We start from the raw sequence: 72,089 nt of genomic DNA, 5'->3' as shown, positions 1-72,089 counted from the left end.
GGCAGTTACTGCAACACCGGTTTCAGTTTTTACTACCAATAGAGGGTTTATTGCATTCCTGGGAGGCCATTTGGATGTCGCCACAAACTTACCTTCCACTAATGACACCTCTCCTGGGCCTCTAACCTCTTTCCATTCCATTTCTTTCATACTGTATTTGGATTCTTCTACCACCTTCGCAATCTCTACAGCATCCTTTAAGGAGGGATCCTTCTCAGCCCATAGCCTCTCCTGCATTTTACGACTTCTACATTGGACAGTTAATTGATCTCTGATCAGCTCATTTGTCATGGGCCCAAACTTGCATTTGACTGAAAGTTCCCTCAGTTGTGTTACAAATTCACCCACTGTTTCTCCAGTCCATTGTCGTTGGGTAGAGAATGTATGCCTTTCGCATAATAACATTGAAACTTTTGGCGAACCTTAACTCTACATACACAACTTCTATGGCTTGTACTGCCTGATTAACTGCTTTGGGCAAGTATTTAAATACATGTTGTTCTTCCTTACCCAGTGCACTTAGGCTGAAATTTAAGAGAACCTAACACCTCCTTACGACACATTAGCTTCATTTTTTATGATGCCTATGTGGCTCAAAGGGCCACATTTTCTGTGACATGTTTACAAAGTGGTGCAATGCATGCATTGTGCAGCTTTGTAACCCTTTGCGCCACTTATGCCTGTGCCAGGCATAATATAAGAAAGGGGGTGTTCCCCCATCAGGGGGACTGCAAAAATGGTGCAGTGGAATCTAACAGATCCCACTGCACAATTCTTAGCGAATATTTTTAACACCTGTACAGAGCAGGCATTAAAAGGGGGCATACCATTGTTTTCAATGGGCTCCTACATACTCTGCAGGATTAGCGCCAACATTGTAGTGCTAATTGTGCACAGTAGATCAATAGTGTCAAAAATGTTGACACTATTGCCCGTACCCTGCGCCATGCTGTGCCGTATATTAAATACAGTGCACACATGGTGGCTCTAGGGGCGTGAGGGGTGCAAGAAAAGTGGCGCTGCATTGGATACAGCACCACTTTTCTTAAATTTCGGCCTTAGTAACATGGCTTGTTTTCTACTGGAGCTGTATTCTAACCCATCAAGGGCCTCCAACTAAATGTCAAAAATATCTATCCACTCTTCCTGTTCTATTGCAGGAGGTCCTGGTTGTGCTAAAATATGTGGGTTATGGCTGCTAACTCCTTGAAAGATAAAATGAGCTCTAAATCAGGTATAAGTACGCAAAACAACACGAGATGTTAAATTTTGCTTATATCCAGAAAGTCGATAGTCTCTTTCCCTGAAAGAAGAGTAAAATAAAACAAACTAAAAAAAAATCATTATTCAATGTTGCTTCAACTTCTTTGACTTCTATTTCCCTAGACTATTTTGGTGAATATGGAAGAGTGTTGATGCAGCAATCGATTTTTATGCAATGACACGTTGAAGAGTCTCTTGCCTTAAAGACTGATTCCAGAGAGATGCGCATAAACAAACAATAGAGAGCATGCAAGTCATGCGGAATTTGCCTGCCTTTACAACAATTATCGGAGAGACGCTAATAAACAAACAGTAGAGGGCTTGCAAAACATGCCTAAGATTCTGTACTCTCTGTAAAGTCATGCATATCCATGGAAAAGCATGTGGTAGTGTGATGTCTCTCACACTCAAATCCTGAGATTTGAGCTAGATCACGAGCACCGCCGAGCAATTGAGGGAATTAACACGTTCTAAACACATAGGTTTCCACAAAGATAGGCTTGAGGCAGAATGAAGGCGGTGCTCAAGCACACTGGCAAGAGCTTAAGGAAATGAACCTGGATCTTTGACCGAGGGAAATTAAAGCGCTTTTTCAACACAAATGTAGCACGAATACTGCCAAGCTAAACATGCAATGTTGCGATAATCATCACACTATGCCATCGATGTCTGCCTCTTCACATAGTTGTTTCCATTTGTTGCACAGTGTAACACAAATACAGTTCTAATATAATAGAACAGTTTTCTGCTGTCCAACCTCGTGTGAAGTATCGCTCTGCTTAGTAAACACAAGAGCACTTTGCTAATAAACACAGTACTTAAACTTCGTTCCACTTTCACCAAAGATTTTTGTGCACATGCCAATCTCACTCTTACTTCTTTATGTATGTGAGTTAAGTGACTTATTTACCTTTATACAACCTTGAATGAAATAGAAAAACGTGTTGAGAAAAAGTATCACCTGTAACTGTTTATCTAAGTATTGCCTTGTAAAGAGTCTAGTACCTCATGCGTGTTGCACTCTCAAAGAAATGATCATGAAACTTTTGGTTCATCACATCACAGCATCTGTATTAGTTCTAACCTTAGAAATATTAAAGATTTGTAAAGAACCACTTGTGAGCTAAGTGGTTACCAACTGTGAAGCAAGGCAAGCTAAGGGAAACATATTTGATTTATAATCATATTCACTATCTAACGCAAATAAAAATCTTTTAACCTAACACAAATAAGAATATTTAGGTGGCAAATGTTTTAATGATCTGAGCTCTAAATGACGGAAAATGCAACCCAAAACAGTTTGCCTTGGCTCAAATTGTGGTGGCTTTACCCATACAAGGTCTCCCTGAAGTCTATGTTCTCTTGCCCCACTCTTCTACATGGCCATGGACGCTCTCGCTAGTTGTTCAACTCCAATATAGTGTACCATTTCTAGGCTGATAATGCACAACTTTACTTGAAAATCACCTACATTACGGATATTGATTAAACTTAATTTTAGATATATTAACACTTGTTTTGTGGTATTGACAACATACACTTTTCAACTTTTCAAAAGAATGTTAAAATATTGGAATATCCAAAATGTATATATTATATATGTTGGATATCGTAGAGAATGACCACACAGATAAGCAGGCCATTGAGCATGAGAGTAAATTGGTCACCCACACATAGAACGCTGGAAATATAACTATGAAAGCACAGAAAATCTACAAACATTGAATAACAAATATAGCATCAAAACCTTAACTCACTATAGAGAATCATAGAAGTAATCAAATACAATCGTATATCATTAAAGTACAGAAAATGTGCAAATATATTCAAAGATGATGCCTTTATTTATTGGCAGGAAACTGTTTCATAATATCATTCCACATGATGGCAGCCCCTAGGTTGCATATTTCTTCAGCTGTCAAATTTTTAAAAACTCTTGACGTATGCATCCATATCTTGAAGTATGCTATACGAAAAGTCATACATACAGCATTACCTGAATGATGAATTTGTTTATTACTTCTACCTCTTAGTATTGTGTGCCTTCTCACCTATCCTTGTTGCAGTCTCTTGAGAAATCGCATTCAGCGGCCTACCATGCATCCATCATTTCTGTCATTCTATCCTACTGTTGTGTGCATCGAATCTGAGTGACCAAGGTGCTACGTTTTGTGATTGTTCCAGTAGAGGGCTTAGCCAAAAGCACTGACCACATGAAATAAACACAAAACCGCAGTGCTAAAAGTATCTTAACAAACTGGTTATAGAGTATATATCAGCAGGGGTCTCTCTCTACTGAGAAAGTTGGTGGGTAAGTGCGAGCCTGCAGGAACTAGGTCACTGGTAAAATGTTATTAGAAAGGCAAAAGTACGAGAGGTACATGCCTCCTTTAATCCCCAGCCATTATCGTGCTGAAGAAGGCCTAGATGGACTGGGATAATTGACAAGCGTCTCCTACCAAAGGAACATGGAGGATTATGATTATCTGGGTGGGCATGGGTTGGCTGCTAATATGCCTGGTTCTGGTTTCAGGGAGTGGCCGGCAAGGTGAGCAAATGGACATGTCGGAAGTATTTATAGGCTAGAATATCTTTTTTCAAAATAAGTTTGGTAGAGGTGGGAATGGTCATATAATTTAAGGAGGCAGCTGCCTACCCCCTAGGGAGCGAACTCCTGATGTTGAGTTTGGCCTGGGAAGAGTTCTTCACAATGAGAGAGAACAGCAGGGTCCTCCAAGGAATAGGACAGATGCAGGGCCAGGCTGACTGTAGAGGGTTTTGGGTATCTTCCTAGGATGCTGGAAGGGTGGGGGCATATTTTACGGCTGTGGGGCAGGTTTTGTTACTGGGGGCTGGTTTTGCAGTGTTGCTGCAATATTGGCCTCCAGTAACAAAAGCAGCAGTGCCTCACACCTGCACACAGGCACCCCCTCCCCGGGAGGCTGATCCAGGACTGTTTTGAGTTCCCAGTCTGGCCCCAGATAGGTGGGCAACCAGACTCTCCTGAAACCCTGGTGAGTTGTCTCTCACAGTGATCTCCTTCCCACAAGTTAGTTCCATTGGAATACATAGACCAGGATCTTGAGCCACCAGCATAGTTTTGTTGACCATGGAATGGTCAATTGTAAAATAAATTGACATGCTGGTCATCACTAGAGCCACTAACCCCCAGGTGAATTACGCAATGGGGCAGTCTCCAACTATTTGTCCATAGAGGCAGTTATCCTGTCTGTTAAGTGTGAGTATGACAGTCAGAAGGTGCTCTGTCATCTGGAGATTAATGCCCTTTTAGTACCCATTTAAAGTGCAACGGAGTGAGTGTTACATCACCTGCACCCACAGATCTATACAGCCTCTCCATGCAGCTAGCGAGTGGGTGAGCTCCTGGAGTAGGGATGAAGGAGAGACAAGGAAAAGGGAAGCCTTGAAAGCTCACTGGCAGAAGAACATAGACAGACAGTTGGCATCCTGCTCTAACTGCCCCACACTTCTGATGTTGTAGAAACTAGTGTCGCGTGAGAGGGTGACTGTGTGATCCTCTATCATTGTTTGGATAGGTGGCAGTGGGTCTAATACCCTAACAAGGATCGATTTGGCCAGTTAATTAAACAGGGGTATTGAACGTGGCACCTACAGGATGGAACCCTCTGTTAGATATCAAAGGTGAGAGGTAATGGGGCCCTCAACTACGTTCTGTCATGTAGCTCTCATTCCACTGAGGAGGACGGTGTGGTATAAAACTTCACCTTTTACCCGTCAGATGCAGTCAAATAACGGCAATAATTGTCTTGAATTTGTTTACAGTCAGCTTTAAGGACCCACATTATAGATGAGCACTGCTGTATGCCTCCTCCATCTGCCTACTCATCACTCCGTTCACAGAAAGAAGGGTACGAGGCAAGGAAATGAGAGCCGTTGCAGGATGGAGGCCTCGACCACAGTGGATGAATCAATCCATCAAAAAAAAAAAATCTGCCATGAAACTTAATCACTAAAGGTCATGTCGGGGAGTGAGGAACAGATTAAATTAGCATAGTATTAGATATGGAAAATGATTTCTGTCAAAATCATCTTTACCACAATTATAATATGTTAATTACGTATTTCATTAAGGAAGTTGATTATGGTTCACAGATGAAATCATGCAGACGAAGACACCTGGAAGGAGGCACTAGAGCCTGAAGCTTCACTCCCTCTCTCTCTGCTTTCTCCATTTTCAGCGCACGTGCACGTAATCACTCAAACGGACACGCAGGCGCGACCACAAACTCACATGCACGCAAACACTCAAACACAGACGTGCACCCTGGCACCGGCAGTGTACATGCACCAAACACAACGTAATCTTCAAAATATTCTTGACAGAACTATCACCCATTTGGAGTGGTTAATAGACAACCTAAACCAATTGAGTGATGTTTTCTATGATGAGGTCACACAAAGTCAAACTCTATTTTTGATTTGATATCCTGGCGTACATGCAAAAACCCACGATACGCATGTGTGTACCCAAATGCGTGTTATCACACACTTCATTTAGACTTTAAGGCCCTGATTTATACTTTTTGGTGCAAAACTGCAGTAACGCAGATTTGCACCAAAAAGTTTAGCACCAGCTTGCACCATTTCTGTGCCCCAGCCATGCACCATATTTATGGAATGGTGCAAGCCAGTGCAAAGGGTGGGCTCGCGTAAAAAAAATTACATTAGTTGGGTGGGGCTGGCGCTATGGAGGAATGGGGTTTTGCACCAAAAAAATGACGTTAGGCAGGTTAGAGTAAAAAAAAATGACTCTAACCTGCCTAGAGTCATTTTCTGATGCAAAACCATCCATACCACATGACTCCTGTCTTAGAAAAGACAGGAGTCATGCCCACCACCCCAATGGCCAGCACAAGGGACCAGGGTCCCCTGGGCATGGCCATTGCACCCAGTGCCATGTAGGGGGGCCCATTTCAGTGCCCCCATGGCACTATAAAAATAAAATGCAATACTTACTTGTACTTACCTGGGATGGGGTCCGCCATCTTCTGCAATCCCTATGGTGTGTGTGGGGGCGGTGTCCCTGGAGCATGGGGAGGGCACCTGTGGGCTTATTCCATGGTATTCCACCATGGAAATAGGCCAACAAGCCCCCTAACGTCTGGCCTGACCCAGGCGTTACAAAATGGTGCAAAGCAAGACAGGTCTAGCTCCAAAGTATAAATATGGAGTTAGTTTTGCACTGAATTAGAGAAAAAAAAAATGCTAATTCGGTGCAAACAGAGTATAAATATGCCCCTTAGTGTGTAAAAGCACTGAATCCTTTCTGATCAAAGCAGGTATTATAAGTCAGTGGAAGGTCTCCTTTTTACAGCACAGTAGCTCACTGAAGCGGAAAAGCCCAATATGGAGGACATTTGCAAAGTGCTTTGTCTCGCACTCTTTTTAATTATTGCTTTGGTCAGCACATTTTCTTCCCGTGCAGACTGGTTCTTAACACGAGAACATCATCTCCATCCTTAAAGGATTTAAAACACTACTTCATATGCACCATGAACCTAAGTTTGACGAAATTGTCATAGATCAGAAACTACCACAACATCTGTTGGTAAAACTGAGTAGAGGGTGAACTGTTCCCTAATGCAGGATCACATTAAGAATTTTGGGGTAATCTAGATTAGGCCAATAACAGGAGTTACCAGACTATCAGGATTACAAAGTGCGGGTAGCTCTTTGGGTCTGGAGTTTTCCACCTCCACACCTGACCTGCTGAAAGTAAGAGAAATATATAGTGAAATACTAGGTGAGATTACGGAATTACCACCGGAATGGACTACAGTGTTCTCGATTCCCCTTTTAATTCCATTCTGTCAGAAGACCCACAGGATCCAACCAGTAATTTTGTGATATTCCAAATTCAGCCAGTAGCGGCCAATGCCCATGGGACTGGTATTTCCAGAGAGCAGAGAGGCAAGTGAATTCCATGTTGTTCTCTCAAGATACAACTGGGCCCTTGGTGATTGCTGCTAAAATTGCCCACCATGTGCACTGCCTCCCTTGGCAGTGACTAAGGAATTCCATCTTTTTCTAGTAGATCCTGTGATTCTAGATATTTTTTAGCTGGTTCTCGCATACCAGGCCAGAGTGCTTTCCTACCATCTGACAAACGGGCTTTCCATATTGTTTCTTGGAAATACATATTGATACCCAGGCTCTGCCCTCGTAACACTGTTCAAATGAGTCAGATGAGTGTCAGAGGACAATCTGCCATCTTATAAAAACTATAACAACACCCTTTCGGATTCACACTGGGCATCCATAATGGAAGAAGGAAGTCACATCAAACAAACTGGGGCACCCAAAGCTTATTTTGCCTTTTACGATGCCTAATCCAGGAATAAATTAAACAAAATAATTTAAAAAAACATGCTAAACCCCCAGGGCTTTAAGTGGGATTCAAAACTGAGGTGGGCTTGGGGGATTGCCTGAAAGGGGCATCACCTCTGTAACTAATGATATCGCTTAAATACGTAAACTACATTTTTGTGATTTTGCATAGCATGCTACCCTATCTGTATTTTGGTTACGCTCAGAGCTTTCTGTTTTTGTGTCCAGATATATAACACACCAACTGACACACACCTAAAACCAGCCAGGAGTATGGCCTTTGTCACTGTTTTTTAGCTGTTTAAGATAAATAGGTAACAACAATGATTTTGGTGTAAATAATTCATGTTAAAAATGTTTCAATTCTGGTATTGTGAGACTGTGGAGTAAACATTACTGAAGCCTGTGGAAGGGGTAGTGGGTTTCAGAGTGTCTCAATAACACCCCTCAAGCCCACTTTATGTTATACAGGTAGGCCCTTTTCTCTCAACATGTCCTCCATTTGCACATCTTACACCTCATCTTGTCACAGCGCCCTTTCCTCAGGATCTGCACGCTGCTGAGCAAAAGGTTCACCTCCCGGCACCACCAACTCAGAAAGCTATTAAAGCACTGAGTCTTGATTACGCCAGGCGGGGGGAACGTGAATTAGGATAGGAGCTGCAGGGAAGGAGATCTGAAAAGGAAATGATTAAAGCATATATATATAGATATATATATATATATACATAACTGTTATTAAATCACAATTATAATACTCCTGGACAAAGCGACTCCATGATAGCAATACGAGACCCTTATGAACTGGGCGTGGCCCCTCTTGAGCTGTGGGACAAAGACAAACTGCAATCACGATACCTGAGGATGGCGTGAGCTTAAGACAATGATCGCACTTTCAAAACAGCGTCCTCAGTATCTAAACCGAATACAAATATACTTTCAGTAAATGAATGTCAAAACCTCGGCATAGGATTCTACAAAGTCTAAAACATGTATCTCACATACTTTGCTTCCAAAAAAAAAAATGAACTTATCAACATGCTTTTCTCTTTTGTAACTGAAGCGCTTTTGTCTGGCTTTTCTCTTTTGTAACTGAAGCACTTTGTTCATGCTTTTTATCTTTTGCAACTGAAGCGCTTTTCTCCTTTGTAACTGAATCGCTTTATTCATACTTTTCTCTTCTGTAACTGAAGCCCCTCTTTTTTCATGCCTTTTCTCTTTTATACCTAAAGCGCTTTTCTTTTTCGTAACTGAAACACCTTTATCTTTTGTAATTAAAGCGATTTCCTTAAACCTCTCTCTTTTGTAAGTGAAGGGCTTTTCTCATGTTTTTTCTCTTTTGTAATTTACGCGCTTTTCTCTTTTGTAATTAGGGCGATTGTCTCTCTTATAACTGAAACAATCTTTTTAGCTGAAACACCTTTCAAGGCTGGCAAAACAAAGCCCTCCGATTGACCTTACCGCCACGAGTACGACCTACTAGTTATTATGGATCCGACTCGAAACACGAACTCTCTGCACTGCTGCAACTCAGCTCATTTCCTGAAGAGAAGACTCTACGAGGTCAGGCAGAACCGAAGTCTCCAAAATAGTGAGCAATGTGCTTGGGTGTGGCTGGGCTTTGTAGACCTACCACGCCCCAAGATGGCCACTGCCCCTAAAATCTTGGGAGTTGTAGTCCATTCACAGAATGCCACTGATAGGTACATCATGTCCACCAATGCCCTGACCCTGCAGCTAAATGAGCTTTACCACAGGAAAAGCGATGCCTGGAGCAAGAGGGGATAAATAGCGGCACGCTTGAAATGCTGCCAATGTGCGAATTGGAGGTGAGGGTGGGAACTGGACCGCGCACAGTCTTATTCCTGACATTACACACCCCTCCCGCGCGTGGTCCAGGGCCCGGCTTATCAGGGTGGAGGAGATGAAAGCATTGCACCAAACATGGTGCAAGGACATTCCGTGCGGGTTCCATTGATTCATTCTCAGGACCGTAGCCCTTCCAATACACCAAGTACCAAAGGGAAGATCCACGATATCTAGAGTCTAGAATGGATCGCACCTCTTACTCCCAATGACCTTGGACTAGAAAAGGAGCAGGCTGGGCAACACATGAGGGCAAAGCAGGTTTAGTTTAAGAAGTGAAGTGTGAAATACCGAATGAATTTTCAAAGATGATGGCAACTTTAGTTTGTATGTTACAGGGTTCACTTGTCGAAGTATTTCATAAGGCCCTATAAACTTTGGATGAAACATATTTTTATTCTTAAACACAAAGGCCCGAATTTATACTTTTTTTGTGCCGCATTTGCGTCGTTTTTTGACGCAAAAACGGCGCAAACTTGCAAAATACCATTGTATTTTGTGGGTTTGCGCCATTTTGTGTAAAAAAACAGCGCAAATGCGGCGCTAAAAAAGTATAAATACGGGCCAAAGTTTTTTGTGGATAACCAAACCTTATTTTTGTCGATGTAATGAGGGCCGGGCTGGTGTTTTTTGTCATATTGTAATTTATACCTTGTGTTTGCTTTGTGTAGATTTGCTTTTAGTTGTGAATGTATTTGTTGCATGTGTGTTAACATATCCGCCACTGCTGGCGTGGTTTGAGTAGAAGCAGGTAACTTGACTGGTAAACTGTGTGGGTGACGCCCATATAGACCATAGAAGGGAGTTGAGTTTATTGAAGAATGGTGGGAGTTGTTATAAGCCAGTTCTGCAAGCCACAGGAGATCTAGCCAAGTATTCAGGGACTTTGTTGCGTAACATCGTAAGTATTGTTTTAGTGTTTGGTTCAGTCTCTCTGTTTGACCATCAGTTTGTGGATGGTGGCTAGTAGATAATGTTGAATCAATTCGTAAGGCTTTACACCATTGCTGCAAAAACGTGCAGAGAATTGTGTCCCTCGATCAGAGAGAATAACCCTTGGAAGCCCATGAAGACGGACAATGTTTTTTAGAATGATAGTTGCTAAGGTATCGGATGTTGGGAGACCTTTACATGCAATAAAATGGGCATATTTGGTGAGGCTATCTACCACCACTAAAATGACCGAATATTGTTTTACCTGAGGAAGACCAGTAATAAAATCCATAGTGATATGTTCCCATGGATGCTTGGGAACGGGTAGTGGCAGTAATAGTCCCTTAGGTTTACTGTGTTCACTTTTGCATCTTGTACATACTTCGCATGATTGTAAGATTTGTTTTAAGTCATGAACAAATGTAGGCCACCAAAAATATATTTTCATTAATTCTATCGTTTTCTGAGGACCTGGATATCCTGCCAAAGGATGACTATGCAACCAATGAAAGGCTGTCTCTCTTAATTCCTCCATGGGCAAAAACACTTGAGATTCATGTAAAGGTAGACCTTGCTGAATGGATCTTTTGGTATCTTGCTGTAACCAGTCTTGCACTTGGTGATATGAAAATGAGTACAGATGAGATCAAAAAACGTTTATGCAGCTACTAAACACAACACATTTGAAGGCGTTATAATAGACATGGGTTTTTGTTCAGTATGTGTGACTGAAGAATCTTGCCTAGACAACGTATCTGCCTTGCGGTTATCTAGTACTGATCTGAAAGTCACTATAAAATCAAATTCTGTGAAGAATGACATTCATCTCAGTTGTCTGGGAGTTCATAGTCTGGCAGAGCTCATAAATTGTAAGTTTCTATGGTCTGAGTAGACTGTTATTGTGTGATTTGCTCCCAACAAAAAGTGTCTCCATTCCTTGAAAGCATTACGAATTGTTAATAATTCTTTTTCTGCAATGGTATAATTCTGTTCAGCTTCATTCAGCTTTCTTGACACATATGCAATGGGGTGCAATTGTCCAGTATCTAGGTGGCGTTGGAATAGGATTGCTCCAATAGCGACATCGGAGGCATCTGCTTCCACAATAAAGGGTTCCTGTACATTGAGATGTGCTAAAATGGTACCTGAAGTAAAGGCCTTTTTTAAACCTTGAAATGCCTCATCTGTTTCTTTGGACCAGTTGAAAACGCCCTTTTTTCTTAACAATTTGGTAATTTTGAGAGAAGTGATGGATGAAACGTTGATAAAAATTAGCAAAGCCTAAAAAACATTTAATATCACGTACTGATCTTGGTGTGGGCCATTCTGCTACAGCTTGAATCTTTCTTTCAGTCACTTGCATCCCATTAGGTGTTAAGATCACTCCCAAAAATTCGACCCTTTTGTTATGGAATTCACATTTGCTTAATTTGCAATACAAATTATGAGTTCTTAGAGTTTGTAACACCTTTTTTACATGTTCTTCATGGACTTCTTCGGAATCAGAATATATTAGAATATCATTAATATAAACGATGACAAAGATGTCTAGATATTCCCTCAGGACATTTTTTAGGAAGTATTGAAAAGCTGCTGGTGCATTGCATAGACCAAACGGCATCACTAGATGTTCAAAGAGACCGTAACAGGTTTTAAAAGCCGTTTTCCACTCGTCTCCCTCTCGAATCCGAACCAGGTGATGAGCGCTACATAAATCAAGTTTGGTGTAAATAACTGCTGATTTTACTTGATCTAATAAGACTGGCATGAGTGCCAATGGGTATTTATTTTTAACGGTGATCTTATTTATCGCTCTAAAGTTAATACAAGGTCTTAATTCACCATTAGCTTTGGGTACAAAAAACAGCAGAGAAGCCGCTGGTGATTGTGATGGCCTAATTAGATTGTTGGCTAAGCATTGATCGAGATATTCTCGTAGGACTTGGTTCTCTTTCTCTGATAATGCATAAATTCTACAATTTGGTATATTGGCGCCTGGTACAAGATCTATTTGACAATCGTACGACCTGTGAGGTGCTAATGAACTTGCTCTCTTTTCACAGAAGACGTCAGTATATTCTGAATACTGTTGCGGCAGATCAATTCCCTTCTCTGTTGCAGTAGCAAGAGAGTGTTGGGGATTTTTCTTTTTGTCTTTTCTTGGTTGAAGACTCCTATCTAGACAAGAGGATGAAGAAAAACGCAAAACCTGATTGCGCCAGTCTATACTTGGATTGTGTAACATTAACCACGGCATTCCTAATATAAAACCATTTTGGGGTGCTTGGATTATATTGAAGCAAATGATCTCGCAGTGGCTACAATTCCTGTCATCTTTGCAAATCATTTGCATCTGTGAGTTTTGCATAGTAATTGGGCCTCCTGCCAATTCACTACAGTCAACTGCATAAACCATTTCAGGAACTTTTGTTCTTGATACTGGGTATTTGTAAGTTTGGTGCAGTTTGTTGATCGACAAAATTTCCTGTTGCCCCTGAATCAATTAGAACTTGTACAGTATGACGTTTTCCCTGTACTGTTAGCTGTGCTAGGATTCGAAAATGTTTGACATAACGATTTATACAAGAACACACTGAAGGGATTGACAATTTGCCCAAGAGGTCCCCTTCGTTTTTTCTTGGGCCTTTTAGTTTTCCTCTGTATTTTCTAGAACAATTGCTACCTTTTTCTTTGTCTCTATTGTTGGATAAATTTTTCTTTTGGGTTTCACTTGACATTCCTTTACAAAATGACCCATTGTTCCACAGTACATACACTGTCCATTTCGTCGTCGTAAGTCTTTTTCCTCTTTTTTCAATGGTTGACGAATAGTTCTGATATCCATCGGTTCTATGGTAGAGTCTGAGGACACCTGTGGGGTTCTGAACCTTTCCATTTGCCAATTGGATCTTTCCGGTCTTTTACTTTCCCCTTTTCTTTCTGTGAGTCTATGGTCTAGCCGAAGGGTTAGATTAGTTAAATCGGTACACGTTTTTGGTTGGGGTGCTATCTCGGCCAAGTGTTTAGTCCTTGATAAAACACTGCAGACCTTTTTTCCTCTGGCCAAGCGGTTTCCGCCACTAACCGATTGAAATGTGATAAGTACGTTATCAAGTCCTTGTTTCCTTGGTGTAACTCCAGTAGCTCTTTGTCTGCAGGCATGGTAATTGAGCGCCTGTCATATACCTTTTCAAATTCTTCCACAAACTGACGCCAATTATACAAAAGGGGATTATCTAACCGCACTAATGGAACTGCCCAAGTAGCTGCATCACCTGATAGGTATGAAATAAGGAATGCGATTCTAGATTGTGGATCTGGAAAGGCACTGGGACGGCAAGTAAAATGTAGTTCCACCTGCGTGAGGAAAACTTGAACCTAATTAGTGTCCCCAGAAAACCTTTCTGGTGCAGCCAGCAGAATTTGTATTGGCACATTCACGGCTATATTAGTAGGTGTAGCAGGCATAGGACAAGGTAGGGGCATGGGTCTTACTCTGTAACTGGGTTACCTTATTAACTAAGTCTGCTGTAAAATCTTTTGAATCTGTTAAATCTCTTCGCATTTGAGTGATTACCTGCATAAGGTTTTCTAAGGTGGCCATGCTGCGCAGCCCACATACAGACCAAGAGGAAAGTATAAACTTGTGGTCTCACTATTCTGTCACAGTGCCTTTTCCTCGGGATCTGCACGCTGCTGAGCAAAAAATGGCCCACCTCCCGGCGCCACCAACTCAGAAAGCTATTAAAGCACTGAGTCTTGATAACGCCAGGTGGTGGGGGAAGGGGAATTAGGATAGGAACTGCAGGGAAGTAGATCTGAAAAGGAAAAGATTAAAGCATATATATGTATATATACAGAACTGTTATTAAATCATAATTATCATACTCCTGGACAAACCATCTCCATGGTAGCAAGACAAGACCCTTATGAACTGGGCGTGGCCCCTCTTGAGCTGTGGGACAAAGACAAACTGCAATCACGATACCTGGGGATGGCGTGAGCTTTAGACAATGATCGCACTTTCAAAACAGCGTCCTCAGTATCAGAACTGAATACAAATATACTTTCATTAAATGAATGTCAAAACCTCAGCATAGGATTCCACAAAGACTAAAACATGTATCTCACATACTTTGCTTCCAAAAAAAGAAATAAACTTATCAACATGCTTTTCTCTTTTATAACTGAAGCGCTTTTGTCATGCTTTTTTCTTTTGTAACTGAAGCACTTTGTTCATGCTTTTTCTCTTTTGCAACTGAAGCGCTTTTCTCCTTTGTAACTGAATCGCTTTATTCATACTTTTCTCTTTTGTAACTGAAGGGCCTCTTTTTTCATGCCTTTTCTCTTTTATACCTAAAGCGCTTTTCTTTTTCGTAACTGAAACGGCTTTATCTTTTGTAATGAAAGCGCTTTCCTTAAACCTCTCTCTTTTGTAAGTGAAGCGCTTTTCTCATGTATTTTCTCTTTCGTAATTGAAGCGCTTTTCTCTTTTGTAATTAGGGCGCTTGTCTCTCTTATAACTGAAACGCCCTTTTTAGCTGAAACACCTTTCAAGGCTGGCAAAAAAAAGCCCTCCGATTGACCCTACCGCCATCAGTACGACCTACTCGTTATTATGGATCCGACTAGAAACACAAACTCTCTGCAGAGCTGCAACTCAGCTCGTTTCCTGAAGAGAAGACTCTACGAGGTCAGGCAGAACCAAAGTCTCCAAAATAGTGAGCAATGTACTTGGGTGTGGCTGGGCTTTATAGGCCTGCCACACCCCAAGATGGCCGCTGCCCCTAAAATCTTGGGAGTTGTAGTCCATTCACAGAATGTCACTGATAAGTACATCGTGTCTACCAATGCCCTGACCCTGCAGCTAAATGAGCTTTACCACAGGGTCTTGCCTGGAGCAAGAGGGGATAAATAGCGCACACTTGAAATGCTGCCAATGTGTGAAATGGAGGGTCAGGGCGGGACCTGGACCGCGCACAGTTTCATTCCTGACACATTTCTTTCCTCTTCAGCACTGTTTCTCATTCTGTCCTGAATACACTTACTTCAATTGCCTTCACTTCACCACCATCCCAAGCACACAACACACCTACTCATGTGTAAGCGATGTATGTTCTTTTATGCTCACCTTGTCAATATTTTGACAACTGTGTACCTCCTTTACACACGTGCACAAAATCAGAATTGCAACAACAAAATGCAACCATTGCTATGTGCGCTCTGCAGAGAGACTAAGGGCCTCATTATGAGTCTGGTGGTTGGACAAGCTGACCACCAAAGTCGCGGGGAGGACACCACCGCCATGCCGGTGGTGTCCTCCCCCCCAAGTGTATTACAATGTTCCTGCCGGGCTGACCGGTGGGAACATTGTATTATGCTGTTCCCACTGGGCTGACCGTCATGAACAGTGCTACATCGCCGAGGCCAATATCATAGACCACTAGAGCTATCAGAATGTGCACTGTCTTCAAAGCAGACAGTATGCATTCCGATGGTGCTGGGCATGGGAGCCTCTGCACTGCCCATGACGTGGGAATGGGCAGTGCAGGGGCCCCCCTCAGCCCCCTAGCACTGGCTTTCTGACAGCCTTTCTATGCAGGGTGACTGTCATGGAAAGGCTATCAGAAAGTTGAGTTGTAATCAGCACAGCGGCACTGAGTTCAGCACCGCCGAACTCAGTACGGCCGTGGCTGAGTACAACTCAGACTGCCGTCAGCCTACTGGAACGATGTTTTTGATGGTGATGGCAGTCCTCTGGCACGTCTGCCCACCAGGATTGTAATGTGGTGGTTGGACCACTTGGACTACAGTGGTCCGACCGTCACCATGAGTGTGGCTGTTCTCGGGCCACCACACTCATAATGAGGCCCTCAGAATTGGAGGACCATGTATTCTAAGCACCTTTTTGACTCAGTGACAGGCACCGAGAGAAACTTTCACTGTCTCATGGTCAGTTATAAGCACCTGGCCATGACTCAGATAAAGGTTCACACTATATAAGTGTAATACTGTGACACAATATCCTCGAAAAAGCAAACAGTCTTAGGGAATGCAAGATTAAATAAAACACAGTAAAAATAAACAGTAACTAAATCACTGACATGAATTACCTTAACCTTTTTATCGTAATTGCTCAGAAGTCAATCAGTGTTATTTGCCAATAAACATCATGACATAAATATAGGGGCTGTTTGGGACCCATTTCAATGCCCATTTGTAATTCAGATTGTGTATGTAAGGTATCCAGACTCTGTATGCAAGGTATCACCAAGACATCATAATTCAGGCATATCAATCTAATTAAAGTCCATAGCTTTATTGCTAAGCAATGGAGTGTCATATTTGGATGACTTAGAATTTTAGTTCTAAATTATGTCAGTCATAAAATATAATGTAAATAATTATAGATAAAAACTCTGCAGGTCCTGATTGAAGTGCGAAATTAGAGTACCCTTTGCTGACAACAGCAGTACTTGACAGGCGACTCCACCTAACACTCCCTTTCTTAAATCATGGAGGCAAGACAGCCATGCATTTGTTCAGACAAGTTACTAGTTTAGTATGCAACATGTAAATTTGATGCACGTAAGCTAGTTCATTGTTATACCATCTATATGCACCAGCACTCTTATTTGTCAGGCCAAACTCCACTTCAAAAATAATTTTGGCAATAAATGATCTCATAGATTGGGGTAGAAAGAGGTTAGATAATGAAAGACCCTGTTCACAAACTGCATTTTGTAAACTGTAAAGTATTACTACAGTAGCACTACTAATATATTCCAAGTTGCCATTCAAAAACCAGGAAGTTGATTCCTTCACCACTCCTATCTTTTTTGTGGTGGGATCTCTGCATGCTGGCAGAGATCTCCACACACATTGGTAGTAAATGTGGGAAGAATAAGGGTGAGTAGCTGGAAAACAGAGAATACCTATTGCTAAGTACAAAAATACACCCACAAAAGAGTAAGATCCTTGCTCTTCGTAACTGCAGGGTATATTTACATACTGCATTTAGTGGTGCATGATGGACTACTACATTACTATTCACATGCTAAAAATGATATTCACAAACCTATAGAGATACATCTGCTTCACCTATCTTTCCTGTCCAGAGATCTCCACCACAGTGGCAGAGGACTCTGCACTCATTTGTATATATTTCCATAGTAAATGTGGCAGAGACATGGTGGAGTGGCTGGAGAGTGTGAAATACTTACAACTAAATCAGAGGGTTTAGAGAGAATTAAGGAGGGGTTTAATGAGGGACATGCTAAGACAAAAACACATCCACAAAAGAATAAGGCCATTGCTGTTCCCAAACTTCACTAAATGTACTGCAACCCTAAAGTTGCCAGAACAGGTGTAAACATACTCCAGCCCCCATCTTGGAATATGGCATTTCTCACACATGGCTATTGCAGATGCTGCAACACATTCCCATAGAAAACATTATTGGTAGGGAAATAAAAACAAGCCCGCAGGGGAACTAATGTTAACATTTTACATTTATTTAAATATATATGCACATACTTTTTGTTACAAAAAATAAAGACATATTTATTTTTTATCTTAAAAGTTAATAATAAAAGTCAAATTAAATGATTACAATTCAATGAAACCTTTACACTTTTATTAAACAAATAAAATATAAATAAATTAAACTACACATTTTTAACACTATTTATGACATATTAATTAACAATACAAAAAGTAATGAAAATGAACCAATACATCATAATTTTACACTATAAGCCTGATGGCATTTTATGTAAACTGTATGCACTGGTTATGCATTGGCACAATCACTGAGAGGCATGTTCATTATTTGCTTGATGAAGTTCACAAGAGAATGGGGAAATACTGTTTTCCATAGTGATTATGCCATTATAGCTTCCCTGTTGGCACAATACCTACCAGCACACTGTCTCCTTACAGTCACAGAATGCACACAATGCAGGTGGTATAACACATTTGGCATGCTCCATGGAGGTTTTTAGTAATCATTACACAAGGTTCCACATAAGTATCTTTGTAACTTCCAAGGTATAATTACAAATGCTCTTTTCTGATCAAATTTCTTAGAGAGATTTAAGGTCATTAATTAAATATCAGACTCTTCCAGATAAATATGTGTCTACCCACCATGTCTAAATTGTCCTAGACAACCTGTGCGGTCCATAAAATCATGCTGAATATTATCAAAATAAATGATGTTGTCCATAGATGGAAAAAGCATGCATTCTACACTAAGGATTGAAGAAGTGCTCTCTTCCTTCCCTTTCACACAGAACAATGCTGACAACAGCAGTTAATGAAAGTAATAAAAAAAAAATATTGAGATGTGTGAACACAGTGTTAAAAATATCATCAACACAATAATAGCAAGGATCAGAATACAGAACTTAAGAATTTGGGTGGTCATTATGAACATGGCGGTAAACACCACAACGCCGGTGGGCTGATGGTCCGGACTGCCAAATAATGAAGCACATGAGAACCAGGCAACGGGCCATCCACCCACCGCCATTTTGGTAGTCCTGCCGATGACGGGGGAGGCCATCTTCAGCCCGGCAGAAAGGCCCTACCTGCCCACCAAATAATGAAACACCACACCACCATCAGTTCCAGGGCGGGAACCACCACCACTCAAAGCTTGGCGGAAATGACCCATGTAAAGGGAAACACTCACCGGAAGCACAGAGAACACGCCGAAGTCGACATGGAGCAAGAGTTGGAAATAATCCCAGTGTTTCTCCTTGCCATATTTCTCCAGGACTGTGACCGATGACGAATACGGTGATGATAAGTACTGCAGCCTAGTACACATGGGAGGAAAGTGCACAGTTACAGACCCACCCACCCCACAACACACTTCCAACCCTTCCCACCATCCCAAGCTATATATACCATAACAAGATGACACAAGCCAACAAATACCTGCACCAATGCACACGCCTGTGCACACCACAACCCCACAGTGAAACGCTGCACAATAGGTCAATATTGTGCCAACAGGACTGCTGGGCACTACAATTTACTCCAACTGGATTACAATTAAATGTACAAGCAAGGCCATAGGCCAGCCCATATGTACAAGTCCCGGAAGTGCATATATAGGCTACACTTGGCTCCTTCGATGGCAAAGGAAACTCCACTGAGAAGGGGCATCTATGGGGCAACCAGGCACGTCAGGAATCAGGGGCACGGGGTGGTGGGGGTGGTGTGTCAGGTTTTGAAGGGGGGGGTCTTGGGCTTAGGTTTAGGAGGTGGAGAGGCTTGCCCCTGGAAGGAGGGAAAGTGGACCTGGACCGGGACGTGACAGAGGGACAATGGGCAACACGGGGCTTCTACTTCCTGGGAAAGGTGCACAGGAATGGGAAGGGAGGACTGCTGAGGACTTTAAAGAGAAAGGAGTGGACTGGGCGAGGGCATGGGAACGTTTAGGGACAAGACGGGGTGGGCCAGTGGGTTCATACAGGTCCATGCAGGAGAGGAAAAGCTTCTTAAGTGCAGTTGGAGGGGTTTTGGAGCCAGGTCTGGGAGTGGAGGTTGAGGGAGTGATGGTACAAGGTGTAGGTGTGCTAGACGTGGATGCAGGTCCCTGTTTAGTCTGCTTATGTATGGTGGATGTGTGTGGTGTTGATGAGTGTGATCATTTGTGTGTTGTGGGAGGAGGGGGTGGACACAGTGGGTGTAGACATGCTGCCAGTGTATATGGATGTTGTGTGGGTGTCTGCAGGTCTGGTGAGTGCGCTGCAAGTGTCTGTGAATGTAGTCGTGGTGAGTGCAGGTGTGTGTCTTGGGTGCATGACTGGATGTCAGCTGTTGTGGTGACTGCAAGAATGGGGGCAGCAGCAGGAGGTTGACACAGTGGTGGAGGTGGATGTTGTTGTGTCTGCTTTGGTATGCTGGGTATGTGCCTGCATGTGGTGGGAAGTGTGGTGCTTGTGTTTCTCTGTGTCCTTCTTGTGTGTTGATGTGTGTTCATGGCTGTCTGTATGTGTGCTTGGGATGGGTGAAGGGAGTGGGGTACTGGAAGGGGTAGAGGTGGTTGGAGGGGGGATGAAAAGACCAGGGACACTGGCTGCCATCAAAGAGGATGCCAGAGCCTGAAAAGATCTCTGTAGGCCAGACATGGCACCGTGAATGCCTCCAAGGTATGCATTGCATTGCTGCATCTGGGATGCTAGCCCCGGGATGGCATTCACAATGGTTGTCTGCCCAACAGAGATGGTTCTCAGGAGGTCAATAGCCTCCTCTGTGAGGGCAGCAGGGCTGACTGGGGCAGGTGATGAGGTGCCTGACGCGATGGAGATGCCCACCCTCCTGGGTGAGTGGGCATGGGGAAATCGGTGGGGTGCTACTGGGAAGGCAGTGATGGTATGGGGGGTGGCAGAAGATGGCAAAGAATGGGTTTGCCCAGGAGGGTCCACCACCAACAGGGAGCTGATATCAGAGGAGTTATCATAGTCACTACCTCCAGTGGTATATTGCCTCCCTCGTCCTCCAACCCACTGGTCCCCTGGGCGTCAGTGGACCTTGTCACATGGGTCCCGTGGGCTGCAGCATTCCCACTCCCCGGTGCCTCAGCTCCCTCGTCAGATGATGCTAAAGTACACAAAGACACAAGAGCACGGGGGACAAAACAAGAAAGAAGTATGTCAATTCCAGGAAATATATACATGTTGGGACACATACACTCCCACCCAGCTCAGGCACTAACCCTCAGCAGACACAACACATTATGAATGTGCCCCTCACTGGTAGGCATGACCCCAGAGTACGCTACATTCCCATCCCACCCCACTACTCTGACACACTTTGCAAAGTGAACCAATGAGAGACAATGCCAAGCCAACACATCTGCAAGTCCATGAGGCCACATTGAATATAATGGCCCAAACAGGGGACCCCTCCCAGGCCTACAGACCCAGCCAAAACTAACTAGGACACTATCCCACAGACGTGGAGTGGGGCAGGACTGCAGGGACACACCTGTGTTGTTACTCACCCCCTTGTGGCTGCTGTGCTGCCTTCAAGTGCCCATCCAAATCCGGATAAGCCATCGCCAGAATGTGGGCCAATAGGGGGGTCAGGGTCCGACGGGCACCCCTCCCTCGTTGGGAGGCCTTCCCCAGCTGGGCCACTCTGGTCTTCCTGGCCCAGTGCCTCAGGTCCTCCCAGCGCTTGCTGCAGTGGGTGCTCCGCCAGTTGTAGACCCCAAGGGTCTGCATTTCCTTGGCGATGGCTTGCCACAGTCCCCTCTTCTGATGGGCGGTGACCTGCATGGGACACACAGAGTAAAGAAACAGACGTCATTGTGGGTGCCCCTTACACAAATGCCATGCCCGTTCAACCTGACATGGCCCATGGAGACATACATATGGACAATTTCCAAGCTAAAAACTGCTAGAAACACTATGGGTGAGCATTCACACAGCCAATGAAATCAGGCATCCGCCACTTTACACACATCTAAGAAGGACAAATAGCAAGTCACCTGCTCCTCTGGTCACCCATACAGCTTGGCATACAAAGGTAGGACCCCATCCACCAGCTTATCCAGCTCCTACGCCGTGAAGGCCAGGGCCCATTCCCTTGTAACACGTGCCATCTCAAGGACCAGAGTCAGGACACAGCAGCACACGCAGTGGAGTTCTTCCCTTCTCCTAGTGCAGGAGTCAAGTGTCAAGGGCATGTCAAAATGGTGGTAGATACCGCGGCGATGTGCACTGTCACCACCAGCGGGGATCATGATTGGCCCTGCTTCCCCATTGACAACCATGTTATCCAATGATCAGGTGCACGGTGGTGAACACCGCCTACACCATGATGAGTAACGTCAGCGGAATAAAGTCACTTCCACACTACACTAGCTGTATGGCAGGAGGCTGTCATTTTGCATCCACCACACCTCTATAGCCTGGCCGGGGGCCTGATCCATGGCTCAATTCCCTCTCCCCTTTGTCGAGTACTGACATGAGTACTGGGCCTCCACATGGAATCATGGTGGGAAGTGTGTCTGCAACGTGTTGCCATTATGACTGAGACACCTCACCACACATTAGCCTGACAGGATTAATTCCTTCTTTGTGTCTGTGTGAGGTACATTTGTGTTGCATGTAAAACATGAATTCTGTCACCATGTGATGCAAGTGCATGTCCCAACTCAATGAGTCTTCCTTCCTCCCCCATAGGTACAGACCTATGTGGTGAGGGAGAGCCCCACCTGTTTACAGACCCCTGGTAGATCTGACCATCATGGAGGAACGTCACATCATCATACATTACCGCCTGAATCGAGCTACAACCCAGGAACTCTGCGCAGAAATGGAGCCTGTTCTAATGCCAGCTAATAGGAATCCCCATGCCATACCTACAACTGTTCAGGTACTATCTGTGCTACATTTTTTGCCCACAGGTTCATTCCAAGTGACAGTGGGTATGGCTACCGGGGTATCTCAGCCAATGTTCAGCCACATCCTGTCTAATTTCCTGAATGCATTCGTGCAACACCTGCAAAGTTATGTTCAGTTTCTCCAAAGGACTGATCTCACCACCATCAAATCTGGATTCTATGCTTTTGCAAATATCCCCCATGTGATAGGTGCCATTTATGGTACCCACATAGCCCTCATACCCCAAGAGTCAATGAACAGGTGTTTTGGAATCGTAAAAACTATCACTCCATGAATGTCCAATTGGTGTGTACTGCTGATCAGTGCATTTCATGTGTCAATGCAAGGTTCCCAGGATCAGTCCATAATTTATTTGTCCTGAGAAACAGCAGCGTGCCACACATGATGGGACAACTACAGGGGGACAGAGCTTGGCTCATAGGTGAGTGTGTATGACATTGGATCAGTTACATAGCTGACAGGCAGGCTGTATGCAAGTAGATAGTGTGTGTTTCAACCCTCTATCGCCCACTTTTGCAGGGGATTCTGGCTATCCAAACATGCAATGGCTCCTGACACCTTTGAGAAATCCCTGGACAGATGCAGAAAGGCATTATAATGAGGCACATAGTCGAACCAGGAGCGTGATTGAGCGGACCATAGGACTCCAGATGGCAAGATTTTGTTGCCTGCATCTCTCTGGAGGATCCCTGTGATATGTCCCTGACAAGGTGTGTCAGATAGTGGTGGCCTGCTGCATGCTGCAAATCTTGGCTGTGAGGAAAGCAATCCCACTTCTGGAACAGGAGAATGCTGTCCAACCAGCCCTGCCATTTCAGAGGAGGGATGAGAGTGATGGTGAAGAAGAGGGGGAAGACATTAACTCCAGGACCCAGCTAATCCTGTGACTCTCAGGTACATTTCCTATGATGCTGATGGCTTTACTGCATTGTTTCAGGGTGACTCAAGTAGTAAGTGCTGTGGTGTCCCTTACCAGTGATGTAGCAACTTCGTGACTGAAGTGGCAGATGTGAGTTAACGCAGTGGAATGTACAGTGTGACATACTTCAGGCACTACAGTCTGTTAGACCCCATCCTGCAATGCAAGCTGCATCATGATGGTAACTGGCTATTGCACACATAATCACATTTGATTGCTCATAAAGAATAAGGACAGAGATTTAGGATGCACAAGTGTATTTATTCCAAGTCAAAAAATCAATGAGTGATGGTACAGTGGAAAGGAGTGGGCACATGCTGAACGACATTCTCAGGTACATGTGCACAGCTGTTGGTAGCACAGGGGCACAGTCCATAGGGCTATTGGAAGATGCTGAAGTGGCAGTAGCATGTCAAGAAGGTAGCTCAGTGGCAACCAAGGGAGACAGTTCAGGGAAGAGTCACTTCCTGGCATTCGTCTTGATCCTGGCTGGTGTTTCAGTGGGTTGTCTGGGTCTGAGGCCATGCTTGTGAGGGTGAAGCTGGGCTGCAGGGTAAGGGGTGCCACTGGTCCAGTAGCTGCTGCAGATGTAGATGGCAGGGCAGTGTCCTAGCTATTAGAATGGGCCTGCAGGTGGGTGGAAGACTCAGGCTGGATGTTTGTCTGGCGCTGCAGCACTCCTGCAATGGTGGCCATGGTAGCATTGAGCTGTTTCCATTGCTCCATCACCTCCTGGTGATGTGCTACCCGCAGCCTGTGATTCTCCTCCAAGGTGGCCAAGATCTGGCCCATCCTGTCCTGGGAATGGTGGTATGTTCCCAGTACCTCAACAATGGCCTCCTGGGCAGAAGCATCCCTCCTTGGGCCACCCCCCTGGACCACTGATACCCTCCCATTGGCCCTAGCCCCCTGTGCCTGTGTCCCCTCCACAGGTCTGGCAGTCGCACTTGCACTAGGCCCTTCATCATCCTGCGTGGTGGTGCGTGGGGACTCGGGCCTCTGTACATGTGGGCAGCCAGTCCGTGGCCTGGTGGCACTGGTGTGGGGGCGCTGGGCCAGAGCTGATGGTGGTGGCTGAGCGGTAGGGGTGTCAGTGGTGGGCTGGGTGGGGCTTCTGGAGGGTGACTGTCCAGGGGTGTGGAATGGGGCAGGGATTTCCACTGTGTCCAGACATCCATCTGCACTCTCCTGAGTGGGGCATTCATCTTCAGGTGGAGGACTGTCCCTCCTTAACATCTTCGTCCAGGTGTCATGGGTGATGGTGCCTGTGTGTGAGAGAATTGAGATGTGGGTGTCCTGCACATTCTTGTTAATTGCAGCACTGGTCAGAAGTAATTGGTGGTTGAATTCCCAGGTAGTGTCATGCAGGGTCCCTTCATGTTCTTTTTGATGCATTTATTGAGTGGGGGTGGTGAATTGTGGGTGTTGTGGTGCTCCTGAGATTACATGCATGGATTTGTGACTGTGCACAGGGGGGTGGATGGTGATTTGTATGGGGGACTGTAGGCATGCAGGTAACACGGATACGAGTGTGTGGGTGTTGTGGACTGGGTAGGTGATGGGGTTGTGGTGGTAGTGAGAGGGATGGGGTGATACATGCATTACAGGTGTGGTGACTGTTATTGTAGTTGACTTACCAGAGTCCAGTACTCCAGTGAGTCCAGTGAGACCCTCCGGATGCAGGATAGACAAGACCTTCTCGTCCCAGTCGGTGTATTTTGGGGGAGGAGGAGGGGGACCACCCCCAGTCTTCTGAATGGCGATGTTGTGCCTGGATGCCATGGAACGCACCTTCCCCCACAGGTCGTTCCATCTGTTCCTGATGTCGTCCCTTGTGCGTGGATGATTTCCAACTGCGTTGACCTTGTTGACTATCCTCTGCCATAGCTCCATCTTCCTGGCCAAGGATGTCTGCTGCACCTGTGCCCTGAATAGGTGTGGCTCGACCCTGAGTATTTCGTCCACCATTGCCCTTAACTCCCTGTCGGTGAAGCATGGGTGCTTAGGGGGTGCCATGGTGTGTGTTGTGGGTGTTGTAGGTGTGTTGGTGAGGGTGTTGTTGTGTGTTTGGCTTGTGATGGTGGGTGTGCAATGTATGAGTTTTGGTGGTGTTTTGGAATGTGTGACTTGTATGATGGTTAGTTCAGTGTATGCGTGTTGTGGTGTCAATATATGTTGTGCTATTGGCGTTGCAAAGGATTGTGGGGTGTGTATGTGTGTGTGTTTTTAAAGTGTTGTGGATGTGTGTCAGGTGTGTGCTTTTTGAACTTGCCAATGTGTGCATTTGTTGTTGGCAGGTCCCATTGCTGGCGGTGGCAGTCCGTACCGCCAATTGTCGTTCGACATTCACTGTCCACCGAGCTGATTTGTGCATCATTATTTGGTGGGCAGAGGATTTGTCTGCATGGCAGTGGCGGGGTGAGGTTTACTGAATTTCCGCCGTCATTGGCCATGGCGGTGGGTGGAGGTTGCAAGATTTTTGGAGGTTTGTCTTTTTGGCATCATTATACGGCGGTATGCAGTTCTCCGCCACTGGCAGTCTTTTTTTCACTGTCAGCACGGCGGTCGGTGATGATTGCCACCAAGTTCATAATGAGGGCTTTAATTGTTTTATGTAGGTAATATTTTATAAATATTCTATAAAATAATGTTTACTTTAATATAGATGGATAAAACATTGTTTTTCATGAATTCAATATGTTACTTATATTAATTCTAGGTGTTCATATTATTCATGTATTTTATTGATATTGTTTGTAATATTGTGCAATTAAACATTTTTACATTTATTTAGTAATTTATAATTTAGTAGAAGTTGTCAGGTTTGTAGGGGAACAGGGAGGGAAGCTAATTAAATTCTGATCGTTTCTGTTTAATTAATTTTTGCATGTCATTTAACTATTTAAATGGTGACTGATTATGTAAATTATTTTTATTGAGTTGATAAACTTTGTAAAATGCATTTTATTTTTGTTTTTGCCGTTATTGCATTTCATTGTATTTGTTTTATTACACTGTTAATGCTACTGATATTTTTGTTGTTGCCATTATTGCATTTCATTGTATTTATTTTATTACAATGTTAATGCTACTGTTTTATTTATAATTTAATCAAACATTTTTTGAGGTTTGGTGTTTTTTGGGAAGCAGAGAGGGAAATGTATTTATTTTAAATGTATTTATTTAGTTATTTATCTGTAAAAATATTTTTGTATTAAGATTTTTGTCAATTACATTTCATTGTATTTATTGATCTATAAAGCATAGAAAAGCATATAAAGCATGTGCTTTATTAATTTATAATGTTTGTAGTTAAACTTTTATTTAATTATTATGAATTGGAAAGGGAATATGTAACCCTTTCTAAGTACAACCCTTTTCCTGCTTTTGCTAATGTTTGATAATTTTGGAGATGGAATAGTAAATCTAACACCTACAAAATCCAAATTCTTCCCTATGTTTGCTTATATTAAAGAGCGAATAGTAAACCTAATTCCTCTAAGGCCCAACACTTTCATTACTGTTGCTTAGCTTTGCGTGGGGGTACTAAATCTACCCCCTCCAAAGTGCAACCCTTTGGGCCTCGTTACCAGTTTGGCGGTTCGACCGCCAGACTGCCATGGTGGTGGCCACCAAAAGGCCACCATGTTGGCGGTCATACAGACTGCCATTTTACGAGTCACTCCGGCAGCACTGCCAAAACCCAGTCAGAAAAATGACACAGCCAGGATGCTGGAAGGTGGGAAAGAAGCAGTCCCACCACCAGCACCACTAGCCCGTTAAACAATAACCCAACCTATTATAACTCAAAAATCAGAATAACGGTTCTTCCATAGCAGACAATCAATGGCGGTGTGAACTGTGGCGGTCAGCGGTCACCACAGTAATACATAACACCACATTGATTAGTTCAAATTCCACAGAGCTGACACACATCCACACACCCGACACACCTACAACCTGCTCTATAAAACACACCCCTTCACACACCACAATCCTTTGCAACAAGAAAGCCGCACATTGAAGCCAGAAACAAAAAGCACAAACATACAGCTCCATAGATTAGGCTCCCCTCAACACTTCACTTAGCACTCATCCCACAAATGCACAAAATACCCACCTGTACACATCACACACCAACTGTCATCTCCTCACAACACAGCACCCACACCTCATCATCCTTTTGTTATCTATTCTGTACTGCTGACCACCACCATGTCACCACAGAAACATCCCACTTTCACTGACTTGAGTTAAGGGTCAGGGCGCAGGAAATTATCAGAATAGAGACACAATTATTTGGACCCCAAATCCAGCAAACGACTATAGCTCGGAAAATGGAAATGTGGCAAAGAATAGTCAACAGGGTGAATTCTGTAGGCAGTTATCCACATACAAGGGAGGATATCAGGAAGAGGTAGAATGACGTTAGGGGGAAGGTATGTTCCATGGCTGCCAGACACCAGCTGTCAGTACTCAATATTGGCAATGGTCCCACTCCTCCATCCCCAACACCATGGGAGGAGAAGGTCTTGGACATCCTGCATCCTCTGGGGGAGTTGAGTCGGGTAAGTCACAAAAAGATTGTCACCAAAATGTATTGCCATGTGTGCTCACTGATCACCTTTTGCAACCTTAACAGCCAACCCACTCACTACCCCTGTGTCCAACTGTCTGAATACCCCTGTTTGGTACCTCACATGTGAACTTCACTCATAGAGGGCACAGTATCTGTGTATGTCGTGGGTAGTACAAGGACAGACAGCACTACAATTCCCAACAGGCACTGTTCTACCATTATGAAAACCAGAACAGTGTACCAAATTGGAAATAGCCTTGCAAGTAAACTGAACAATGGAGTATACTCGCCTGAATGCTCCACAAATGTACTGTTTGTGACAATGACTTTAATGCTATGGACATCTGTCCATAAAATATCACTGACACACAGCTACAACTGTGTCATCTGCTAAACTGTCCCTTCTACCTCCCATTACCTATTGAATTGTACTCCCCTGGGGGGACCACACATATATGCAGTGTGCAGTACTTGGTGTAATCTGACACATATCACCAGGAAGGATGGTTACTCCTAATCTGGTGGATAGGACAGTGTCCACATGACTTTGTGCAGCTGTCTGTCGATTCATTAATGAAGTACTACTAACTAGGAGGTACCATTGTGTATAAAGCTACACAGCTGACAAGTTGCCACTTAATGACAGGACAACCTAGCGGGCCTGAGTTGTCGCACAGCCTAGTAGTAAATCTAAGTGGTATACGATTGTCTGACCCACAAAACATGTCCTTGAAAAGGGTTTAGGTTTCGTTCCAATGGCCCCTCTGGATAAGTTCAGACTGTGTATTGAGATGAACGATTTCATAAGAAAAATCAAGTTAAGATCTTTCTTTGAAGGTCAACCTATGGATGTTTTGACCCAGGGGGACACAGGCTTATGTAGCAAATCTTCCTTTACTCCCCCCAACACATCAATCCCAGTAGAAATTCTGGCTTTTGAAAAAGCAGTTCTTAAGGATATTAGTGAGATTAATCCAAGCACACTGAGGGTGTTCCACAACACTCATAAGGATGAGAATGTGGCCTTGCAGGAATTGGGTGACAACACAAGCATGGTTATTAAACCAGCAGATAAGGGTGGAGCCATTGTGATCCAACCCACTGAAAACTACCGGAAGGAATATCTGAGACTGTTGGGCGATAAACGCAACTATGAAAAACTCAAGAAAGACCCAACTGAATTTTTGAGGTCTAGGACCAGCAGTATGGCAGAACAAGCCCTAGCGTACAATTGAATCTCTCAGAAAGAATGGGATTTCCTAACTAATAGGCGATAAACGCAACTATGAAAAACTCAAGAAAGACCCAACTGAATTTTTGAGGTCTAGGACCAGCAGTATGGTAGAACAAGCCCTAGCGTACAATTGAATCTCTCAGAAAGAATGGGCTTTCCTAACTAATAGGAACCCAGTGACTCTGTATTTCTACACTATCCAGAAAATTCACAAAAATCTTGAGACGACCCCAGACAGACCAATAGTATCAGGTATAAATTCCATTTTAGAACCCCTGCCCCGATTTGCAGATGCCTTTTTGAGATCCAGAAAATGGACACATCTCAAAGACACGAAAGACATACTATCTCATAAAAGACATATCCTTTGACCCTGAAACTGAGATCCTAGTAGGGTTGGATGTGGAAAGCTTATATACTAGTCTTCCTCACACTGATACTCTGCGTATAATTGAGGACGTCATTTTGAAGTAGACTGGGAGTATCAAACACCACAAAATATGGTAAAGGAATGTTGCTATTGGGTTTTAACATAAAATTTCTTTGAGTTTGAGGTAACCCTTTACCTTCAGAAACATGGGACCAGCATGGGAAGTACCTTTGCTCCGAGCCTAGCTGGCCTCTATGTCCACTATCTTGAGAAACAGAGAATCCTGAGCCCTCTCAATTCATAAAAAGAGAATGTAAAAATGTGGAAACGGTACATTGAGGATATACTGGTCATATGGAAAGGGGAGGCAGCACTGATGGGATCCTTTCTAGAATGGTTGAATGGACAGGCGAGTTCCTGTGGTTTGCCCACACAGTGAACAAGGAACAATTAGTTTTCTTGGATTTGAATATCATAGCTACACAAGGAACTTTAAAGACAACCACTAATGAAAAACCAATAGCCGAGAACTGTTTACTCTTGTACGATAGTTCCCACTACTGTCACTTGAGGGAGAACTTCCGCTTCGGATAGTTCCTAAGATTGAGAAGGATCTGTTCGGAGGTAAATGACTACAAGGAGCAAGCTCAAAGGTTACCATCCAAGCTGGAGGCAAGGAAATATGCCCCTAGGGTAATCAATCAAGCCCTGAAAGGAGCTCGCAACAAAAATAGTTGTTTTGCTAGTATGGCACCCCCACTTATATGTTACGCTCTGCAGTGTGTGTCTTTTTCATATTGCTTATAAAAAAAATATATATATATATTTTATCAAACCAGTCCAGGCTTGTTGTCAGTTGTATTTCAACCAGGCGAGGCAGTCTCTGGGACACTTATATGAGAGGCCTTTGCGGACCACTCACTGTGCAGTAATTAATTTATTTGTATGTCTATCCTCCGACGAACTGCAGTGCCAAAACATTTCGTGTCTCAAGCCCTGTGGTATTCAAACACAGCAGAGAAGTCTTACCAGATGGAGTCTCTTGGACACCTCTGTTGAGGGGGTCCTCGCAAACCATCCAGAGTGCCAGGGCAATCCGCTATCTTCAGGAAGTTAGCAGTCCAATGCTGTGACATATTCCTACATCACAGCACACTGCTATCACACACATAAGCCAGCTCCCATGAGCATATCAACTCAGTTCCCTTGAACTCCGGTAAAATCCAGACCGGGGGGTTGAGGAATAGATAAAGAGCTGGAGTGTTACTTTGATGAAGTAAGTGCAGTCTTGATTTCTCCTCATTGCATTTCTGACGCTGGCCGTCAGAGGAGTCAAGTGTATTTTAATGCCATATACCTTTATAATGTGACTACAAGCAAACCCCCCTCCCGGTGGAGCTACGATACCAGAACCAGCATCTTTTAAAGTATGTCACACATGAACCCAGTGTGTTATTCTTTGTGCCTTACATGTTAATTGTTTAGTTTGTCTTGTCTCATCACTTGTTCATTGAGAACCACATGTGTTCTTCACATTTGGGGTGATGTTTGCTCAGTTTAGGCACCACACCCACAAGCATAAAAAACATATTGCGGCCCAGTATTTTACAGGGCCATGTTAACTATGTCCTCTTATCTCCTCTTATGTCTTCATAGGTATTACTTGTGGACACCACATAAGATAGATGTTATGTACTTTATCCTTTGGCATGCTAAGTACGTGCTTACACAATTGATGTTTCTATAAGGAGTGAAACCAGGGAGTCATCTTTGGTCCTGTAGATGAGCCTAGGGGTAAGACTTTGAAACATGTAGACTAGGAAGGTAGGTTTAGTGCATAGGTAAATCAAAAGAGGGGACTGGGAGGAGTTATGATCCAGTGTATATCCTCCCTAAATTTGTACTATAATAACAAAACAATGATACAATGTTCCAAAGAAAAGGAGAAAGAACACAGGAGAATGCAAATTTTAGGAGCAAGAGTCCTCACACCCCCAACTGGGTGTCATGCTTCATCATCGGATGTGCTCCTCGTCAGACCGGTGCTGCAATGAGATCTTTTCTCGATGATGCCAAGACCCCAAGAGTGAGTTCAGGAAGGGAAAAACAAGGAGAGGAGTGAAAAGAACTAAAATTGGCTCAAGACCCCAACCTCACAGTAACAAATGTATTAGTCCACGGTGGGTAATGGCCAAGATTAAAATAAAAAATTAAACTAAGGATAGTGAAGATGAGATAATGATCAATCACTCTCTACCACATTTATAGGGAACTGGGAGGTAAGGAACTACCAGATCATCCCTTGATAAAGGTCAACATGTTTTGCGTCTCTGCGGTCCAACAGGATCCTGTGATGCTTCTTCAGGACCAAATGGAAAAATAAGTCTCCTTTTATGAACTGAATAGACTCCTATAATCTGAAACTGTCAGTTATAATGTCTCCAGTCACTTACATTAGTCCGGTATGTCTCGAACTTGTCAATCCTAAAAGTCAACCTGTAATAGAATGAGCACAGGTCACACAGTGGTACTTCAGTCTGAATGTACTTTTACTGGGATGGGTATATCAGTTATGACAAAGGAAAAAAACGTGTCAATCTGTGAGGCACACAGTGGAAGTGTCAACAGTGGAACACGATTCATGGGACAACATGGGCCTGAGGCCGGGCGCGAAAATTCTAGTAGTCAACAAACAAAGGACAAATATTCCTGTTATTAGAAGATTGTATCATTCACAATTAGTATGTTGGCTACACTTTAACATGACAGCAGAGGCCAACCAAATGTTGTGTGTCACAGTGAAATGTAATGATAAATGAATAGAACAATAATTAAACGGAACAAGACAAACATAATCCAATTTTGATGTTCCTGAACCAATAATCAAAAAAAGGTAACAAAAAGACCGTAGTCTGGTGGTTTTTGTTGTTAAAAGGGTCATGGGGTAAGTCTGTCGGGTCCTTATACAAATATACATATCTCTACTCTCATGGGGCAAGGTTAGTCCCAAGGTCGAGATGAGATATATAATCATCTCACTATCCAGTAACGTCAAAGCATGTAGCCCTCACGATTCAAATGGATATGAAATATTTGGGAAACTCCCGTATAATGTTAATCATGGAGTCACATTACTGAACCTCTATTGATGGCTGCACACCCAAATCACAAAACCAGTGTACAGTAAGGAGCAAATAGCTCCCACATTAGTACAATTAGTGAGCGCTGTTGAACTCAAGTCACTCCTGCTTTTGTTCATCCATAAAGAAAAGTCAAAGGCAAAAGAAAGCAAAGCATCGGTGGCAAAAGAGAGATCGGTTCAATTAAACTTACTCGGATGCTCCTCGTCCTCTAAGGGTAACCTACCCCTGGCCGCGCTCCCTTATCAATCGGGAAGCCACGTTACAGAGTGTAGAAAAAGCCAGCAACCCGGAAGTAAGCGTGTCGCGTTGACGCTCGCGTTACCAAGTAACGGAGCCCAACGGAAGGGAGAAGGGCTCTGATCTCGCTAGCGGGCCACAGTAATAAAAAGAGGACTATGGCTCCACACCAAGTCAGCAATGGAAATGACAATTTCAACGTGATGTCAAAACAAAGTCCATTTGTGGGCTGTAATTAGAATATGTATAAAATAGCCAGAAAACAGTATTGGCATGCAGTAGTAATACCCCAAGATAAGGGCATAAAAACAAAAAACACCATCAGAACGTGGCTAACCCCAGTTCTATTGTGATAACAAAGAGAGCATCTCAGTGCTGTAAGTAAGGGACAAGGGAGAAGTCAGTCAACCCTCCAAAATTGCAAATTGTCATTATGAAAGACTAATCCAGGGAATATAATAATTCAGCCCCTTGAGATGAGTATTCAGTTTGCATACCCAGCGCTGTTAAAGTTCAAAGAGAGATCTTATCCCCCTTTGTGGGTGAGTCTGCAGGACTATCCACCACATGTCATCTGGACTGTGTTTAACTTCCATGTAGTGAATGCCAAGTTTAGTCGTAGCTCGGCCGCATCTGATATTGCTGTGATGCTCATTAATTCTCAGTTTCACTGCTCTAGTGGTCATTCCCACATAGCGTAGGTCACATGGACATGTGATCAAATAGATGCAATTACGAGTATTGCAGTTAGTATGCTTCAATAGTCGCCATGTACCTATTGGTTCCAGTTCTATGGTGTCTAAACGTGTTGTGAGAGTACATTCATTACAATTCCCACATGGAAAGTGACCTACGACTGGCAGAAGATCCCAGAGTGCCGTTTGTCTAGGAGCAGCAGATCCAGGCCGTGGGCGGGTGTGGACTACCATGTTCTTGATGTTAGCACATCCGATGATGAAGCATGACACCCAGTTGGGTGTGTGAGGACTCTTGCACCTAAAATTAGGATTCTCCTGTGTTCTGTCTCCTTTTCTTTGGAACAGTGTATCATTGTTTTGTTCATAAGGTACAGTGCATACCCTTTTTAATCATATTGTCACTAGGAGATCTATTAAAGTATTGGAACCACTAGGAGGCAGGTATTTGTAACTTTTCAGAGACCCCACCACTCCTATTCTTTACCTGAATCGCATTGACTTGACAATACCAGTGCTCCCATGTATTTCGTAGCTTGCAGCATGCCCCGTTCTGTAGCAGAATGGAAGGAACCCAATGATGAAGCATACCACCAAGGGGTAATCCTGGTGTGTGAGAGTTTTTTTTAAAGGAAAATCTTTCTTTCCTTGTCCATTCTGTGGGGACTCCCTTCTTGCTGAGTCTTTATGTAATACTACTTAGTTCACAAGGCGGGTAGACCCAGCAAGTCATCCTCCTTCTCCCCCTTTTTTTCACTCAATAAACAGATATCCAACTGCCAAGATACACTGATATCCTGTAGCAAGGTGACTTAAATAGGAATTGTCCTACCCCAAATATCGGCTCTTCATTATTAAAATTAGGTGTCACTGTCACATGAGAGGATCAAGCAAAGCCAATGTACATGGCTCCAAACATATCTACCTGTCAAGTTTGATACCACATGTTACATGACAATCTGTGCCTTTCTGTTCCACATCTGCAACAGGTCTACTTGCCAACGGGACCATGGAGAGCACACTTGAGACAGCCACTTCCCCCCTGGATAAAGCCCTCAGTGAGGAGAGCACTCCTGGATGTGTGGACAATGAGGAGGCCCCTGGCCCATCTGAGCTACCTGGTCAGACCACAACCGTCAGCCTCACCCTGCCCACATCGACTCCCGCCAGTCCTCTAGCATCTATATCCCAGGCAACCAGTTGCCCCCAGTCTTGTGTCCCAAGTACAGTTATAACCATCATGTAACCCACACTACAGGTACCAGAGTCACAAATAGAAAACCCTGACAATGAAGGACCTTGCATCAGATGGGCCAGGTAATTGCCATGATGGGGGAGATCAAGCAGCTACAGAGGGACAACCACGAGAAAGTCATGCAACAGTGGGAGGTCCTCAATGCCAACATGGTCTCCCTAACAGGGGCCCTGAAAGATATGAACACCACTGTGAGCAGGGTTTGTCTACAACACCAGACCCCTTCCATTGGCCAAGTAACATCTGCCCCTTTAACATCTGTGGCAGCCAGTGGAATAGAGGCTCTGCCAGGGCAAGGGCATGCCTCAGACACCCTTGCCTCTGTAGCTGTAGAACCCCCCCCCCACAAGCATGGACATCAGGAGGTGAGATGCAAAAACAGCAACCACTGCCAGGAAGTGATCCTCTAATGACTGGTTCCCTTGTGTGCAACAGATGCATCCTGTTGACTCTTCTACAAACGCTGTCCAAATTACAGGGATAGTAGGACACTGGACATGGGACTTCAAATGTTGGGCAAACACCCTAATAGGAACATCCATCATGACTTAAACCTTCACTGTTTTAACCATATTTATTTTCTCACATTCATGTCCTGTGCACGTGTAAATAAACACAACTAAAACACAACTAATGTTTGAGATTCATTTCTCCTCTATGTTAAACAGTCAACTCTTAAATATTTTGCATGCAAAGAAATAAATCATATGAAGGAAATGTGAGAAGGAACATGTCACAAGCACTGTCATGCCTGGGTTCAATACAAACAAATTAACACAAGTGGAGAATCATCAATCCACATTTATTGCACCGTGCTGCACATAGGCTCACCAAACATCAAGGATCTCATAGTAGAGTGTCTTTACATCTTCCTGCATCTGCATAAGTGTCAGTAACTAACATCTTATACAACACTGAAGTAAGGCATATGTCATCCAAATAGGCAAACAGATTGGTAGAAATTGTCATCAGCTAAACCCTTATCAAATACCCATTGCAAACCTACCAAATGAACAAACCCCATAATACAGACAGAGGTCAGTACAACTGTCCTTAGTCAGGGAACCTTCCAATTACCATGGTCAGGTATTTGTAGGCATGCGACTCAGCCAAGTCAGTCTTGATACACATGCACAGTAGGCTGCAATAAGGGAATACAGTGACAGCTACATAGAAGGCAAATAGTAACATTTCCAAAACTATGAGATGGTTGAGTGAATGGATTGCACAAGAAGACATGTTTCAGAGACACATGATCACACACATGACACAGGTGGACTCAGATAACTTGGCAAACATGTCTACTGTGTGGAACTCAATACTGCCATCCCACTGTCCTGACAGCTGGGCATGGGACTCATACACCACCAAAAATATGTCACACAGTACCTGGATCTATCCTTGTCCACTTCACATGTAAGACCAGCTAAATCCACTTGCCAGTGACACAATTCAGAAATTTAGGCAGGTAAAGGCAAAAATACGTTCCAAATAAAATGGTATCTCTGATTGTGCATTTTGACTGCCATTAACAAAGGAGATTACCGCGAAAGTCACAACTCAAAGTCCTAATTTGTTTGAACACATGAGCTGTATACTGCTAAGCAACAAAGGACAGGTCTGATGGACACATAAAGACCCTTCTCAAACAATCCTGAACCCCACTCTACCCCACTGACTCAGTGACATTACAGACCATCACATACTTAGACTCAGAAGTACTGATTGATGAGCTCTGCCTGCATGTCTTCACTCCACGTAGTTAGCCCTAGCCCTGCCAGCAAAGTGGAGCACACCCGGTGCATGCTGCAGCCCAGTTATAGGCTGCACAGCACAAGTTCAGACAGTCTGCACTTGCGTTGTGTAGCCCATAACTGGGCTGCAGCACTCACCGGAGCAGAGGCCAGAGGAAGGCAGCTGCTGCATACTCATCACCGTTGTACAGCAAGGAGAGGAGGACCCCCAAGAAGACCCAGTTAAGTCCTTGCCTCTTTTTCATTATTTGTGCACACATGGTGCACAAGCAAGGACTGAAACAACAGTTTCCTTGCCTACGGCCCTGGCCTGAATTCAGGCCTTGGCCGCAGGCATCAAAAGCAAGCTGCTGTTTGAGGCCTCTTGTGCACCGGCCTGCCCTGTGGGCACTGCACAAGAGGCCTGGAATGGCAGCTTTCAGTGCCTACGGCCCTCTCCTGAATGTGGCTGACGAGGCCTAACTCTGCTTAGAACTTCTGAGATCGGGTACATTCAGGACTCCGCGGGTCACGGAACTCCACCTCAGTGGAATTCCAAGGAGTTTTTTTTCAACTCTGCAGAATTCCGCAGAGTCAGACTCTGTGAACTCTGCCCAGGCCTAGTATCCACCTTCTTCCTCATCACTGTCATCTTAACTTTGCATTTCTGCATTCTCACATTGTGGAACTGCTGGCTCTCCCTCATCTGGGATGTATGAGATCTGACGCCTCACTTTGGCGGGTGAGTAAAGGAGGACTCCACCAGACTTATGAATGCTACAGAATCTTGCTTTCAGGAGCCCAAAAGTCCACTCCACGACACGCTGTGTCCTTCCATGGATCTTGTTGAAGCAGACTTCCCATGGCGTGCTTTGGAATGTCACTGGTGTCAACAACCAGGGTCGGTTTGGGTAGCCAGAGTCCCCTGTAAGTAATCATTACATGCATGCAAACATTAGTTTAGGGCATCAGTATATCAGGCAGCAGACATATCATACTAACACAAATGACACATGTGACTTACCAACCAGCCCCTCTCTGGGTACTGTTGTGTCATCAGCTGTGGGATAGCACTGTCCCGCATGATGAAGGCATCATGAACTGAACCTGGGTACAGTGCACATTTTTGGGAAATGTAGAGGTCCCCAAACAGACTACTTGAACAGTTATGGAGTGGAAGTTCTTCCTGTTCCGATAAACCTGTTCATTGCCATGTAGGGGAACCAAGGCTACATGGGTACCATCAATGGCTCCTACTACATGTGGGATGTGTGCAAAATCATAAAAATCTGCTTTCACATGGGCCAAATCCTCACGCTGTGGAAATCGAATCCTACTGTCCAGGTGTTTCAACAGTGCAGACAGTACAGCCTTCAAGACCAGACTGAACATAGCTTGGGACATCCCTGCAATTAGGGCCACTGTATTTTCGAAGGAGTCTGTGGCCAGGAAGTGCAGCACTGACATGACTTGTACAATGGGTGGTATGCCATTAGGATGACGCATGGCAGGCATAAGATCTGGCTCCAACTGACAATAGAGATCCATGATTGTCTGCCTGTCCAGGCGGTAGATCTGAATCACATGTCAATCCTCCATGGTCAGCAGGTCTGCTAGTGTACGGTACACTGGAGGTTGTCTGACTATTCTCATTCCAGGGTAACTATATGAGAGAAAATAAGGCGGTATGCTAATCACTCAGTGCGTCCCTTGTAAATGTCAATACATATGTCCCATAGAATGACGTGACATGCCAATTTGAACAGTTGAAACATGGACATATGTGCTCAAATGGCAGTAGGAGGTCGTGATGCATGTTAGTTGCCAGTTTCTCACTATAATTGCGCCCTCACTGTATCTGCACATACATCTGTGGCCACTTCTGGCATTATTCTACTGGTGTACTGAAGCCCATTGATGGTACTCTATGGTCTTAAGCTCTGCACAATGACAGCCATTGCCAATTGGCCATGGGATACATGGAGTATTCTTATGCATGGGACATGCTAATTTGTGTTGAATTGTGTGCTTGGCCTGCAGGGGAATTTGGCTTAAAATTGTTACTTTCTAGAAATGTTGCCATCTGGACTGCTATTGCATGGCTTCAGCACTGCAAGTGTTAGCCCGTAGACACACCCTGTATCCATATATAGCCTGTGATGATTCAAAACCATGCCTCACTACTGGGGTTCCTCGACTTCCACCTATGCCCAGTGTATGTGAAAGAGCTGTTGAACTGACTTGTAATCAACTCTGTCTGTCTTTTGTGTGGTACTAGTTGACATAATTGTATTTTTTTTCTATGTCATCCATTCAGGTCAGTGCCCATCAGAAGAAGGGGATTTGGCGTGCCGTCACAAAGAAGGTGCGAATCTTGGGGGTCTACAGCCGGTGAAGCGTCCACTGTCGGAAGAGGTGGGATGGCCTGAGACGCTGGGCCCTGATGACCGCAGATGCAAAAAGAACAGATGATGGACTGAAGGCTGAACAATGCAAACATTCAACCCCAGTAACAAAGATCTGGGTTTAATCCATCGTTTTCTTTCTCACCACGCCACCCCAGTTTGGACCCAGCCATATGCAAATCAGTCTTGACACTGTTCCTCCTGGGAACAATCCAGCCCGAAATGCCAAACCAGGTCCACCCTAGACCGTAAACAAGCATCCTTGGACTGGTTTCAGGGTATCACAACTCATCAACTAGGCTAACTTGAGTCCAGTGGTGCAGTGAGCACAGGACCGACGTCTGGGCATACCCTTCCCACTTGGGGCAACAATTGCAAAAAGAACAGATGATGGACAGAATGCTAATCAATGCAAACATTCACCCCACTCACAAAGATCTGGGTTTAATCCATTGTTTTTCTGCTCACCGCGTCACCCCAGTTTTGACCCAGCCATATGTAAATCAGCCTTGACCCTGTTCTTATGGGAACAGTCCAGCCCAAACTACCAAGCCAGGTCCTCCCTGGACCGGTAACTAGCATCCTAGGACCGGTTTCAGGGTATCACCCTTCATCATCTAGGCTAGCTTGAATCCAGTAGTACAGTGAGCACGGGACCCACGTCTGGGCATACCCTTCCCACTTGGGGCGACAAATGCAAAAAGAACAGAGGATGGACGGAATGTTTAACAATGCAAACATTCACCCCCAGTCACAAAGATCTGGGTTTCATCCATCATTTTTGTGCCACCAGATTCAAGCTAGCCTGGCTGATGAAGGGTGATACCCAGAAACCGGTCCCAGAATGCTTTTTTCTGGTCCAGGGAAGACCTTGCCTGGCAGTTCAGGCTGGACTATTCCCATGAGGAACAGGGTCAAGACTGAGTTGCATATGGCTGAGAACAAACTAGAATGGCGTGGTGTGGCATGCAAAAAAACACAATGGATTAAACCCAGATCTGTGACTGGGGGTGAATGTTTGATTTTCTCTGCCTTCTGTCCATCATCTGTTGTTTTTGCTTTTGTTGCCCCAAGTGGGAAGGGTATCCCCAGATGTGGGTCCCGTGCTTGTTATACAACCAGATTCAAGCTAGCTTGGCTGATGAAGGGTGATTCTCTGAAACTGGTCCCAGGCTGCTTTTATTCTTGTCCGGTGAGGACCTGGCCTGGTAGTTTGGGCTGGACTGTTCTCATGGGGAACAGGGTCAAGAATGATTTGTATATGGTTGGGTCCAAACTGGAACAGCGTGGCAAGCAAAACAATTGATGGATTAAACTCAGATCTGTGACTCGGGGTGAATGTTTGATTTGCTCTGCATTTCGTCCATCATCTGTTGTTTTTGCATTTGTCACCCCAAGTGTGAAGGGTATGCCCAGACGTGGGTCCCATGCTTGCTATGCCACCAGATTCAAGCTAGCCTGGCTGACAAAGGGTGCTATCCTGAAACCGGTCCCAGGATGCTTTTTCTGGTCAAGGGAGGACCTGGCCTGGCAGTTCGGGCTTGGCTGCTCCCAATGGGAACAGGGTCAAGACTGATTTGCATATGGCTGGGTCCAAGCCGGAATGGCATGGCAAGCAAAAAAACTGATGGATTAAACCCAGACCTGTGACTGGAGATGAATGTTTGATTTGTTCCGCATTCCATCCATCATCTGTTGTTTTTGCTGTTGACCTTAGAGGCCCAGCTGGGGATGTTCTCCCAATGAGGATGGGGTGCCTGTCAGACCATTACCCCCCCCCAATGGCCCATATTTTGGCAGTGGCCTACCCTGAGTTGAATGGGCATTTGAGGGCAGCACAGAAGCCACAAGGGGGTGAGTACATGAAAAATACATCTTTGCCCCTTTAACAGGTGATTGAGTGAGGAAAGAGATGTTAGCTCTGACAATGTGGTAAGTGTAATGTGTCACATATCTTCTGTGATCACATTGGTGTACTCGAGATGTATTGGCAACAGGTGTGCAGATTCATGTAGGTTTTGAGACATGATGCTCAACCATGGGGGGCACTCAGTCTTATAGCATTGAACTGATCACATATGACAGTGTTTTCTGAGTCCCAGTGAACTGCTTTTACTACACTGGTGGGTGTTTGTTCCTACCAAAAGATCACTCCTCTCTAATGTCATGGTAGAAAGGTGGGTTGGTTCTTGCTCTCTGTCCTCTGCCATGTATCAGACAGTATGTCTATGTGTGATTTGAAGTCAGGTAGGGGCAAGTAATCTCAACTGTTTGATGGTTTCTGATGTGTCACAGAATTATGTGAAGCCGTGGTGTCTATCAGACATGTCAAATGACATACATAGCTAACGTCTTCACACCTGTTCTAAGATACGTCCCCTTGGTAAGAGAGGAATGTACTTGGACATGTGTGATGTTCCATCAGATCTGACAATATGCACATTGTTTACCAGTGTGCATATGATACTTTTCCAAAGGGACACATCGGTTGGTGTCAGTTATAAGAATGTGATTACCATGCCGATGACCTGATAGCAGACACATGACACATAGCTTGTCCATGGTATGCTTGTGTATATATGGCAAATAGGCAATGGTTGTTCACTCACAGCAATGGCCCGAACAGTACTGAGTCAACATGATGTGTAATGTAGAAGACAAAGTTCATGCCTCACTGTTGGAAATTATAATGTGTACTTGCTGTAGGTATGTAATTATTACAAATGAGGCAAGGGTGTTTGGAAATTCCTGTTTTTCAAGATACATATGTGGTGCAGTTGTGGTAGTACTTAAAGACCAGTGCTTAGGTTGGTAACTGTGATGTTACTGTTGGCTTGCATCATGGTTGTTGTACCACTTATGTTTGCATCACTTATGCTTTACCTTTGTGAATCCGCCACAGACAGAAGCCAGACTTGCCATGGCTGATATGTGGTTAGTGATTTTGCTTCTCATTCTGTGACAATATGGTTTACTCATGTTGGTGTTAGCAAGGTATGCTTCTCTCCTTCCTGTACAACACAGTCATATATTTGAGGCACAAACAATTTGGTAAACATCTAATTGTGTATGGGACATTGATGTGTGCTTAGTTGGTCCTTACATAACCATTATTGTTTGTCGTTTGGATGCATTTTTCATACATTGCTTAGACCAGAGTCTATTGTCACCCCTTGCTTCATCACAATTTGTGTGTGTCAGGAATAAGGCTGTGCGCGGTCCAGGTCCCGCACGAAACTCCACTGGGCGTATTTGCGGCGCTTCATGCGCACCACTTTTCATCCCCTCTTGTTCTAGAAGTGGTTATCAGCGTCGCCTGCCCTGGGGTAATGCTCATGTAACTGCAGGGTCAGGATATTTGTGGACAAGATGCACTTATCAGTGCTATTCTATGAATGGAGTACAATTCCCAGGTTTCTAGAGGCAGCTGCCATCTTGGGGTGTGGCAGGCCTATAAAGCCCAGCCACACCCAAGCACATTGCTCACTATTTTGAAGACTTTGATGCAGTCAGACCTCGTGGGGGTTCCTCTGAAGAAGAGCAGATATCCTGCATGGCAGATTGACATCAAATCGGAGTATCCTTGTTTCCATGGTGAATTCAGATATGAGTAGGTCGTACTCGTAGCGGTAAGGTCTTGATGAGCCCAATCTTGAAGGGAGTTGTTACTTCCAAAAGTAAAGCGCCCCTTAGCACAACGAGCAAAGCGTTTTCAGTCCAAAGAGTAAAGTGCTCCTGTCACGACGATAAAAGCGCTTCAAGCCAAACGAGTAAAGCGGCCTTGACGCGACGATCAAAGCGCTTCAGACCACATGAGAAAAGCGCCCCTTAGCACAACAATCAAAGTGCTTTGGACCACACGTGGAAAGTGCCCTTGGCACGATAATCAAAGCGCTTCAGTCCACAAGAGTAAAGCGCCCTTGGCAAGACAATCAAAGGAGCTTTAGGCCACACGAGTAAAGCACCCTTGGAACGACAATCAAAAGCGTTTCAGGCCACACGAGTAAAGCGACCTTGGCACGACGGTCAAAGAGCTTCATGAAAGATTAATAAAGCGCCCCCTTAGCACAACGAGCAAAGCGCTTCAGGTCACAAGAGTAAAGCACCCTTGGCACGACAATCAAAGCGTTTCAGGCCACAGGAGTAAAGCGGTCTTGGCACGATGATCAAAACGCTTCAGGCCACATGAGTAAAGCGCCCCTTAGCACTACGAGCGTAGCGCTTCAGACAACCCAAGTAAAAGCGCTCTCTGGCATAATGAACAAAGCGCTTCATGTATGATGAGCAAGGCGCATCATGAATAACAAACAAGGCGCTTCTGCCCAATGAACAAAGCGCTTCAAGTTCTATGAGTAAAACTTTCAGGCCTTAGTAGTAAATGTGAAAACGTTTTCGAGATAAGCAAATTATAGTTTCATTGTTTTTTGGGAAGCATAACATCTGAGATACATATTTAAGTCTAGGCTGAGATCAAACTTTTAAGTTATGAATGCATAATTGTTACATGATTGATATTCAGAGTATGACCATAGTCCAAAGCTCTTACCATCTCTAGGTTCAGAGGTTGCAGTTTGTTCTTGTTCCATGATTCAAAGAAGGGGCTACGCCCAATTCACAAAGGGTCTCAATCTCAAACCACGGAGACGCCTTTATTTAAGAGTCTATTGGTGAGTTTATACTGTAATGAATGAGTATATGCATATTTGTTCTAACCGTTTCTTTTCAGATCTCTCTCCCTGCAGTTCCCTACCCTAATTCTCTTCCCCCTGCCTGGCTTCATCATAATTCTGTGCTCTGATAGCTTTCTGAGTTGGTACGCCGGGAGGTGGGCCTTTTGTTCAGCAGCGTGCAGATCTCGAGGAAAGTGCACTGTGACAGAATAGTGAGCCCACGAGTTTATACTTTCCTCTTGGTCTGTACGCGAGCTGCGCAAAATGGCCACCTTAGACACCCTTATGCAAGTAGTCACTCAAATGCAAAGAGATTTGACAGACTCAAAACTTGTTACAGCCGATTTAGTTAACTAAGTAACCCAGTTACAGAGTAAGGTTGATGGTTCTGAAACTGAGTCTCATCCTACGCTTTCCACATCTACTTACATAGCTGTGAACGTGCCGACACAGATTCCTCTAGCTGCAGCAGAAAGGTTTTCTGGGGACCCCAATAAGGTTCAAGTTTTTCTCACACAGGTGGAACTACATTTTACGTGTCGTCCCAGTGCCTTTCCAGACGCACAATCTAGAATTGCATTCCTTATATCCTATCTGAATGGTGATGCAGCTACTTAGGCAGTGCCTTTAGTCCGATTAGACAGTCACCTTTTGTATAATTGGAGTTGTTTTGTAGAAGAATTTAAAAGGGTATTTGACAGGCGTGCAAAAACTATGTCTGCAGACAAAAAGTTACTAGAATTACGCCAAGGAAACAAAGACTTAGCGTGTTTGTCACACTTCAACCGGTTAGTATTTTATCAGGGGCTAAAAGACGAACTGAAAGATGTATTGGCCCAAGTTGAACCGCAACCTGAAACTTGTACTGATTTAGTTAATCTAACCCTGCGGCTAGATCATGAACACTCAGAAAGAAAAGGAGTAAGGAAAAAAGGGAAAAACCTAACTGGTGAATGGAAAGGTCCAGACACCTTCAGTTGTCCTCAGATCGTATTATAGAACCGATGGATGTCGGAACTGTTCGCCCATCATTGACCAAAGAGGAAAAAGACATGCGGCGAAGAAATGGGCAGTGTCTGTAATGTGGAAAAAAGGGTCAGTTCGTAAAGGAATGTCAAAAGAAACCTAAAGGTAAAATTGATCCAACATTTGTGACAAAGAAAAATATAGCGATAGCTTTGGAAAATTCACAGGAAAACTAAAGTGCCCAAGAAAAAACGAAGTGGACCTCTTGGGCAAATTGACAATACCTTAAGTGTGTTCTTGCACAAATCGTTATGTCAAACATTTTCGAATTCTAGCACAACTGACTGTACAGGGAAAAAGACATAGGCCCTCATTACAACATTGGAGGTAAATCCCGCTTACCGCCATGCAGAAGACAGCCAACACACCGCTGCGGCCGCGGAAATCCGCTACAGCTATTCACGACCCACAGGCTGGAATCTGCCAAAATCTAGACACCTCCACAAGTCCGCCATACCAAAGGTCAGTGATAAACTGGCGATAACAAAACCTCCACCGTCACGCCAATAGGAATACGCCCACACTATCACGACCCACGAATCCACGTGGTGGTCTTTCAACTGCGGTATTCCATTGCCGGTACACACCGCCGTGCTCAAAATACACACACATTTACAAAACACAACCACATTGGACAAATCGAAATACACACACCTGATACACATACACAAACCACTCCCACACACCCAAACCAATATATAACACACACCCACATCACCCACAAACCCCAACAACAAAAATTGAGAAAGAAGCACACAGAGAGACACCACCATCAACAAACTAGCATCCACAGGCACACAACACCATCACTCACACAACATCCACGCACCTCACACAACACACACAAACACATCCCCTCACACATCACAACACACACCACCTCACACATCACACACACCACACCATGGCACTGCAAAAGACACCCCAGGTTCTCTGAGGAGGAGCTCAGGGTCATGCTGGAGGAAATCGTCAAGGGTAGAGCCACAGCTATTCGGATCACAGGTGCAGCACACCTCCATTGCTAGGAAGATGGAGCTATGTCACAGAATCGTAGACAGGGTCAATGCAGTGGGACTGCATCCAAGAACACAGGATGACATCAGGAAGAGGTGGAACGACCTAAGGGGGAAGGTGCGTTCTGTGGTCTCAAGACACCAGATTGCAGTTCAGAGGACTGCCGGCTGACCCCCACCTCCTCCCCCACAACTTACAACATGGGAGGAGCAGGTCTTGGCTATACTGCATCCTGAGGGCCTCGCAGGAGTAGCAGGAGGAATGGATTCTGGTAAGTCAAATCTGAACTATTACATCCCCCACCCTACCTGCATGCTATCACATACCCCCACCCTCACCCTCACCCCCATCACTCCAACACCTCACATATGTCCCACTATCACAAACCACCCATCCCAACACCAAGTCCTGCATGCAACACCAAAGCATGGACACCCATCACCAAAGCATGTCCACTACAGATACCCACACAGATCCCCAAACCAAATATCACCCAAGGTCCTAGACAAGAATGTAAGCACTGGGGTACAGGGTCACCCACCCATTGCACACAATGGCACACACAGATGCAATAATCAAGCCTTTACACCCCTGCAGGACCCCTACCCAATGTCACCGGACAGGAGGTTCCAGACATGTCCACCCCCCCCCCCCCCACAGAAGAGGTCCACAGTGATGACAGCAGCTCTGTCCAACTGGATCTAGATGACCAGCCCGGCCCATCTGGGACCTCAGGACAGTCGGTTCCCCACACACTGGCACATACCAACACAGAGCATCCCTCCTCAGCAAACACCAGCACAGCACCCACCCAGCTGGCCCATCCCTTTGTTCCCAGGACACGTCAAGCAGCAGTGTGTCCACCACTGCAGGGAACCCAGGCAAACCCACAAACCCAAGAACATCAGGGACCTGGGGGCAGTGGCAGTGGGCACAAGGTTTAGGGGACAGAGGAACAGGAAAACAGGAGAACTGGGAGGACTGCTGTGCGACAGGGGGAGGACAAGCCCAGGGAACCCACTCTCCACAAGGCCCTCTCCAACATCATGGGAGCGTACCATAATTCCCAGGAGACGATGGCAACGGTACTGGCCAAGTTTCAGGAGACCCAGCGGCTGCAGGCGAAACAGTCTTTGGGGATCAGGGAGGAACTCAAGTCCATCAACACCACCCTGGTCACCATTGTAGGGGTGCTGAAGGACCTTGTGAACACCAGGAGGGACACTGTGGCACAACAAGGGGCCCCTGACAATAGCCTCGATGATGAACAGCCCACCACCTTCGCTGGCACTAGTGGACAGGAGGCACCGCCACAGGACCATGACACCAGCACCCCACCCCCTGCAGATGGAGAACCACCCCACAAACAGTCCCTGAGATCCAGGACAAAAGACAGAGAACAATGCCAAGACCCCCGCCAAGAAATGAGACCACCCTGAATGTCATCCTTCTGTCCCACTTTGTCACCCTGTTAATCCTTAAACTGCCCTAGCTCCTCTTTCTATGCCTCTTTGGACAATGCACCTGTGAGACAAATAACTGGACTCTGCCATGGACATTCCTCCACCATCGCCCCTGACCATTTTCCAACCCCATCCACTAATTTGCACTTAAATAAACACCCTGGAATCACAAAACAATCTGGAGTCAGTCTGTGCTTTCACAAATGTGTATTTGCTGTAACTAAGGAAAATAGCAATGTCCATTGTATTGTCAACATACCTATGTCACACAGCTCTAGTCCATGAGGATATATAGCAGAGGTCACACAGTGGGACCCACATATGTGAAATGGAAAGGCAAAGTGACAAGTCAGGGTCCATACACTGGGTGAAAGTGACAGACATATGATAGGTCCAACAATTGTATGAGATGTAGGAGGCAGTGACGTCTTCTTACCTGTGTCTCACTGGAAGTATTGCTGGATCACGTTGTTTCTGTTGTCGATATCCCCTTCTTTTGTCTCCTCTTCTTCACTGTCCACAGGCTCCACAGCTGCCACAAGACCTCCTTCTGGACCATCCTCCTGCAGAAAAGGCACCTGTCGTCGCAAAGCCAGGTTGTGCAGCATACAGCAGGCCACGATGATCTGGCACACCTTCTTTGGTGAGTAGTATAGAGAACCACCTGTCATATAGAGGCACCGGAACCTGGCCTTCAGGAGGCTGAAGGTCCTTTTGATCACTCTCCTAGTTCTCCCATGTGCCTCATTGTAGCGGTTCTCTGCCCTTGTCCTGGGATTTCTCACTGGGGTCAGTAGCCATGACAGGTTGGGGTACCCAGAGTCACCTGCAAATGTTGAGGGACAACTGTTAGACACACACTAACTCTTAGGGACAATCCCAGACAATCATTCACATGGTATAGGGTCCTTGTCCTCACCTATTACCCACACACGGTGCCTCTGGAGTTGCCCCATGACATAAGGGACGCTGCTATTCCTCAAAATGTAAGCGTCATGCACTGAGCCTGGAAACGTGGCATTCACATGGGAGATGTACTGGTCGGCGAAACACACCATCTGCACATTCATCGAATGGTAGTTTTTCCTGTTTCTGTACACCTGTTCACTCCTGCGGGGTGGTACCAAGGCCACATGTGTCCCATCAATGGCACCAATGATGTTGGGGATATGTCCCAGGGCATAGAAGTCACCTTTCACTGTGGGCAAATCCTCCACTTGAGGGAAAACGATGTAGCTGCGCATGTGTTTCAGCAGGGCAGACAAAACTCTGGACAACACGTTTGAGAACATAGGCTGGGACATCCCTGATGCAATGGCCACTGTTGTTTGAAAAGACCCACTTGCCCTGTGGGATGGTGGATAGCTGAAATCAGGTCTGGCTCCAACTGGACTCCAACTGGGCACACAGTTCATGGATTGTGGCCGGATCAAGTCTGTAAGTTATAATGATGTGTCTGTCTTCCATTGTCGACAGGTCCACCAGCCGCCATCTCCTCACCTGCCCCAGCGGACGTGCCCTATGGATGAGAACAGCGAGCACAGAGTCAGCCAACACTGAGGTAGTAAAAAAAGAATTTATTGCACACATTTATCAATCCGCAATGTGCCTGTCACTGTGTGTATGCAAGGCCTAGATAGGTGTGATGCATTTAAAAATAATGCCATATGGCCACCTGAAATGGCGGCTGCCTGACCTGTAATGTGGGACAAGGGGATATGAGGTAACTGCACTGGCGTTGTACACCGTTGCGGTAAGCGGTCGAAGACCGTGGCACAATCCTGCATTGGTTAACATTGGGCCCTATGGGTCCCAGGAGCCAATGACGATGTACGCCGGCGGTGACAGTGCCGCCATCTCCTTACCTACCCCAGCTGACGTGCCCTATGGACGAGAACAGCGAGCACAGAGTCAGACAACACTCAGGTAGTAAAAAAAGAATTTATTGCACACATTTGTCAATCCGCAATGTGTCTGTCACTGTGTGTATGCAAGGCCAAGATAGGTGTGATGCATCTAAAAATAATTCCGGCCTGTTGGCGGTCTTACCGCCGCTTTAACACCGACCCCCAGGGTTGTAATGAGGGCCATAATGTACAAGTTCTAATTTACTCAGGGGCAACAGGAAATTTTGTGGACCAACAAACTGCACTAGACTTGCATTTAACCAGTGTCTAGAAAAAGGTTCCTGAAGTTGATGGTAGTGAATTGGCAGGAGACCCCGTTACTAAACAAACCTCACGAATGCAAATGATTTGCAAAGATGATGGGAATCTGAACCACTGTGAGATAATTCGCTTCGATACAATCCAAGCACCCCAATATGGTTTTATTTTAGGAATGCCATGGTTAATGTTACACAATCCATGCATAGACTGGCACAACCAGGTTTTGTGTTTTTCTTCTTCCTCTTGTTAAAAAAAATATCTTCAACCGAGACGTGACAAAGAAGGAAATCTTCAACACTCTATTGCTACTGCAGTCGAGAAGGAAATTGATCTGCCACCACAGTGTTCAGAATATACTGACATTTTATGTGAAAAGAAAGCGAGCTCCTTACCACCTCACAGGCCGTACGACTGTCAGATCGACCTTGTACCCGGCACCAATATACCAAATTGTAGAATCTATGCATTATCTGAGAAAGAAAATCAAGTCCTATGAGAATACCTTGATCAATGCTTAGCCAATGAGCTAATTCGGCCATCACGATCTCCAGCAGCTTCTCCTCTGTTTTTCGTACTAAAAGCTAATGACAAATTGAGACCTTGTATTGACTTTAGAGTGATAAACAAGATCACTGTTAAAACTACGTTCATACCAGTCTTGTTAGACCAGGTAAAATCCACTGTTATTTACACCAAACTTGACTTACAAGGTGCCATCCTGTCCCAACGTCACCGAGAAACTGGACAATTGCATCCCATAGCATATGTGTCAAGAAAACTGAATGAAGCAGAATTACACCATAGCAGAAAAATAATTACCAGCAATTCGCAATGCTTTCAAAGAAGGGAGACATTATCTATTGGGAGCAAAACACACCATAACTGTATACTTTGACCATAGAAACTTACAATTTATGAGCTCTGCCAGGCTATTAACTCCCACGCAACTGAGATGGATGTTATTCTTTGCAGAATTTGATTTCATAGTGACTTTTAGACCAGGAGTAGATAATGGTGAGGCCGATGCATTGTCTATACAAGATTCTTCAATCACACATACTGAACAAAAACCCACGCCTTACAAAGTGTTGTGTTTAATTGCAGCCGAGAAGTTCTTTGATGTCATTCGTAATCATTTTAACATTACCAAGTGTCAAGAGTGGTTACAACAAGACACCATAAGGTCCATTTAACAAGGCCTACCTCTACACGAATCTCGAGTATTCCTGCCTACTGAAGAGTTAAGAGAGATAGCTTTTCATTGGTTGCATAGTCATTCTCTGGCAGGTCATCCAGGTCCTCAAAAAACACTAGCACTCATGAAAAGGTATTTTTGGTGGCCTACATTTGTTCATGACTTAAAACAAATGCTACAATCATGTGAAGTATATGAAAGATGCAAAAGCGCACATAGCAAGCCTAAAGATCTATTGATACCTCTACCCATTCCCAATCATCCATGGGAACATATCTCTGTGGATTTTATTACCGGTCTTCCTCAAGTAAAGCAATTTTCAACCATTTTAGTGGTGGTGGATAGTCTTACCAAATATGCTCATTTCATTGCATGTAAAGGTCTCCCAACATCCGACACCTTAGCAACTATCATCTTAGAAAACATTGTTCGCCTTCATGGACTCCCAAGAGTCATCCTCTCTAATAGAGGAACACAATTTTCTGCACGTTTTTGGCAGCAATGGTGCAAGGCTTTACAAACTGATTCGACTTTATCCACTAGTTATCATCCACAAACGGATGGTCAAATAGAGGGACTGAACCAAATTCTAAAACAATACTTACGATGTTATGCAACAAAGTCTCCTAAAGCCAGGTTGGATCTCTTGTGGCTTGCAGAACTGGCTTATAACAACTCTCATCACTCTTCAATAAACTCAACTCCTTTCTATGGTTTATATGGGCGTCATCCACACATTTTGCCAGTCACGCTACCTGCTTCTACTCAAACCACTCCAGCAGTCATGGACATGTTAACACACATGAAAAAGGTACATTCACAATTGCAAACAAATCTACACCAAGCAAAGACAAAATATAAAATGCAATATGACAAAAAAACACCAGCCTGGTCCTCAGTATACAGACAAAGATAGAGTTTGGTTATCCACGAAAAACTTTGTATTCAAAACTAACAATATGTTTCATCCAAGATTCATAGGGCCCTATGAAGTTCTGCCACAAGTGAACCCTGTAACATATAAACTAAAATTGCCATTGTCCTTGAAAATTCATCTGGTGTTTCACACTTCACTTCTTAAACCTGCTTCGCCCTCAAGTGTCACACAACCTGCTCCTCTATTAGTCCAAGGTCATTGGGAGTATGAGGTGCGATCTATCTTAAACTCTAGATATCGTGGGTCTTCCCTTTGGTACTTAGGCCCATATTTATACTTTTTGACGCAAAACTGCGCCAGCGCCGTTTTGCGTCAAAACATTTACCGCCGGCTAACGCCATTTCGTTGCGCCGTGCGGGCGTCATATTTATACTTTGACGCACGGAGGCGCAATCAACAGGTGGGAGTAATTATTTTTGACGCACACCGCGGCGTCAAGTCGTAAAGGAAAACGACGTTAACGCGGCGGAAATGACTGTAGGTCGATTTACGACACCGCAACCCGGATATGTGCCGTTTTTTGACGCAATAGCGTAAAAAAAAACACGAACACTGCAAGTGCACTAGACGAGAGCCTAAATGGATCCCAGATGCCACTACAGACCCCAGGAAAATGACAGCAGACCAGGAACCAGCCAGGACGATCCATACAAGAGCCAGGACACTTATAGAAAGAAAAGAAAGTGTCGCTTCAGTGCAGAGGAGCAGGAAATCCTGGTTAAAAAGGTGACGGAACACCAGCACCAACTGTTTTTCACCTCAAAGTTGCCAATCAGTAGGAGAGAGGCCATATGGCAACAAATTGTTGACAAGATTAACAGTGTGGCTGAAGTACGCAGAACAGTCACCGAGTGTAAGAAACGCTGGCATGACTGCAAACGCAGGACCAAGGAAAAGATGGCCAGGAACAGGAAGGCAGCACTGCAGACTGGAGGGGGGAGTCCAGCACACCAGGAGGCCCTGGACCACATGGAGGAGATGGTCACAGCCGTCATCCCTGAGGAGATCGTCCCAGGGATTCAAGGACAGGACAGCGCAGACTACCAGGACACAACGCACATGCAGGGTAAGTCGCATGGGGAATTATAATGCAATAATGTTGACTGTAAGCAGGGGGGGAAATACCTACTACACAATGCATGTAAGTCATCATATACATGGAGTGGCATGGGTAAAGGGGTAATGCAGGGGGGCATGGCCTGCACAAACAGAAGCTGGGGCACACATTACACTACACCAACAACAGTCCCATGCGGGCATGCTGTCATGCCAACGATGGAGCAAAGGGAAAGCCTTGACAGGAGGGAAGGCCACTACGTCAAACTTACATCCTGGCACTCGTCAGCCAACATATCTCCTACATTAACTAGGGCCCTATTAGCAATCCTCTAGCCAAACCGACAACTGCAATGTAACTGCAACAACAGTTGCCACTACCACCTCTGCTCTGTGTGCAGCTCAAGTAGCCAATGGCAGTAACCTCCCCATGGAACATACATACCTAAATTAGGGGGTGAGGATGACATCTGCAACAATCTCCTGAAACAAGACAAAGGCCCCAGTACACTCAAATGTCAATGCCCATAGGTGTCACAAACATCAGCCAATGTAAACAACAATAGGAGTGACACAGCACTAAGGACACACCCATGCTGCATATGTCAGAGTCCATCCCGTGCCTGGCTAACAAGGCAACATCACAAATGTCATACTGCTCAGACAACAGCATTGAGGAGGGGACACATGGAACTGGTCACTGAAATACACCTGCACAGTCAGAGGACGAAATAGGACACTGATACGACTATCAGGGCAATCCAATGTAACACACATTACCCAACATCAGCAGGACACATTAACAATGTCAACATCCATATCACAACATAACATTGCCATGCATAGGATATGCTACATGTCAAGTAAAAATAAGTCGATGTGAACGATCAGGGATTGGGGCAGGTCCTGATAGTTAAGATTGCTGCCAGGGCCATCATAACACCTACAGCCAGTGAAAGGTCTCACCATGAGACTGGATATACACGGAGGGTCGAGTAGGACAAGAAGGTGGCAATTCTCTATTTGGCATAAATCAACACCTAGCGGCGATGAGGCTGACAAGTTGGATAACTCAATAACATACATGTGACACACAGGTGGGCCATAGGCCTGAAACAATGCCCCTCTGAAGGACTGCAGATATTAATACAAAACAAGATCACAAAGTGAATTCATCAAAAGGCCGGCACGTCACGTCAAAAATGTCACAACACAGACACACTAATTGTACCCTGTTTAATTGCAGAGGAAGATGGATCTCCTGCCGATATGCCTGTCCCAGATTTCCCTGATGACATGGATGACGAGCCCATAACAATTCCCCAGGAGACTATCCAAAAGGTCCTTGAAAGCCTCCAGACCCCACCTTCAGTCACAAGGAGGAGCACAGAACAAGCAGCCATCGCAGAGGATCCACCCACCACCCCAATTGCAAGACCTGCCAGCTCCAATACAGCTAAGGACTCAGACGACACTGGCACCAGCTTTGGGAGAACTGTAGTTGGAGTACAGCAAGGAGGCCAAGGAGGTGCGGGTGGGGATGCAAACTATGGCAGCCAGCCTTGAGGGGGTGCGTTTGTGCATGATGTCATCTGCAGATCAGGCAGCAGCTATGCAAGCCCTAACATCCATACTGCAAGGACTACAAGAAACTGTCAAGGAATTCACCACTGCAGTAAGAGAGTTGCCACAACACCTCGCACCCCAAACATTCCACTGCATGCACGAATGCAATCATGACTCCCTCAGGGCCGACCTGGCTGCCTACCATCGTGAAGTGGCTGCTATTCTCAAAAACCAGCAGACCCTCCTTGCTGCAGTACTGCCCTTAAGACCTTCACAGGGAGCAGCGACCGGGATGTCTGACTCCACGTCTTCTAACACTGAGGTGTGTGTTGCCCCTTCACAACCACCACCACCAAGAACAGAGCAGGCAACACACACATCAGAAGAAGAAGACATGGAACAGATCACATTCACACGGAAGAGTACCCGGAAGCACTAGTTCCTGCACCATGGCCTACTTTGACCAAGGTCCAACGTTTTGTCAAATGCCAGTCTTACAACAACTCTACTCAATGACTGTTCCGCTAACCACTGTATAACTTGTCAGCATGCCCAGTCAATGTCTCTCTCCTACTAATCGGCAAATCCTGTCCCTCTGCACTGTCTGTAACATCACCCCAGCATGTCAGTAGCATTACCTACACCCCTTCTGTAGGATCACCATGTAAGATTTCACTAGAACGGACTCAGCAAACATGGACAATGTACATATTGCACTACAGCACCTATCAATAAATAGCACTTGCACAACAAATATGTCTCTGTGTAATTTGACACATCAACTGTGCAGTAGATAACACAAATGTGCCTGTGTTCCAGACATGTAGCTTTTCAATACAACTGTCCTGACATCATGTAGTCAGAACCATCTGCACAGTGGCCAGGACTGCATCATAGCCTGCCCATCCTGAGGAGAATAACTGATGAAGTGAGAAACCACACACCATCATGCTGTGTTGGACAGAATAATGCTTCCTCAAGAGATATCAAAGTCAACTAATAGTGGCTGATAAATGTTGTCACCATGCAATACTAACACATTGAACTGTGCAGTCTAATCTAAGCAAACACTACAAAACACAGCATGAATCAATCTTTCTGAGTTAACATCCAAATAGGTAATCATGCTGAATATTGACACAAATGATCTATGTCAGTTATGAAGACAAGAAGACAAGAGTGTTAACAAGACCTCATCTTCGAAGGTGTCCCTGAACATCACACTGCAGTCCGACCTAACATTGTCCCCACAATACCAAGTCTGGAAGCACACTTTGTGACGTAGAAAACATACTCATTGACAAAAATCCTTTGTGATCCATGTCAACTCCGATTGGTGGTTCTAACAAATGGTGGATTCTTACCAAGGTAGCACTGGGGTAGCTGCCCTTTTACACCTCAGTTTGTAGTTGTTTGTAGCATAGGACACAAATGTCATAGAACAACAATCATCTACACTGATGCCAAGGCCATGATCAAGTAGCAGTTAACACATAATGTAAAGGGTTATCACACCAGAGGCAACTAAGGGAAAAGTCCTACCTACCCTAATCTAACCTGACTACTCATTACCCACAACTGTCCCTAACTAACCTAAGCTAAACTTACTCTTCACATATAACGAATCGTTCTAAACATCAACCCCCCACCCACCATTATGAGATAGGACACATGGAGGACAACACATAGTAACCTACACACATACTATACTATCCTAAACAATCATATATTTGTTTTATATTTTTTTAATATATATATTTTTTTTTCAAAAACACTGGAACCCCAACATTCCCCCCCACTCACCCACCCATACACTTAATAAGGAAAAGTAGAAAGAATCAGGACCCCCCACTCACCTCCCTAACACTAACTAAACTAACAACCTATACTAACCTAACACTAATCCCCCAAGCCCACTAATCATGATAACAGGGAAAGAGAAGGGAGGGGAGGGAATTATGTCCATAGAAAAAAGTTATTCCTAGAGGTTGGCCCTCCGGAGGGTCCGCCTGATCGATTTGACCCGCTTCTTGATGTAGCTGACATCCTGGCTAAGATTGTTCACCTTCCTTAGAACTCTGTCCATCTTACGTTCCAAAGCCAGGAATGCCGCAGGGTCGATTGTTGGTGCTGGTGCCGTTTGTGTCCCAGCTGAGGTGCTCTTTGACCGTGTGGAGTCTAGCCCACTGGACTGTCCTGCAGCTGTCACACTGCTGGGGCCCGGGTGTGCTGCAGATGTAGGGACAACTGTCCCGCTGTGGCTGGGGCCACCTGGGGAGAACCGGTGGTTGTGGTGGTGGTGGCTGTAGTGGGCAACCTTGGGCCACCCTGTGGTGAAGCCCACCATGCTCCGGAGGCCCGATCAGACTGGTAGGTACGGGCCATCCTTCGGAACCCCGACTGCACCTGCAGGATGTGACTATACCTCATGGCCCACCTCTCAAATTCATGCTTCTGGGCGGGTGTCATGTTTGCAGCTGTGAAGACAAAGGGCAACTATTTACCATAGGAACTGCATTGTGTGGAATAGCACAAGTGGTCAATCTGACAATACATCTACTGTACTTGTAACAGCTCATATCACCATACAGATCTTTGAAAGTCTCAGAGGAAGTAAATGGTAACCCTGCCTACAAAGGTCATCTCACACATAGCACATACAAAATCTACATGATGGGTAACAACTGGCAATAACTTGTCATCAAAGTACTGACAGTTGCAGCTAACAATCATGCTGCACCTCCTCCGCCTATTTCCTGGACTACATATGTCAGTGTATGTGATGATAATCACAAACCTCAAGGTCTGCGATTTGTAATGGGATTTGCTAGTACAGTACTCATGTGCCATACCTGAGTGTGTACACTAGGTTCAAAACAATTTTTCAAATAGTCACAAGTATGTGTAACATAGTGGTTGCTTCAGTCCTAGGTACCCTATTCACAAACCCATGCCTGTGTTTGAGGGGGGGGGGAGAACAACAAACAATTCCAAAATACATGCATGCCCAGGAGTGTATAGAGAGCTCAACATGTTTTTGGCTCTACACACACACCACCAGTAAGGGCTATCAACAAATTGGAGTCAGCTAAACCTTGTCCTATCCAAGGCCCACACATGTCAGAATGTACAGACCTAGGTCAACATCACATATTGCCAGTGAGGCATAATTTTCAACAGACACAGAGGAGCAAGAACACCCAAGATCATGAATAGCATGCACACCTAGGCCTTTGCACTCTAGTTCCACACACTTGTAGTACAACTTGTGGAAGTACATGCTCCCAGAAGGTCCAACCTACAGTGTACTCAGTACATCGGTTAATAGGGAAGCAGCAGTCTTCAGAAAAGCCATTTGCAGAAGCTATCTGGGAGAATGTCAGTCTGACATGCAGACTCAGTCCGAGACGAGTCCCAGTGCAACTCTTATTGTAACTAGTGTATTCCACATGACTCACCCCAGTTCTCATAGCGGGCCCTACAGGAATGGCCTACAAACCCAAGATCAGACAAATGGATAAGCATTGGTCAACTCACAATATTCTAATAACTGAAATCCTACTAATGGAACAAGACTAAGGATTGGGCAGCGCATCACACCTTGCAATGTGTTAAACACACAGGAGTCCATCACACATCACCAGCAAACACAAAACATAACACACATGTCAACACTCACTGTAGGTGTCGGGGTCCTCAAAACGAGCCACCTCTCCCACTGTGTACGGTGCAGGTCCACCTGTAAAGCATGGAAGGAAGAATATGCTCAGAATCAGTGCAGTGACAAACAATTTCAAATAAAAATACAATGTGTAAGCTGACATGGGTAATGAATCACTTTCAGACATGCTCATACTGCATGGAATATTTAATGGCCAACATTTACATAGGCTGGGTCTCCTGCTACAGTTACACACACTTCTACACACATGCAGTGGCCCTGACTGTCATGTGGTGGCAAACATGAACCATTAGTGAGCAGCAAGAATATTGGTGTGTATTCGACTAATCATGTGCATCCAAGAGAGACATCCATAGACTGGTTACTTGAGGACTGCATGAACTGTCAAACAGCCTATGTGGTCATGACACATTTGTGACAGATAGGTACATGGTACAGAGGGGCAGGGACTTTGGCAATACCTCATGTTGTAAAAGTTTCATAAATTGATGTGTCCCAACAATGGTGATTGGCACCAAACATAGATGTTTGTACCCTAGTCCATACCTTTGGACTGCCATCCCTAATCGGAATTTGGCACAAGAAACAAAAAATACCTGTCTAAGATGTTAGCTGAGGGCACCTGACTCCTTTCAAAATATGGTTCATGTTCAGATCTGGCATGTATCAATAAAATATGAAGGAGCACATTAATCCCTAACAGGCATAGCACTTCCGTGAACACTTTCCTTACACACTCACCAGACACACATGAGACATATGTCTGGGCCACATTGATATCATCAATTGACGTGAAGGCAGCACTCATTTTCTGCATCATGTAGGGTTTCCAATGTCAGTCTAGCTATAGCGTCAACATATGTAGGTATGATATTAGTACATCCATACTTCACTGGCAATTGTGACCTGTAGAGTCCTGATTGCCTCATTAATGTTTCGCTTGTCTGACACAAAGGCGGCACTAAATTACATTCAGCAACAAGCAACCTGTAAGTGTGCGAAACATGAGCTGCCTGACTGCTAGCATTTGTCATCCTTCACATAGTGCATCAATTACCCTGTATGTTTCCTCAGCATTACACACAGTCAGCTACTTATCTGGCAGATTGTGTACCAATCATCTCATGTCACTACACAGCTTTTAATTGTGCTCATTTACATGATCTGTACTCACCAACATGGCCACCAATCATGATTCCCAGGTGGTACAGCAAATCTTGCTCCCTGGAGATCAGGTCAGCCGAGCGGTGCTTCAGTTGATGCTCATTGCGTTGGCTCCCATACAGACGCACCAAGTGAAGGCGCACCTTCCCCCACCGGACTTTTCGGGCCTCAGTGTGATACCCCTGTATCACCCTACCCCCGGCCTCCAGCATCAGTGGGAGGAAATGGCACACCAGCCATATGAACCCCCCCAATTCCTCCTCACCCATCCTGGAAAGACGTGGCCTACCAGACATTTATGCACAGAAAAGGGGAAAATGTAGTGGTAAAAAAAGAAGAAAGGGGAAAATGGGGAAAGTTGGAGTAAGGAAATACAAAGTAAACTTAAGAAATAGAAGAGCCCAACTATCCCCTATATAACAGTACCCACAACAGACTCCCACAGATAATAAATACAACACTGGACTGGACAAATGTAAACAACACAGACTCAGACAGTATTCTACAACAATGTATTAATGACAAAACAACAAGTAAGATGGCACTCTGGACACAAAAGCACAAAATCACAGGACAACACTCTGCACACAGCCACACAGTCTAGAATAATCACAGACTGCAAAGTGAAAGTGAAAGTACACCCACTGTACAGAATCTGTAACCAGGATATCCTATTACATCACATCCTGCATAACATGGCCGCCGTTTTTTTCCATTATGCGTCATATTTTCATGCATACAGCTTGTGCGTCATATTTTTTGACGCACAGGAGTGCAAATAATGCTGAATCCAAATATTTTTAATAATTGGTAAATAATATTTGTTTGAGGCATAATTTACACTTCCAGAGGTGAAAATTAAGCTGCATCAAAATATTATTTACCAATCATTAAAAATATTTTGATTCAGCATTATTTGCACTCCTGTGCGTCAAAAAATATGACGCACAAGCTGTATGCGTGAAAATATGATGCATAATGACAAATATGTATTTTATATGTCCAAATGAGTCATGACATTTTCCTTTACCAAACGGTGCTAAATGATAAATACTGGGGTTAGCGAAAGCAAATGTGCCTTACAGGATGTATGGAAGGTATTCACAGTGCAATAGTAATGATTGGCCAAAATGGAGATTACTCATAATTGCGCACACATGTAGGTAAATGCTGATTGCGACTTTCCAAATATGAAAGAGCTAACAGGATGTCTTTATTAGCTAATTTGTGAGCACATGTATCAAGCTATTCCAAATTGCAAAATGGCCATTTAGGTAATGCAATTGACGCCTAAACAATTTTTGGGGGTAACCATGTGCTAATTACGAGTTAATGTAGCTAAAATATGTTTCACTATAGACATGTAGTGCACACATGCCCCTTAAGCATGTGTGTGCTTCACATGTCTGTAAAAAGTGTTTAATTTGGGTGCAGCAGAGGGGGACTTAGGCCCCCAGCACCCTGGGATTTGCTGTTCATGACTTGCGAATTAATCAATGGTTTTCCTAATTTCAGTAATGCTAAACCATTGGCAGCAGGCCCATAGATGCAAATTGAGTATGATTCTCTTTTTGCAAATCTGTAATACCATTTGCCCATTTAAAGTTTGCCCTATTACTTCTTTAGAGAATTGTGACATACCATTTAGCATTGATTTAATAGCAAATTCTCAAAGTTCCTTGTGTCATAATTGCAAATAGGTTTTTGATGTATGTGGCCCTTTATGCATTACCTGGTTTAGTGGCATGTTTCAATCTTCATGCTAGGTTACAATTGGGACACTACTGTGATAGGCTGCTTGCAACCACTTTGTTGATTGGATGGTACATGTACATGTGTGTGGTCCAATGTTGATCCTGTATCAACTGTTAAGGTGTATGTTGTGCCTGTTACGTCCAGGTCTCATCATGAGTTAGTGGCAGCTAATCGTGTATCTAATGAGTATCCTTTGGAGCTAAATGTGAGTAAAGTCATTGAGGACATGGTAACCTACACATGGATGGTCCCACCCTGTCACTGAAGACGTGTAATGAGACTTTAAACTGGGCAACCTTGGTGTGCTGAGTGAGAGAATGTGTCAGGTGTCAGGATCCGGCGTGTCATTGCAACATTTGTACTCAAGTTGGCCTCTGTGGATGGAAATGCATCTGGGAACATCATAGCCTCTGTGCAGAATAATATGGCTGGTATTCACCACACACAAGCCATCTCTATTATTTGGACAATGTTACTCAGTGTGTGAACTGTCAGGGTCCTCAAATGTGCCGACTTTTCATGGACATTATCTGAGGTTGCTGGTTCTGCTGGAGGCCACGTACACAATCAAAGGATATGGCCCAGGTACACTGTCACACTTTGTAGTTTAGGCATTAATGAGGCCCAGACAACAGATGGGCCATGATTTAGCTATTCAAGGGCACTGTAACAAATATAATACAAATAAAAGTCAGATGATGCAACACAATGTATTTGAGTATACATTGATGAGGCAAATGACAAATTAGCCTCTGAGGAAAGAGAGGTTTTGAACAGCAAGTGTGGTCCATATGTGGCCACCGGGTATCTTTAGGGTGACCCACGGACAGGTGCCAGTCAGGCTGACAGGATGCAGGGTCAATCAGGATCCAGCTCTTTCACAATTGACATGATCAGTGGTCTGACTAAGACTGGTCAGAGGGAGCAGTAGACAGTTGACATGTCAAACTTTGTATGTCCTGTGTTGTTCTGAAGGTGACACATGAACCCTAGATACAGTGTTACTCAGCAACATTAGTAGCAATGCTTAACGGTGTAATTGTCAAAATGACTACATCTATGCTGTAGGAGGCATCAGCAGGGACAGTGCATGCAAATTTGGGTGGTGTGCATGGAGGTGATCACTGCTGTGGCCTCCATCAGTGTCTCACAAGTCCTGTCGGATGAGAATTGCTTTCAAATGGCCTACAGTACCTTTCACACAGGAAGCAAACTACAGGTGATACCAGGCCTTAAAAACTCCAAGCCAGTGTATTATTTGAGCTGACTTCCATGCAGTCAGATAGTACTATGACAATGGTATACCATAGGAAAGGGTGTGGCACACTGGATGACTCTTGTGAGTGTGTGTGTGTAGATGAGGGAATATCAGGGTACACATATTTGTATTCCAGGGACCTCTTCAGACAGGTGGGGTGTGACCAGGCGCTTGGGTGTGTCATGTTTTTAGAAAAGGGCTGACATGTAGATGGGATGTGATGTGCTGGATGCTTGTCATATGTGTGGCACTTGTGCTGTGTATGTTCTGCTTATGTGTAACTCTAGTGACAGATAGTCTTTGCAAAGATTGTATGTAGTTGGAATTACTGCTGCCAAGGGTCTGGTCATACATTCCTGTTCCTGATGCTAAAGCATGTCAACTGCCTGATGTATGAGGCCTGTTTTCCCCTAGTTGAGTGATGGTGTTTTAGTTGTATGCCATACGCCGCGATGAACCATGTTTCCAACATGTATGTGTGTAATAGGTGGGGTCCTCAGCTATTGCCCTTCAAAGGTGAACTGTACAGGATGTCAGTCATTTACATTGTGTGTGTATGTGACCGTTGTATGGTAGGCATCACATTTGTAGTGGTATTTTCTGTGTGATGTCAGTCATTTACATTGTGTGTGTATGTGACCTTTGTATGATAGGCATCACATTTGTAGTGGTATTTTCTGTGTCCTGATTGTTATATCATCAATGCTCCATGAGGCGACACTCTTCTTCTGATATTTAGAGCTAAAGGTGTGCAGAAATGATTAGCCAGACCATGATGTGGTGTTTCTTATCAGTGTTTATTTACAATAGTTCATTAAGTGGTGATGGTGATAATATTTTTAAAAATTTGTTCACAATGTGTTGGCGCTTACGCACTCCAGCAGCCGTGTTTGGTTGTTCCCCCTCATGTTGCAGGGCAGCATCCTCCTCTTCCTCGTCTTCAGGCATGTATGGGTCTGGTTCCAGGAAGGGAATGTTCCTTTTGATGCAAATGTTGTGCAGGATGGAACATGTTAGTATGATCTTACAGACCATCTCGGGGGAATATAGTAGGCTACCACCAGTGATGTCGAGGCAGCGGAACCTTGACTTGAGTATGCCGAAGGTCCGCTCGACAATGCTGCGTGTCCTCTTATGGGCGTCGTTGTATGCACGCTCTGAAGCTGTACTCGGGTTGCCAAATGGTGTCATTATCCATGGCTGGATGCTATACCCCTGATCAGCTGAAAGAGAAAAAGAATGGGATCATGTTGATGTAGCTGGCACTATTGAAAGACCTTTAATGGCAGTAGTTGTCTTGTGTTGTCTGTGACTCTTTTGTGTACTGATGTGACATCCTATACTTGTAGGCTATACCATCTGCATTGTGTTGTTTCCTTGGCTGAGCAAGTGTTTGTCTGCTAACCGTTTGTCATCGGTATGTTTTGGGATTTTCAGTACAGTGTGCCCTCCCTAGCATTGTGACTTGTTATACAGGTGTCCGTGTGTCTTCACTGGGGGTGAGATGATAGTTCCATGCAGAGTTAAAATTAAAAGGGTTGTTAACACGTTCATATGAAAGTACCCTGGACATCCCATACCTTTAGACTTCTGCAATGTATTAATGTAAAGGTCATTGGGACACTTACAATTTGCAAGGTGACATTTCGGCAACCACACTCATTAATGTCTTAACATTAGGCTGTATAGTAATTTCCAATGTGTGACAGCTTCAATGGTGACTTAAGAAACATGGCTAGTGATGTCAGGACCTTAGTGTGTTCCTGTTGACATGTTGCTGTTGTGGTGTATGTGTTGTGTGTCCTATAGGGTTGCTGTGCAGTGTGTATATATGTAGGTTTTTGTACTTACCAACAAGTAGTCCATTGCCATACCATCCATCCTGGAAGTGTTGGTTGATGGTGCAGTGACGGAAGATGTATGAGTCATGTACACTCCCAGGATATTTAGCCATGATGTTGGTGAACATTCCTTGGTGATCGACAATGGCCTGCACGTTGATGGAATGTGTGTGCTTCCTGTTGCGGTAGAGGTGTTCAGTTGCAGCAGGTGGCACAAGGCGTACATGTGTGCAGTCGATTGCACCAAGGACGTGGGGAAGCCACTGATTGTGTAGAACCCCTGTTTTGTTTCCCGCTGCTTCTGCAGTGTGTTAGGGAAGCAGATGTGGCGGGGTATCAGTCCAATGATGGCATCCAGTACTTTGGGCAGAAATGCAGAGAATGATGGTTGTGATATTCCGCCTACCAGGGCACCAGTTGTTTGAAATGAGCCACTTGCCAGCATGTGAAGTACGGCAAGCAGCTTTGTTTCTGTTGGTATGGTGTGGGGTGTCACCAAAGTGGGGGCCAACTGCTGTTCGATATTTCGCAGCAGCTGCTGAATGGCCTGCCAGTTCAACCGGTACCACTGTATGATGTTGTGTTCCCTGAGGCCCTGAAGGGTGGTTCTTGGGCGGTATATCCTCTCCTGCCTTCTGCGCTGCCTTTGGGGTCCCTGCTGGTGTTGTTGTAGCTGCTGTTGTTGCTGCTGGGCTCTGTGTCTGCGTGCACGCTTGATTAGAATGACCTCCATGGCTCCCTGTTGCTGTTCTGCTGCTCTGCTGCTCTGCTGTTTGTTCTGTGTGTTCTGATTAAATACAGGTGTGTTTGCCCATTTTTAATGCCTGCCCTGACCCAGGCGTTATTTTTTTACGCAAATCGGGCTGTGCGTAATTTTTTGGCTCCGCCTCCCGGCCGTACGTCATTTTTGCCCAAAAGCATAAATACGACGCACAGCCGTTTAAGCCATTTTTTGGACGGGAACGCCTACCTTGCATATAATTAACGCAGGGCGGGTTGCTGCATCCAAAAAATGATGCAGACGGCGGAATTCTGTTGTTCCGCGGGCTCGGGCGTCAAAGTTTAAATACGGGGTAACGTTTGCGCTGAATGTGCGTCAAAATGTTTGACGCACAATCGGCGCAAATAGAGTATAAGTTTGCCCCTTAGAGTCCTGGAAGGGATACAGACCGGAAAATGACTCATGGGAACCTGCAAGACATGTCCATACACCATGTTTGGTGCGACGCTTTCATCATCTCCATCCTGATAAGCCTGGCCCTGGACCGCGCTTGGGAGAGGGGGGTAATGTCAGGGTAAGGCTGTGAGCGGTCCAGGTCCCACCCGAAACTCCGCTGCGTGTATTTGCGGTGCTTCATGCTCAGCACTTGTCATCCCCTCTTGTTCTAGAAGTGGTTATCAGCATCTCCTGCCCTGTGGTAAAGCTCATGTAGCTGCAGGGTCAGGACATTGGTGGACAAGATGCACTTATCAGTGCTATTCTATGAATGGACTACAATTCCCAGGTTTCTAGAGGCAGCGACCATCTTGGGTTGTGGCAGGCCTGTAAAGCCCAGCCACACCCAAGCACATTGCTCACTATTTTGAAGACTTCGATGCAATCAGACCTCGTGGGGGTTCCTCTGAAGATGAGCAGATTTCCTGCATGGCAGATTGACAGCAAATCGGAGTATCCTTGTTTCCATGGTGAATTCAGATATGAGTAGGTCTTACTCGTAGAGGTAAGGTCTTAATGAGCCCAATCTTGAAGGGAGTTGTTACTTCCAAAAGTAAAGCGCCCCTTAGCACAACGAGCAAAGCATTTTCAGTCCAAAGAGTAAAGCGCTTCTGGCACAACGATAAAAACGCTTCAAGCCAAACGAGTAAAGCGCCCTTGACACGACAATCAAAGCGCTTCAGACCACATGAATAAAGCGCCCCTCAGCACAACGAGCAAATCGCTTTGGGCCACACATGTAAAGCGCCTTTGGCACGATAATTAAAGCGCTTCAGTCCACAAGAGTAAAGCGCCCTTGGCAAGACAATCAAAGGCACTTTAGGCCACACGAGTAAAGCACCTTTGGCACGACAATCAAAAGCATTTCAGGCCACACGAGTAAAGCGACCTTGGCACGACGGTCAAAGCACTTCATGCCACATGAGTAAAGCGCCCCCTTAGCAAAACGAGCAAAGCACTTCAGGTCACAAGAGTAAAGCGCCCTTGGCACGACAATCATAGCGTTTCAGGCCACATGAGTAAAGCGGTCTTGGCACGAGGATCAAAACGCTTCAGGCCACATGAGTAAGGCGCCCCTAAGCACAACGAGCGTAGCGCTTCAGACAAACCAAGTAGAAGCGCTCTCTGGCATAATGAACAAAGCGCTTCATGTATGATGATCAAAGAGCATCATGAATAATAAACAAAGCACTTCTGCCCAACGAACAAAGCGCTTCAAGGTCTATGAGTAAAACTTTTCAGGCCTTAGTAGTAAATGTGAAAACGTTTTGGAGATAAGCAAATTATAGTTTAATTGTTTTTTGGGAAGCATAATATGTGAGATACATATTTAAGTCTTTGAGAATTTCTAGGCTGAGTTTAAACGTTTATGTTATTAATGCATAATTGTTACATGATTGATATTCAGAGTATGACCATAGTCCAAAGCTCTTACCATCTCTAGGTTCAGAGGTTGCAGTTTGTTCTTGTTCCATGATTCAAAGAAGGGGCTACGCTCAATTCACAAAGGGTCTCAATCTGATACCACGGAGACGCCTTTATTCAAGAGTCTATTGGTGCTGTAATGAATGAGTATATGCATCTTTGTTCTAACCATTTCTTTTCAGATCTCCCTGCAGTTCCCTACCCTAATTCCCTTCCTTCCGCCTGGCTTCATCATAACTCTGTGCTCTGATAGCTTTCTGAGTTGGTGATGCTGGGAGGTGGGCCTTTTGTTCAGCAGCGTGCAGATCCCGAGGAAAGGGCACTGTGACAGTGTGTGTGGCTGACATGTGTACTACCTCCTTGACCAACATTTGGGAGTTGTGACATGTTGATATGTCACATTATGACATCTGGGTGATGTATTTCTGTACTAAAAATAGTATCTGTGTAAATGTGAAGTTACCTTACAAGGGGAATCCATTGCTTGTCTACTGGTTGACTATGTAGTTGTGATTCGATCACCTGTATTAATTAGAATAGTCACCTCTTCATGGGATGGTCATTGTGATTTCTGTACTTCATTCATGGAATATTAGGTTTCGGGTACCTTGCTTTGCTGGTGTGTGACAGTTGAGAAATTGTGGGAAATGCATAATGTTGTGTTGTTACATCATGTTACCACTCTACTGGAACTTCCTGGGGGTGGTCAGTGGACATGATGGAATGTGTTTCTGTCTGATTAGAAATGGAAGTGTTATCATGTGTATGTGATAGCCCTACTTAACCATCTATTTTTAGCACCAGCACTGCCAGGCAAAGAAGATGGGGCACAGCCCAGTGAGAGGTATCTGACCATGGGACCTCCAGTCACCACACCACAGACACGGAGGGGCCTAGTGGCCCGGATGGTGAAGGAAGTGCCATGGGGGAGACTGGATCTGCTATATCTTCATCAGAGTCCTCCTCCAGTGGCCACTCCCTAGTGGCAGCGGACCCATCGGGCACCACTCCTGTACCATGTCTATCTGCCATTCCCAGTTCTATCACTGCCCTCCTTGTAGCTCCCCAACCAGTTGGCTGTGACCACTCATCCAAGAGGGTGAGTGTCTCCTTTGCCACAGGCACCTCTGCTCCAGGACTTGTTCCCTCTGCTGCCCTCAGTGAGGAGGCTATTTACCTCCTGAGGTCAATCTTTGTGGGTCAGATGGCCATCGTGAATGCCATCCAAGGACTGGCAAGCCAGATCCACCAGAGCAATGCGTTCCTGGAGGGCATTCACAGTGCAATCTCTGGCCACAGGGATAATTTCAGGCTGTGGCCTCCACACTTCACTCACCCAACCAACAGGCACCCACCACACATGAGCACACCTCCCACACACATGCACCCAAGCCATCCACCCCTAAACATCATACAACCACTCCCTCACCATCCACACCCAAACCCCCTTCTAATGACCATCCCTGTGTGTCCAAAAAGTGTTCCTTTCTCACTGTGATGTTTTCCCTACTGTCCCTCCCCTTGTGACATCCACAAAAGGACTGTTTTCCTTCTCAAGGCCATCCCTTTCACCTTCAAGGCCTCCCCAATCACCTGCCACCACCCATGTCCCTCCCCACCAAGAAGAAGTCCACCGCTCCCAAGAAGGTTCCCCCCTCCCAAGCCAAAACAAAAACCCATTCCTCCCAAGCCTAGCCCCCCGCACTCCCTAAGGTGCCTGCCTACCCCCTGATGCCCCTACCTGTGAAGATACATGGCAGTGAGGAGTCAAGTTGGGGCACCATTTTGGTGCAACACCTTTTGTAAATGTGGACTAGTCAATGGCTTTGGACTTTTATCTTGTTGCACAAAACAATATATTATAACCAACCAGTTGTTGTTTTTTTGGTTACATCTTTGTCCTGCATTTCCTTTCCTAGGATTGAGTTGTTCCTGGCTGACATTGGTTGTGCGCCAGTGTTTTGTTGTGTGCGCTGCTTGCTGCTTCATGTTTTATTTGAGCAGTATATGGGGTTGTGTGCAGTGCTGTTGTCCCCCAGGGATTGGTTATGTGTTGTGTGATAAGTATGTGTAAGTTCCTGAAATGATGGTGTCATGGTACTGTGTTGTGTTTGTTATGAAATGTGTTTGTTGTTGTGCAGTGTCGCTTTGTGTGTTTTGACTGTTTGAGTCCACGTGTATTGTGCATGGCATGATGGGTTTGATGTAGTCTGTTGATAGCTGTGTTATATGATAGTGTTTTTGTGTGTGTTCCATCACATGTGGTTGTACATTATATTGTATGTGTGTTGAGTCCCTGTCCTGTGTTGGTTATGAGTGTGTGACATGTGTTTGTATTTGTACTGTTGTTGTGATGTTGTTACGAGTTTGTAAGTCCTGACAGGGGATCTGTGAGGCTGGGCCTGTGCTGTGTTGCCGTGCATCAATGTGTGGTATTGATGTGTGGTGTGTGTGTGCTGCTGATGTGTGCATGATGTGTATATGTGGGTGTCCTTGATGCAGTATGAAAGTACGTGTCACTATGTTGTTATGTGTGAGTTCAGCCCTTTGCAACCCCCCTCCCTAAGGTATGTAATTTGACTGTATAGATTTGTACATTTAACATTTGTAACAGGTGAGTGTGTGTTCTTACGGTTGTTGTCGTCCTTGTCGGCAAAGTCTACGTTGTCTTTCACGAGCAGCAGCAGCGGGATGACGTCTAGTTGAAGTTCTATGGTGGCTCCGGATGTGTATAGCTTCCTAGCGGTGAGTGTCTCCTTCTGTACTGTTCGTTTCCGCCTGGTGCTTCAGGGTGGTTGGATCACTGTGGTCACATTGGTGGTGTGCAACCTCCTAATAAGTCCGGCAGGAACATGGTTAAAGTCAGACTGTTTGTGCCTCCATTCAGCCATGGCAGACTGTCCTGTCTGGCGGTGCTGGCAGTGCTTTAGAAGCCTTCTGTTTACACTACCACCAAACCCATAATTTGGTGGTCTTCTCCACCAGCCTGTTGGAGGCCAGACCGCTACTGCCAACATGACGGTCACAGGACCACCAAACTCGTAATGAGGCCCTTTCTCTGACTTTGCTTATGTGGAGTAGGAATAGTAAGTCTAACCCCTCCAAAGTTCAGTGCCTTGCCTACTGTTGCTTAAAAGGTTATTTCTAACCCCTCCAACAGTTTCCCTAATGTTGCTTAAATTGGAGTTAGAATAGTCAATCTGACTTCTTTGAAGTCCAGCGTTTTTGTAGTGTTGTTTATGTTTTATTGTTTTTGTTTTTTAAATATTGTTTCTTTTTTCTTTAATGTTTATATTATTGTTTAAATACTTAATTTATGTATTAGTATTAGTTTTATTTTTAAACTAAGTATATATATGTATATATGTGTGTATATATATATATATATACACACATGTATAAAATATTTATATTTAACTCACAGAATCAATTAAAAACCTAAAATAATTCTTCATTTGTAATTTATTTTTGTTAGTTATGTTATACATACGTTTATTGATAAGTTTGATAGTTTTAATCTTTACATTTTTAATATACATACATATATACAGACACACATGCACACACAAACACATTCATTGAAAAAAACCAAGGGGTTAAAGTGACGTTATAAGTAGGTGAAAATGTCAGTTTAGACATGCTGTTTTAAATGTACAAAAACCCCTGAACTTCACCAGTTCTAGTTACCTGAAGTAACAATAACTTGCATCCCCACCATGCACAGTTTTGTCATCAATAAATTTATTTGCAAGTGTGGCAGTGATATCATCAAGGATGTCATAGAAGATGTCTCAGGTGATGTAATATGCTAGGTAATTAGCAGTGCATGGTAAGGGCATGAATTATATTTACCTTGCGGTATGGGTTGTTTTTTTCAGTGAATTTCTAGGTTTTTTTAAAAACATAAAGTAACATTTTATTACTATACATAAAGCCAACCACCTGTCATGCTTGACCTTATTCCCCAGGATATTTTATTATTTAAGGGGAGGGGGTGAGTCCCCCCACCATGACTCATCTTGGGTTCCAGAGACCACTTCCTGGAGCCCATTATACAAACTATGATGAGGGGAGTGCACCGACCCCCCCCCCCTGATTTTCTGTCAGCCCCAGGAACCCCATCCCCTTGCACCTATTCTATAAATTAAGGGGAGGACTTTTGAGTCCCCTCTCCCTGACCCTCCTTGGAGCCTGAGGACCCCATCCCTTGGGGCCTATTCTATAAATTAATGGGAGGGGATTATACTGTTGTCCTCCCTGAGTCATTATAGCCTCAGGAACCCTTGTGAGTGTCCGGGTATCCACCCAGAGCTGCCAAAACACACTTGTTGGGGCTTGCAGGGGAACCCCAGGGCCCCTGCAGCCCCAGTGGGCTTCCTATATGCAGCATGAGCTGGTATTGCTTCTGTTTGGAAGGAGCAGCTGTTTTTGCTTGCTCCCTCCTGGCAGGAGCAATCAGCGTTTCCCTGCCTGCAAGAGCATGGGCAGGTAAACAGAAGTCTGCTCCCACTAGTGGGGAACATTTTCAAGGCTTCTGCTGGGTGGGAGCAGACTTCTGTTTCCCTGCCTGCACTCTTGTGGGCAAGGAAAACACAGAGCCAGATTTAAAGAGAAGTGGCGCAGTGCTGCTCCAAAATTGGCAGTGCTGTGTTGCGTCACTTTAGAAATGCAAGGATGCGCCATATTTATGGGAATATGGCGCACCTCTGCTTTCCTGCCTGCGCTGGCTCTAAATTTAGCTGCCAACGCAAACATCCTTACACCATGTGCAAGGATGTCTGTGTTGAGGGTTATGTATGTTTATGTGCGGGAAGGTGTCCCTTCCTGCACATAAACAATCACTATTGGCACATTGGCACTTTGGCATTTCTGTGTGTGCTGCACAATGCAGCACACACTGAAGTGCCAAATGCGTCATTTTCAAATAATTGTTTATGCGCAGGAAGGGACACCTTCCCGAACATAAACAATAATTTCTGGCATTTTGCTTTTTCTATGCGTGCATCAGAATGCAGCACGCACATAAAAAGCAAAAAACTAGGAGGAATAAAAGTATTCCTCCTCATTACACCCTGCTAACGCTACCCCTGGGGGTGGCATTAGATTTCGACACTCCCTCAGGTTTACAAGATTTCATAAATCTGAGGCAGTGTCAAAATGCAATGGGTGTTGCTATGGCACGCCCACAGCAACACCCATTGCACGCCCCTTCCACGCACAGTGCAGT

This window comes from Pleurodeles waltl, chromosome 2_2, assembly GCF_031143425.1.
Source record: "Pleurodeles waltl isolate 20211129_DDA chromosome 2_2, aPleWal1.hap1.20221129, whole genome shotgun sequence".
NCBI lineage: Eukaryota > Metazoa > Chordata > Amphibia > Caudata > Salamandridae > Pleurodeles > Pleurodeles waltl.
Note: the sequence above shows the minus strand (reverse complement) of the source record.